General features: G+C 35.8%; 4 protein-coding genes across 4 annotated transcripts in view; 1 reads left to right on the forward strand and 3 right to left on the reverse strand.

Annotated features, from left to right (window-relative positions):
- Positions 1-1248: 1248 nt before the first annotated feature.
- On the reverse strand, positions 1249-24859 carry slx9 (SLX9 ribosome biogenesis factor). The gene is made up of 6 exons (XM_056448611.1): positions 24555-24859; positions 24305-24428; positions 10322-10390; positions 5035-5197; positions 2416-2484; positions 1249-1661 (listed from the first exon to the last, which is right to left on the reverse strand). The coding sequence occupies exons 1-6, from the start codon at positions 24744-24746 to the stop codon at positions 1541-1543; spliced, it is 738 nt and encodes a 245-aa protein (XP_056304586.1). The 5' UTR covers positions 24747-24859; the 3' UTR covers positions 1249-1540.
- Positions 24860-28060: 3201 nt separating this feature from the next.
- Positions 28061-44864, reverse strand: plcd4a (phospholipase C, delta 4a). Its single transcript, XM_056448240.1, has 16 exons — positions 44776-44864; positions 43470-43523; positions 42374-42532; positions 40443-40671; positions 38897-39026; positions 38505-38736; positions 37877-38078; positions 37601-37745; positions 35345-35497; positions 34092-34259; positions 32112-32268; positions 31901-32017; positions 29089-29267; positions 28885-29017; positions 28329-28478; positions 28061-28250 (listed from the first exon to the last, which is right to left on the reverse strand). The coding sequence occupies exons 2-16, from the start codon at positions 43507-43509 to the stop codon at positions 28159-28161; spliced, it is 2286 nt and encodes a 761-aa protein (XP_056304215.1). The 5' UTR covers positions 43510-43523; positions 44776-44864; the 3' UTR covers positions 28061-28158.
- Positions 44865-52034: 7170 nt separating this feature from the next.
- cnot9 (CCR4-NOT transcription complex subunit 9) lies at positions 52035-61946 on the reverse strand. Its single transcript, XM_056447742.1, has 8 exons — positions 61783-61946; positions 59894-60076; positions 59003-59118; positions 58802-58911; positions 56257-56366; positions 56064-56162; positions 53924-54015; positions 52035-52590 (listed from the first exon to the last, which is right to left on the reverse strand). Exons 1-8 carry the CDS (start codon positions 61798-61800, stop codon positions 52422-52424), a joined length of 897 nt encoding a protein of 298 aa, XP_056303717.1. The 5' UTR covers positions 61801-61946; the 3' UTR covers positions 52035-52421.
- A 3805-nt stretch (positions 61947-65751) lies between these two features.
- ftcd (formimidoyltransferase cyclodeaminase) overlaps positions 65752-72089 on the forward strand; it is a 13161-nt gene continuing 6823 nt past the window's right edge. Inside the window, exons 1-7 of the mRNA XM_056448421.1 lie at positions 65752-65840; positions 68307-68490; positions 68575-68703; positions 68976-69064; positions 70268-70447; positions 70615-70752; positions 71225-71356. Of these exons, the coding sequence (XP_056304396.1) occupies positions 65787-65840; positions 68307-68490; positions 68575-68703; positions 68976-69064; positions 70268-70447; positions 70615-70752; positions 71225-71356 (906 nt within the window). The 5' untranslated portion in view covers positions 65752-65786. The remainder of the gene's footprint in view (positions 65841-68306; positions 68491-68574; positions 68704-68975; positions 69065-70267; positions 70448-70614; positions 70753-71224; positions 71357-72089) is intronic.

The following is a 72089-nucleotide window of genomic DNA, read 5'->3' on the forward strand; positions in this document are numbered from 1 at the left end:
GGAAATCTAGAGCCATGAGCTAAACGCCTGAAACATCAGATCTCGCTTTGATTACAGCCGCTTGTCTGTGATGCTCATGAATGAATGCCGCAGGTACACAGTCAGGTTCTTGAAAACTACATTTTTGCTCGTTTTGTCGTTAAAATTCATTCTGTGTTAGCAAACGTCGCCAAAGACGATAGAATACAAAATACAAAAAAGGGACTTTGACGTCGCTATTGAAGAAAATGTTAATTTTTAATTAATTTTTCTCTGACATTTAAATCATTTATCCTACACTTATTAACTGCGATAAACCGGCGCAATTTCAAAGCAATTCGTAACTTTTTGATTTACTGAATAATTCATATTCATTTCTCATTCTTCCATTTTAGTATGATTTTTTCATCTCCTAATAAGGGGTAGGGTTTGTAAAAAAAAAAAGTTTTCATGACTAGCTACTTCTCTCACCATAAGTAAAATAGTAGCGTTTCCTTGTGAGATCAGGCTGGATAAACTTATTGGGCATAGTATTTTTGTAGTGCCATTTAAGAATGACAATTCTTGCCATTTCTTTTCATTTTCATGTTTTATTACGACTGCTAATGGTATTTGTTTTGACGTACAATAAGATGCAGTTCTTCTCAGCTAACAGCAGGGCGCCGCTCTAGAGTTGCGTTTAACTCTGTTCGCCTTCCTGTTTCAATTGTTTTCAAAGTTAACCATCATTCTTGGCTAAAAGCTAGGTCCTGCTGTACCTTTTTTCATTGCAAGTCAGTGTAATTCTTTGCTTATTTTATTGTTAAGTCGTTTTTTTTTTCAAACAAACAACACTAATAAAATAAATAATTACTAGATATAATTTTTTTCTTTGTTTTAAATCTATATTTTATTATGATTACAAATTATTTCATTTATTAATAAACTAGAACCTTTTTGTGTATTTGCTCGTTTCAATAATAATCGATTTAATAGAATTTGAAAAGATGCAGTTCTCATAGTCTACCAACAGGGTGTATTTGGATGGAATTATTTTGGATTATAAATAGTTGATCCGAAAGTGCTGCATAGAGTCAGTAAATATAAATTATGCAAATAAATATGAATTATGCAGTTGTTTTATTATATATCATGTAACATATTTACTATATTACTTGTATATCTATTAACTGTTGTCGTGCTTTACTAATGCGATTTTTCACAAATTGTATCATCAAATTTCACTGTCTTTACAAAAGTTGCAAAAAAAGTAGAAAAACATCTGCGCAATACTTTTCAAATTGATTTATTTATAGCCAAAAACAGACAACTTGAAAACCGCCAATAAAAATTCCTACATAACCTGCTCATGAAAGCATTTCATTTTACACTTACACTTGCTTATTAAATCACAAAATTAAGATGAACTGTTCTCTGTTTTCTTGATGAGGTGTCAGATAATGCAAATTTAGCATTTTTCTTTGATTCCTTACTGTTTTATAATATATACTTATTTTATTTCATTTCAATGTATGAGTGTATATAATACGTTGTAGTTTCTGTAGTCTACCAGCAGTTGTGATTAACTCTGTTCGTCTTCCTGTTTGAGTCGTTTTCGCAGATGATCACCGATCGCAGCTAAAGGGTTGGTCTTGAAGGTGGGATTTTTCAAGGCTTCGCTGAAGAAAGACACTTCTGTTTCACTGAAACCAAACAAAAATGAAGTTTATAATAACAACATATTACAATAAATTAAATACTTAAATATTTGTTTCATTTAAACAATATATATTATTTGTATTCTATAAAGTATGTCAAAATGTTAAATAATATTTAAATTAAAAAGTATTTAAACAATATAAAATACACAAATATGAATTCATATACAGTTTTTAGTGATTTGTTTGGAGCAATTACTTTTTTTATTAGGGTAACATGCTAAACTGTCATGAGAAAAATGAAAAATAAAAATAATAATGAAGTTAATAACTTATTTTCCTCCCACAAGCAATTGTTGCTACAGTTCTGACCAGTTTAAGATTAATAAAATAATTTAAATAATAAAAAAAAAAAAACTTTGCCCTGAAATCAATATTCTGCCACATAGCAATTAAACGTCTAGCAAAATAAGTGCCGCATATATATAATAATTAATAATATGCAATATATACAACATTTTTACCACATTAATTTTTTATAAAAAACAAATAAAATAATGGAAATAAGAAAATTGAATAAATACGAAATTATAAAAAAATATATTAGATGTGTTTAATATCGCAAAAGTAAATAATTTAATATCCTTAAAATATGCTTAAATCTCTTAAAACATTTATTTTTTGGTGTAAAACATGACCTGTATACGTTCTTTTACATGTTTTAATTTCTTATTAACAACTTTTTTTTTAATCAAACCCTTTTTTCCATTTAAATAAACTCTGAACGTCCTTCACTTACAGATGTTTTCGTTTCTGTGCCGGTTTCATCCTGGCGAAGTCTGTGGTTTCTGCTTTCTTTTTAACCAAACTGAGACGAGAAAACAAGAACAAACATTGGTGTCACACACAGATCTATTTATATTTAGCATCATTAACTCACAAACAAAAAAGCCTGTCTGCCGGAGTCAGATGTTTGAAGTCGTGGAGAGCGAAGGCTTTTCCTCACACGAGTGTCATTTATTAGACTTACTGACGTGAAACAAAGTGAGACTTCAAAACGTACATCAAATGACTAACAGAAAAAACACACAGAAAAACACAGCAACTTCAGATCAAAAGCAGAGACATGGGTGTTAAAAACATTTGAGCGTCGACTAAAAACAGATGTTTCATGTGTTAGGAAAGACACTTATAGCCTGTGTTTGTGATATACATGTGCTTTTTCAACAATATCATCTGTTTACAGTGGATTGCTAAAGATAAGAAGACTGAAATGTGTTGTTGTTAGTTGAGGTTTAGCCTATATTTTAACACTTAGATGAAAAAAAAAAAAACATTTAGCAATCACAAAAGGTGTTTAAGTTACATGAAAGTATGTTTCATAAGTCATTAAAACCTTAAACGCCTTTATTTTTTGGTATATTTACTAGTTTTCCCACATTTAACCAATGTATTAACAAGACTTACAAGTATAGATTTACACTTAATAATAAATAATTAATAATAGGAATAAATCTGATATTTTCTTGTTTCAAAGCTTGCATTAATAATTGGAGAATAAATTTGTAACAAAAATTATTTTAAAAAGCAACATAAAAAGCTGTGTGTAAAAATGTTCGAATTTTAAACAGGAAACTGAGGGCTAGGGCTCAACAATATATCGTTTCAGTATTGATATCGCAATATGTGCATCCGCAATAGTCGCAATATACAGTGCATCCGGAAAACATTCATAGCGCTTCACTTTTTCCACATTTTTATATGCTACACCCTTATTCCAAAAAGGATTAAATTCATTATTTTCTCAAAATTCTACACACAATACGCTATAATGACAATTTGAAAAAATAGTTTTTTGAAATTGTTGCAAATTTATTAAAAATAAAAAACCTGAAAAATCACATGTATAGAAGTATTGACAGCCTTTGCCGTGATGCTCTAAATTGAGCTCAGGTACATTCTGTTTCCACTGATCTCTCTTGAGATGTTTCAGCAGCTTAATTGGAGTTCACCTGTGGTAAATTCAGTTGATTAGACATGATTTGAAAAGGCATACACCTGTCTATATAAGGTCCCAGGGTTGACAGTGCATGCCAAAGCACAAACCAAGCATTAAGACAAAGGAATTATCTGTAGACCTCCGAGACAGGATTGTCTCGAGGCACAAGGCTGGGGAAGGTTACAGAAAAATTTCTGCTGATCTAAAAGTTCCAATGAGCACAGTGGCCTCCATCATCTGTACTTAACCTACTGGCAGATAATTTAGCAGATTTAGCAGTTAATTTAGTTTGTTTTAATGAAAAACTTTTAATTTTGCCTTATTTCTTCTGAAGTTGAAAACCAAACAATATTTTTACTTGATCTAAGAATTGTTTTGATATTTTGGACTAGAAACGAGACCAAGCAAAGTAAGCAAAGCATTTTTTGCATTGTGATTTTTTTGTTTTTTTTTAACTGTATACCGTTAGACTCCCCAGAAAACCTTCAAATAGCGCTATTCAAACTATCTTGTGAAACTGTATTTATATCACAATATTTATCACAGAAAATTTAAATATCGCAATATCTGTTTTTTTCCAATATCTTGCAGCTCTACTGAGGACTGTTGTAGCTGTAAAATAACATATTATTCAGCCTAGTGATATCGAAAGCAGTCAAAATCTGCCTGGAACTACTTTGAATGTGCGTTTAAATGAAAATAAGTGCGCGCTTCAGAATAAGCACATCAGCCAATCAAAATCAAGCATTCAACAACTTTTAAATCTGATCCAAATAATCGAGGTGATCAAAAGGATCTTGAACACCTTGATTAGTTGCATCAGCTGTGTTTGATTAGGGTTGAAGCAAAACTGTGCAGAGCTGCGGCCCTCCAGGAATGGAGTTTGAGACCTGTGGTGTAAATGGAGTGTGGAATCATGGGAGTTGTAGTCTTTAATACACCCTACAAGATTGAAATCATGTTTCTGGGAAGAAGCAGCACAGTTTTATCGTACTAAATATATTTTAGGGTTCTGTTACAATGCTGCTAATAAAACACACAACATATTAAAGCGTCTTTTGTTTTTTCCCTGTTTTCTTTAAAACTAAACTGGAAATCGAGGCTGTTTGATGTCACTGTCTGTGTCATTAGTTTAAAAATGTCTTATTTCTCTACATTTAAGTATTCTTTGAAACATCTGGCATAATATAACTACATAAGTCATCAATATTTAATGCAGTTCTAGTGGTTTTTTGGTGTTTGAATGAAAATAATTGTACACATTGTGCCATTATGGTCTAAATCCCATTGGCACAAGGCAGGTGTTGAGTGAAATCTGTTCTTTCTAATGTGTTGTTTAGCAGTGATTCACATAAGCTAATTAATGGAAACACACACATGTGAGAGATGCTGAATGTGTATGTGTGTGTGTAGACTCACGCTGTGTTTCTGCTCCTCCTCCTCTGGCTCTGCGCTGACGGCAGGAGCTGCTGGAGTTCAGGAAGAGCGTCTGCCAGAGGTCTCATGTCGCCCACCACCGGTGTGGCTCTCCTGCGCACTGCAGCCGCCTGCTGCTCACGAGCCTGCTTTATCACACTGATCTCTACACACATGCGCACACATTATATGACTGGTTACCAGGTGAAGCATGGGAAAAGAATAAAATTGCACTGAAAAAAGTCTAAACCCCCCAAAAACTGAAACAACTCGCTTAAAAATTAAATAAAAGTCCCTGGACAAAAAAAAAAAAAAAATCCCTGACTTTCAATAGCAATGTTTTCATTAGGGATGGGTATCGTTAAGGTTAACAGTATTACTACTTTTATCGATACCACAACGGTTCTCTTATCTGTACTTTTTTTAGTATTTCTTTTTGTGAAAAAAATACCACAAAAACAAATTGAACAGAATTAAGAACACTTTATTTTATTATTATGTTTTCAACATAAAATAAACAAAACCAATAATTGTAAAACAAGTTTCCTGTAAAAGAATGTACAAGGGTTTTAAGGTAAATGACTCTGTTATTAACCATTCTTCTGGAAAAAAATTAAGATGTTTGTCTTTTCTGGCAGAAGTCGGGATCTTTCTTGGTTTATTGTCCTCCCTGCAGTTGAAAATACCCTCTTTGAGTGCAGTTAAATAATCAGATAATGTTTAAGATTTTTCATTAACGCTTTCACATAAATGGGTTAACAGTGTTTTGGGAGTTAACAATGACTACGTTTACATGGACATCAGTAATTGAATTATTAATCTAATTAAGACAATAATATGATTAAGGTGTTTACATGAGTTGCTTTTTAAGTGTTACTTTCGTGATCCCGTTTTACATGTTATAGCACATAATTCGATTAATGTCATAGTGTCATCGCGCTATCCGCATTTCCTCGGGAGTTTCATGCAATTTCGGGTGTTTCATTTTTAGTTTGTCGACTTTAACTGCAGTTTGGCACTTTCACTTTTATTCACAAACATTTTATGCTCGCCCTCTGTGACCAACGAGATATTGGCATGGTGAATGGAAGAAAAAAAAAACCCTCCACATTTCACGATGCAGGTGTCTGTGGTCTGCACTGACTCGGTAGGTGCAAAGAGTGAATGTGTGTGGACTATACTGTTGCAAAACGCAGCGAAAAGCCTAACATTCCATGACCTTTGTGAACCCTGTAAATTGAGTAAGAAATCAAATGTGTATCACTATCAAATACTATAAAACACACAAGACATGTCACTCATATGGTTTTGAATGGGGAAAAGAGTAATGGCCAATATGGCCACTATACCGTCTTGAAGTAAAGGAACCAATCATTAATCTCTAAAGACAGACGACTATACAAGGAAGGGGCTCGGTCTAAAGGTGTGATTTTATGACAGTTTTGAATCTCAGAAATTTGCTTGACGGACATGAGAAACATATCTATATAAAGCTTGAAATCTCTACATTTAAACGAACCAAATAAACTTGGAAATACATGTTCTCTGGTTTTGTAATCTATAAGAAACGAATGTGGAGTCTGTCCCTAATTAAAAAATTCCCACCTCTGCCGTTCAAATGCAAATTACAAATAAACAAAGTGGTTGTTGCCCTTTTGGGAAGATATTTGCCTTCTGGATTAAGTTGGAAATTACTTCAGACTACCATCGCAATCTGACGTGGATTTTCAGATCTTGAGTAACACGCAAGTTTTTGAATCTTATGTTAGTTGTTGTTTGATTGACAGGATGACATTTTTTAAAAGAGCAATAACTGAGGTTGGTGTCGTGATCTTATTCCCTTCAAGTTACTAACATTTAGAAGAAAAAAAATTAAGAGACAGTTGTTAAATTTCATTAACGTTTCAAATATTAAATCTAATTGTAAGCTTGCCAAACAGTTTTGGAGAATTTGATGTCTCCCCATTCAAAAAGGCATATCAAAGAGGGCCACCAAGTAAAATAACATGCCTTAAAAGGACTTTGTTACTATATTGGACAAATCAAACAGTGCATCCTGGACATAGTAATGAAACACAATGGATCTCAACCATTATACTGAAGATACAGTGACGTGCAAATTCCTGGAGGTAATTCAGAAACAATTTGTGACTTTTTCAGGCTGAAACAGCTACATTATGAACAGAAAGACACTGAATGCATATAATAAAATCTTTAAAAGACTCAGTTCCTTCCAGCAGACCTTCAATATTTGCATTATGACCTCCTGTCCAGATCGCAGACAGAAAATAACTACTGACTCGAACTACTAATGTCAAACAACCATCGAAAAACCAAAGCAAACCTTAGAGACGGAAGACAGGACACCAGCTGCTTCAGTCCAAATAAAACACAGTACTTGTATGGAAGAAAAAAAAAAACACTGAAATCTCTCAAACACAACAGAAAAGTCATTTTTTCTTTCTCTCTGCTTTTGGACTGGTGTTATGACTATTTTATTACTACATGACTATATAGAGTCATAGTCAAAATTATTGGCACCCTTGGTAAAAATGAGCAAAGAACGGTGAAAAAATAAATGACTTGTCCTCTTCATTTATAATTTTCACAATTAAAAACCTAACCTTTCATTAAAAACAGTTGAAAGTGTGCATGTAGGTGCATGAGATGGTCTTCTCCAACACAAAGTGGCCAAAATTATTGGCACCAGAAAACAAAAAAGAGTTTATAAATTAAATATATGAAGTCCATTTAATTGAATTGTGAGTCAATCCATGGCTCTCAGTTTCACTGCTGGAAGTCTTCTAATAAGCCATGGTTGCATCTTGTTGATATACACTATGAACAGCAGCTACGCTAATTATTTTCTTTATTCTCCATTTCCACCTGGAGATACTCTTCCCGAGGCCCTCAGACTATGCAGTCACTGATTCGATCCAAGACCAACGACGAGATGATCCCAAGGTTTTTTATATCCTGGACCTGGCCGAATCCTGAGCAGCTACTGTGATGGTCAAGGAAGAGTGGAGAACATGAGACTGATTCCTGTGACGCTCCAGAGACAGACGAGTCTTCACTGAGGCCAGCTTCCAGCCTCCGCCACTGAGACTGCAGCTCTGCACAAGACGTTTGGCCAGCGGAGAAATTAAAATGGTCGTGCCCAACTGAGCCTGGTTTCTCTCAAGGTTTTTTTTTTCCTTCACTTCTACCTTTAGTGAAGTTTTTTTTCCCTCTCCGCTGTCGCCACTGGCTTGCATGGTTCGGGATCTGTAGAGCTGCGCATCGTTGGATTTGCTCTTCAGTATTTAGACTCTCAGTAGTGATGATTAAACCACACTGAACTGAGCTCAACTGAACTGAACTTAAACACTACAAACTGAACTACACTGTTCCTATTTACTGTGACCTTTTATGTGAAGCTGCTTTGACACAATCTACATTGTATAAGCGCTATACAAATAAAGGTGAATTGAATTGAATTGAATCCTTCATAATGACATTTATTCATTCATTCATTTTTCTTTGGCTTAGTCCCTATTTTATCAGGGGTGGCTACAGCGGAATGAAGCCGAACTATTCCAGCATATAAACATAAAAAATAAAGTCTCCTGAGAGGAAAGTCCAGAGAACCTGTAGGATCTGCGGTGATTCTGGATTTAAAAAAACTCTCTAATCTGCATCCAAGTTTCAACATCATCAAGCATTATAGAAAGAGATTTACAGCTGTTGTCTAGACAGATGGAAGCAAAAAAGTACTGAACAAAACGGTGTTGAAGAATTTTGACTAACACAATTAGAGAAAAACAACCAATTTACCCAATCATTCGTTTCATTTGTTTTATTTTAATGGAAGGTTAGATTTTTTTGTGATTGTTAAAATTTAAAGGTTTTTAAAGTTAAAAAGGATAAACAATGCAAATTCATTTTCTTATACATCACCCATATTTACAAAGGGTGCTAATAATGTTGATAACAGATTTTCTCCCCATTTTAATTGTTTTATTCTAATGAAAGTTTACATTGTTTATAATTTTCTGAATGGAAAACAGGGCAGCACGGTGGCGCAGTCACCTCACAGCAAAAAGGTCACTGGTTCAAGCCCTGACTGGGTCAGTTGGCATTTCCGTGCGGAGTTTGCATGTTCTCCCTGTGTTCGCCTGGGTTTCCTTCAGGTGCTCCAGTTTCCCCCACAAGTGCAAAAACGTGGTATAGGTGAATGTGGTATAGGTGCATGTGTGTAAGTGAATGTGTATGAATATTTCCCAGTGATGGGTTGCGTAAAACATATGCTGGATAAGTTGGCGGTTGGCAATAATTTTGACCAACACAATGTTGATCTCATTGTGAGATTTCCTCCTCATTTTCAATAGTTCATTTCAATGAAAGTTTAGATTTTTGTAAAATTCTCTGAACAAAAGTTTAAAAAAGATAAATAATACACATTTTTCACAGCCTTCTTTGTTCATATTGTAATTTTCTTTCTTTCAATATTGAGTTCTCACCCATTTTCATATTTCATTTCGATGATATGTTAAAAAACTAAAACAAAATTTTCACCACCTTCTTTGTTCGTATAATTTGTTGGTGTCCTAGAGATGAACATTTATTTTACAACAAAATAAATAAACAACACAGATTTATGTTCACAACCCTCTTCGCTCATATTACCGAAAGGGGCAATAGTTTTGACCATGACTAGGCCTGTCACAATAATCAATATATCGACTTATCGCACAACACATAGACATGACCTCAATCATTTTTGGAGATGCAATATATATATATATATATATATATATATATATATATATATATATATATATATATATATATATATATATATATATATATATAAACAATTCTAGCAACACTTTAGCTGATTGTGCAACAAATCAGCTAAAATACTATATTATATTTTCATGTGGGTGTCTGACAGGCTTAACCATGACTGTATATATGTAGAAGTGTTCCTGCAGGCCAACCTTGAGTGTCTTTGAAACCCTTAACATCTTTTTAATTTCCTGACAATCCTTCAGCTTGGGTTTCGTCTGGAGCCGAGAGCCCCATTAGATCCTAATTATAATCACGCTGGATGAGCTTGTGTTACGCGGCACATCGATCGGCCGCTGCGAATACAGGCGTCAGATCGGAGGTGTGGCGGTAATGATCCGAAGTTCCCATCAGCCCCTGACACTTATATGAGCACTAACAGATCGGGTTCGCTCAACAATTGAGGGTATAAATGCTTTCCTCCATGAACAAAATGAGGAAATTGAGGAAATATACTCACTGTTGAGCCATCGTTCTCTTCGCTCCTTCATTTTTTCTTTCTTCGATTGTTGTTTCTTTTCTACTGTGCCTAGGGAAAAAAAAATTCCTTTACTGACCACTTTTTTTTCAATAACAAAAGCTGACTCTACAGGTATGTGCCAAAAAAAATGAATATCGAGGGGAAAGTCCATTTATTTCAATAATTGGTTTCAAAAAGTGATATTAGTTCACTACACACATCGTGAAATATTTCAAGCCTTCATTTGAATGATTATGGATTAAAAATGAAAAAAAAAAAAAAAAAAAAAAAAAAAACAAATCCAGCATTTCACAGAATAAGGATATTTCATGTGACTAATTAGGGATGCACCGATACCATTTTTTTGGAACCGATCCGATACCAAAATTCTGAGTATCGATTGATATAGATCCGAATATTTTCCTGCAGGTTGAACGCAGACTACTAAACCATCTGAGGCCAGTTTTACTTAATAAACATTCCCTCACTTAAACTTGCCGCGAGTGAGACGGAGAATCTAAAAGAATGTCTGAAAAATTATTTTGTCTGGAAAATTATCTTTTTAAAACAAATTTCATTTAGTATTATTTGTTGGTTATATCAATGCATTTTTGTTGGTCAGTTGTCTACAAAATAAACAAGAATATTTGAGATGAAGTTCAAAACAAGGTCTGCTTATATGCTTCAGCGCAGAAACTGACAAAAAGGTCTGTTAAATAAAATATTAATATAAATAAAATTACAGTGAAATGTTCACAGTTTCAGAGTAGCCTATATTAAGCTAAATAATTTTCTGTTACTGACAATCCATATGCGCACGTCAGTTTCACTTTTAATAATTTAATCAACTATTCTGACCACGATGAGCCAGGCTTTACAAACTTCTCAGCACTTAATGTATTCCCCTTGGAAAAATAAACTCAGTCGGAAGGATGAGAGAACAGAAACTCATTTTGAGAATAATCTTACAAAGCGGCGCACATTGAGTCTGCGCAGCCAGTTGCAAAAAAATGAATCGCTTGATGTATCACTGAGACACAGCGTACAGCCTTCCGGTACCTGCGGACACTTCCAAAACAGCAGCACAAAGGGAAGAAATCGTTGCGTTGAGGATCTCTCCAATGTTTTATTGAGTCTTTTCTAATTTAAAGTTTCAGGTAGGCCTACTTTTTGCGTGAAGAGCAGGTAATAACCCTCTCTACTCCAGTGTTGCGCATGCTGCGATCTGCTGGTCTAATAGATGCAGGTCAAAATGAACCTAATTAATGCAAAACTCGGATTTGGATCGGTACCAGCTGGCCGATACCCGATCCAGCAAAAATATGCAATATCGAACAGATATCTGATCCAAGTATCGGGATCGGTGCATCCCTATGACCAATAAAAAAAAGGATCTTAAACACATGTTGGCCTTCTGAAAATTGTTAATGTGCTGTATTATGTCCTCAGTACTTTGCTGGGCCTCCTTTTGCACTTATTACAGCATAGAGGCAATCAGCCTTTGACACAGCTGAGGTGTTATGAGAGCCCATTTACTTTGATATCACCCTTCAGCTTGTCTGCATTTCGGGGTCTCTGTTCCCTCATCTTCCTCTTGACAATAGCCCTTAGATTTTCAATAGGGTCACGGTCAGGTGATTTTCCTGGCCAATTAAGAAGAGGGATACCATGGTCCTTAAACCAGGTACTGGTATCTTTGGCATTGTGGAGCTGCATTGACTAGACTTGATAAAAGACAACGGACCCACACCAGCATGTGACATGGCTCTCCAAACCATCACTGACTGTGGAAACTTTACACTGGACTTTAAGCAGCTTGACTTTTGTGTCACTTAGCTCTTCCTCTACACTTTGTGATCTTTATTTTCAAATGAAATACAAAATTCGCTTTCATCTGAAAAGAGGACTTGGGACCAATGGGCAACGGACCAGTACTTTTCCTCTTTAGCCCAGCGCATACACTTCTAACATTGTTTTAGGTTCAGGAGTGGCTTGACGCATGGAAGTCTACATCTGTATCCCATGTTATGCAGATGTCTGTATGTGGTGGTTCTTGATGCTCTGACACCAGCCTCAGTCGCCCTTGCTTGACAATCCTCTCAAGGTTATGGTCATACTTGTGCACTTTTTCCAGCCACTTTTTTCCCTTCCTCTTAACACTCTTTTAACATACTTAGATATTTCACTCTGTGAGAATCCAGCTTGTTTCACAATTGCCTTTTGAGACTTTTCCTCCTTATGAAGATGTTCCAGTAATGCTCTTCTGCACAACCGTCAAGTCAGCAGTTCCACCATGATTCTGAAGCCTACTAAGCCAGACTGAGGCAATTTCAAGGCTTTGCATTAATAAGCAGACTAGATTGAGACACAGGGAGCCTACAATGTTGAACTTTATCATGATGTTCTAATTTTGTGATATACTGGATTTGAGTTTTTTCATCTTTAATTTATAATATAACCATTACAAGTTAAACAAATGAAGGCTTGAAATATTTCACTTTGTGTAGTGAACTAATATAGCTCACAGGTTTCACTTTTTGAAACAAATTATTGAAATAAATGGACTTTCCCTCGATATTCTAATATTTTGGCACGTACCTGTGTGCATTTAAGCCGCTGAAACAGGGTGTACAAACAAAGGAAGACAAAAAAACCCCCAAAATCATCATTTGAATTTTTATAATAAATACAAATATAAGGCAATAAATAGCACATGAAAAAAGGCATGAAAAAGATTGTGAATACATGTTATAATTGATATAAAACAAACAAAACTACACACACAGACCTTAAAAAGCATAAATAAAAATAACTGAAAATATAAATGAGGAAAAAAAAACAAAAGAAATATAAATGTAATATTACTTTCAAAAGTGGATTAATTTAAACCAGCGTTAGTATTTGTACCTAGTGTTATTTAATATTTTCGTATAATCAGTATTCATCCTAAATTATGTAGGTTTGGTAAGAGCCACATATACAAATAACCATGTAATATATACTTGATTTTTTTCACTTTAAACTTTAATAACTAAATGTATTTAATTTGATATATACACTTCATTTTATTTCAATTTATTTAATTTTTTATTAATTTTATTTATTTTATTTCAGTTCATAATAAAAAATAAAAAACAGTTACAGTGCTAGTTAACCGCAACAAGACTACTTCAAACAGATCAACACAAAAGCACTAGGCTTTTTCATGAAGTCTTTGAAGAAGGCTTTATATTTGACTGAAATGCAGGTGTTTTGGTTCATTCTGGTTTTGTTTTGTCTGCAGATCATGAACTCAGCACACCTGTCAAAACAACACAGGTTCAGATCCAAACATGACCGAAAACACAGAGGCTACAGGTTCAGTTCTCAAAGGAAAAAGGAAAAAAAAGGCATGAGCAATACATTTCACTTTTGAAAGAAAATAAAGAATAGCTAGAATAAAATAAAAATAAAATATATTTGAAAAAAAAAATTATATAATTTTTTAAATAAGAAAATATTTGAAATATAAATCAAGTATAATCAAAATAATATATGTTATAAATATATGTAATAAATGTTAAAAATAAATCTGAAATAAAAATGTAAAACAATACTAAACTACGCAAATTGTAAGGCAATGTTTGCTGTGGGATTGCATACGGACTGGAAAATGAGCTCATGTTTGATGCGTGTAGATTACAGTAGGACATGTGTTGTTTTAACTGCATGCGTCTTCCTGTTTTCACATGGTGACGTCTTATCAGCACGAACATACTGTGTGTTTTTAGCGATTGTACACAGCTCTGGAGATCAGATTGAGTGTGACGTCAATCTATATGTCCTGTTATATGTGCATCTGTGTGTTCATTTCCATTTGACTGAGGTCATTTACTGACCGCGGAGGTCAATCCAGATTCAATTAAAATGATTCAATTGCTATTAATAATTTAGTATATTCATTATAACATACTGCAATTATGAACAATAATTACTGTTGGGTAAACTATAGAGAACTAAAATACTAAATCAATGTGCCTCAATTTCCAAAATGAAAAAATGTAATGAATAAAACTGATTTAATATTATTACAGTAAAGTTTGAGTGTTAATAATTAATAATAATAAATCATACTAAAATAATTGTTTTAAATGAATGCACATTGAAAAATGAATAGACCTGCTTCACTGATTAAAAATATATTAATAAAAATGAATAAATTCTAAAAAATATGACGTTACATAACATTATATTATTATAATTAGTTATTAATATTACATTTTCATAAATATATAATAGTACTTCTATAGTACAACTGTTGTATAATTAACAACCATTCCAATGTGAAATAATGTTAAATAAAAGATCAATTAAATTACTGTGCATTGAAACATAATTTAATGAATCATATTTAAATGAATGGATATTGAAATATGATGCGTCACATGATATGTACTTTATTTTCAAAGGAATGCCCTTTAAAAGATTAAATGACTAAATAGTTAATAACATACTGAAATCCTTAGTCATTAAAATCATACATATTATATTATTATTTTAACTTATTCTGATGGCTACTGCTTTAAGAGTTATTCAATGCACAGTAATAAGAATCATTTTGATTGATATGAAGAGAGAAAAAGATTCCTATGAAAACAACACAATATAAACTGGCCACAGTCAGTTTTCACTCGTGCAACAAATGTTAAAAACTGTTAAAGCACAGCGAAGGTTTGGTCCAAAAATAACAGGAGTGTGTTAAACCAGAGAGAAAGGCATGAAAACCAGTCGACCTCTGCGAGAAACTCTACACGCTCATGGTTGCTGAGCAACACTGAGGAAAATATGAGAAATTTGCTCATCGAAAACTCCTTCAGGGACCTTAGCGATGGAAGTTTACCCATCATGTATCTTCCAAAATATGTTTTTTTTTAATATGCATGTATAAAATGTATTTTACTTCAACTCATAGTTATGTCTGTGTGGCTGAATACGGTATCATATGCAATATGTGACGGTGAACTACAAAACCTGTTAAATGGATGAATTTTCTAAAACTGAGATCACCTGAAAGCTGAAAAAATAAGACTTTCATTGGTGTATGGTTTGTTAGAATGATATAATGATATAACTAGGAAGAGAAACAATATTTGAAAATCTGACGGATTAAACAAAAATAAATAAATAAAAAAAATATATATAATCTAACTATTTGAGAAAAATCACCTCTAAATTTGCCCAATGACATTCTCAGCAATGCATATTACTAATGAAAAATGAAGTTGATAAATTTGTGGTAGGAAATTTACTAAATGTCTACATGGAACATGATCTTGATAAATAAAATGAAAATGTAAAATTAGACTATTTGGAATACAAAAAAAATGTACTGTTGTTTATTCTGACGTTCAAGCTCTTAATGCAACCTACAATGCCGTCTCAATAACACATATATTATATATAACGGAATGTTAAATATATACACACACATTCAAAATACATTTTAAAAATATTTTAAAAATTACAGTACAACAAATAAAAATATGCTGTTTTAATGATTTTCATCACACCATTTTTAATCACACCTTAACAAAAGCAAAATAACACTCATTCAAAATAAAACGTGGTGTGTAAATGCGATCTGAATTTATTTCTATAGGGTATATGCGAAAGTATGCGGAAAGACTTTTAATTTGTCAGTAACCTGGGTTAAGCGCTTCTGGTGAACTGTATGCAATTACAAAATCGGCGCGTTTAAAGTCAGTTTTCTTTAAAAATAAGCAATCTCCACTGGCTGAGTGATATCCAATATAAAGTGGGTCTCAGATTGTACAAGAAGCACTGCATTATATTACATTTTTCCCGCCATGTCTTTATAATATGAGCATTTATTTTACCCTAGTATATTCAATGGAGCTTCTGCGCTAGCCTGCTGATCCTGACGGGCGCGTACGAATAAACGACTTTTGTCTTGCTTAACGCTTGAGTAACTAAATGAATGCCAAAGTCTGTTTAACTGATTGATCGATGCTGTAAAAGGTACCTTATAAAATGAAAAGAAGTCACATTAAGCGTTCATCGGAAGTTTATCAGTAAGGGAAGAAACACTAGCTCTGCATATACCCTATATCAGTTTTACTTCAGTATGTTGATGTACTTCCAACTGATATTGAATATTGAGTCGGGGGCGGAGCTTTCTTTTTGCATTATTTACATCAGGAGTGTCAAAACCCAGTCCTGGATGCCCATTGTCCTGCATATTTTAGCTCCAACCCCAATTAAACACACCTGAATTAATCAATTAACCAGTTAATCAAGCTTTTTCTAGGTATACTAGAAACTTCCCGGCAGGTGTGTTAGATTGATTGGGATAATTTTGTAGCGGAGTAAATCAAACTAATTGCAAGGAATAAATAAGATAGCAAAGACAAAAGTGAAACAACCAGTGGTTTTCCGAAGAGTCAAACAGTATTCAGGTACAGAAATTAAATAATGAAATGTGATGTAAAATAACACTGATAATTAACTATAATCCCAACTCAACATCGCAGATGCTGCAATGTGACTGTTTCGAATGCACACATTGCAATATCGATGCTGAAATGGTATATCGTGGAGCCCTACGTCCAACTGACTTCAACAGAGAATGACCTCCAGAATGAAAATGGTCAGACTTTGACTGAAGATTACTAAAACAATTTAGTTTTTTCAGTGGATTAACTTGCGTGATAGCAAAATAAACATTGTAAACTTTGATTTCTACAGACTTTAAGGACCAAATTCAATTCGTTCAGCAGTGTATGGGAGTTTTCACTCATTTCAGCTTCACAAAACTAAATTACCATCTGTAACCCAATTGTAAGAAAGTCTCCACATCCGCAGCAAACATTTCAGTGCGCTATTTTGTACATGCCAATCACTTCTGGCTGCTATGTGTGTGTGTCTATGAGAGAGACAGAAACAGCATCTCAAATATCCTGCATCTTCCTGTGAAGGAAAGCTAAACCGGGACAAATTTGATGCAGACAGACCCCAGAGAATAACATGAGACTTACTTATTAGTCATGAACGATTACGTGTCATGTACACATCAAAACAACCTTACGCTCAGTTTTAACAGCCACACGAAGACTTATAAACAGACGTCAGAGTGCTTTAGTCTGTATATGGACACTGTGAGCTCTGGCCTGTGGAAAAACGTCTGGAAAAGTGACTCGATAAGAGAGAAATACGTCACTTTTTTACGCTACACACTTGTTTCAAACTGACAATATCCAGACAAAAACAGCCCTGTCCTGCATCCTTTCAAGATATGATAAACACAATGTAAAGCTGTGCTTTTACCTAATGATACTCTGGAAAGAAGAGACTGAACATTAAAGACAACGTTCACTCAAAAATGAAAATTTGCCATCAATTTGCTCATTTATTTAGATTTTTGCAACTTTTTATAATCAGTAGAACATTAAAAACTATTTTAGGCAGAAACTCTGGTCCTTATTGCTTTATAAAATGCAAGTCAATGGCTACCAGAACTATGGCAGTCAAAAAATTCAAACAACAAAAACTAATACAAAATTAATACACATGAGTGACTGAACAAAACACATGCAGCCAGTGTAGCCGTGGCCTTGGGCTGCGTCCGAAATCACATAATTTCATACTATATAGTATGTTAAAAACAGTATGCAGCACAAGTAGTATGTCCGAATTCATAGTATATGAAAATTAGTAGGCGAGAAGTATCTAGATGACCTGCTACTTCTGGATAATTTCTAAAGTGCCCTGTTCCATGTGGCATACATGAGAGAATTCATGAACGGGAGTGAAGCGAAGCAACTGACGCGGCTAAGTCATGTGATAATGAGAAATTGCGGATGTAGTACGTCCGAGTTCCGTTCATACTATTTACATTAATACTGTATAAAACAAATTTTTGAAAGGTTGTGTAGTAAAATCAAACTCAAATGTAGTACATACTTGAGTAGTAGGCGATTTCGGACGCAGCAATAGTTTTCCTGCACAATTGGGCTATTTTGAAAATGCAGTTGTGGGAAAAAACAAGAAGTTGCGGGTGGCATTTTTTGAGCCAGCAGTCGCCAAAATGTGCTGCAGTCGTTAAAATGTTCCTTTCTTGCAAACACAAAATGAAAAATGAATTGTTCCTTATTGGACATTTGATCACGGAATACAAATACCTGGCAACCCAAAGACCACTGCAAAACCAGTAAAACCATCTTCTATATATTTAAGCATATCACATATTAAATGAACGGAGCGTCAGCTTGGAGTTATGTGCATCGCAAAATATCAGAGAAGATATTGTAAACATTTTCTTTTGTGGACTCTGACTGACAAAGGAAAAGGGGTTGTTTTTTCAATCGTCATTGTGGTGGAAATGGGACCTGAAAACCCTACTTTTATTTTTATGCAAAGCATTTTTAATTTAACATTTTGTATGAAATGTGCTATATAATAAAACTTTCCTTGCAGTCAACCAGCAATAAGGAACGTAACAATGAACAGCAAACTGGGTCAAAAGCAATTGGCATTCAAATTTGTAACGATTTAAATCCACTGACATGCCAAACAAACCATGATACAATTAAAGTATTAGTTATATTAATGAATCTCTGAAGACCACTGAATTTCTTTAAAAAGTTTATGTGGTACTTTCCTTTTATCTTACTGCTTGAGTAAATTTACCAATAGCCTACTGTAATGTCTGCAATTATATAAAACAAATAAACACAACATATATGGACACATACAGACCCTTACAGTATCTGATATGTTGCCAAATACAGAAAAAAATACAGCATACATTTAGTCCTTATTTGGGTTCAAAAACAACACACAACCTTTAGCCTACAGTCAGTGCAAACCTCTCCACTGCATCTTTAATCTTCACCTTCATGTGACCTGTTGTTGGAAAGTAATTCCATCATTCCGAGTACATAATTGTACAAAAGGTGATGATAATAATTAAACATGGCAGTTTGTTCACTTTTTAAGTTGCTGAAACAATCATTTGCTCCTTAGTTTTTTCGCGATTCACTCTTGTATTTGTCTGTTTTACAAAGAATCGCGTGTCAGAAGCACTTCAATAATTATTATCATCAGCTCAAGATGTTCATTATTTCAATCATATTCAAATCTCTGGAGAGCTCTCTGCTTTAGACGGCCTTGTTTATAGAAATGGGGCACAGGATAGATTCTGCTCTTCTTCTTGGCTTTGTGGCTGTTTATCAAGACGACGACAAGGTTTGTTTAAGCTCGGCTTAACCACGGCTTGTTATTATATGTATATATTATTACAGTGTAATATCTCAGCAGTGTATTTAAAAATGGCGCTTCCTTTGTTTTCATTCTCCTGGCTTGTGCACGCACTAGTGTACCAATAGCTCTGTAAACCAATAGCATTCAGCTGTGCGCCTAGCTCCCTTTGTTACCCTTTTTTTGTACTAGATAGGTACCCTTTCGAAAGGGTACCCAAAAAGTGGTATGGTACGGTTCACTTTTTGGTTCCTTTTGACAGTGGAAACGGCCATAAAAGTGTACTGAACGGTACCACTCAGTGGAAACAGGCCATTACATGCACCGAGATCAGCCTGCTAGCCCAGGCTGCAGATTAAAACTTATGATATCGTAAATAATGTTGAATTTACAGACAAATTCTTTTGCTTTATTAGACCTCAGTGTATCATCAGAAGCCACAGGGATTGATTTGGACTTATTTGAATGTTGATATTTAATAATATATATATATATATATATATATATATATATATATATATATATATATATATATATATATATATATATATATATATAAACTGTATTCATTGTATTGCATTATATAATCAATAAGGACCACAGATTCAGCTAAAAATCCTCTTTAATGTTTAACTAAAGGGAAAAGAAAATTATCTACACCTTGGATGACCAATGGGTACATAAATTAAGGGGAAATTTTTACTTTTGGATGAAATATCTCTTTAAGAAAGACACTAAGATTTATACATTTTACTGTAACCATTGTTTATATCACGTTCTTTCCATCCAACAGATTTCCACACACAAATCCCTCTCAAAATCACTCTAGAACTGCACTCAGATCAGAAAAACGCCCGTCAGCGAGTCAATCGGCCTATCATCCACCACAGGAATAACAACAGCCGTGTTTTTCTGCTGTATGTGCCCGATAGGGATCTCCGTCCTGCCCAAATCTCCCAATGGAAACCCAATCCGGCCGCAGAACGAGAGATCAGGGGGGGAAAAAATCCATCGTTCGCACCACATCCATCCCAGAGAGAGCATCATGTTCAGAGATCTGGCTGAAACGGACACCGACAATTATGAGCCGACAGAACAACCCGACTGCCCTTTTTCTGGCCCTGCACTTGCACTTCTGCATCGGCTCTGTCCCGCAGGAGACTGAGGAGGTGGCAGGATGGCTGGGGAGAAACTGGTGGTGCAGGAGGTGAATTCGAGAGGTCAAACGGAGACACTGATACCTCCAATTAAAGAGACTAAAGATCTCGCTCTGTCAAAGCAAAGCCACTGAAGCATCGATTCTTTCTGTCAGACGCTGCTGAGGCAGAGTTAGAGACTACCACATATACAGTTGAAGTCAGAATGAATTTGCCCTCCTGTGAATGTTTTTGTCTTTCAAATTTTCCAACTTGCCTAATTAACCTAGTTAAGCCTTCAAATGTCACTCCAAGCTGAATACTAGTATCTTGAAAAATATTATTTACTGTCATCATGGCAAAGATAAAATAAATCAGTTATTAGAAATGAGTTATTAAAACTATTATGTTTAGAAATGTGTTGAGAAAACAAATCTTCACTCTGTTACACAGAAATTGGGGGGGTTAATAATTCAGGAGGGCTAATAATTCTGACTTCAACTGTATAAGGTGGAAGATGTTTTAATTGTTTATATACACAATTGTAATTAAACTTAAAAAGTGCAGGTATGTAGGATGTATGTTGAACTATGTATTGTGGTACAAATTTAAAACATTGCAGAGGGGATTTTCCTCAGACATTATTTATTGCTAATTAAAAATGACTCTGTTTTTATGACTCTGAATCTCATCTCATTTCGGAGGCTGCTCCTGTCCTCTGAAGGTTGTAGTTTTGGCCAAACCTGCATACACTGAGGTAGCTTTCATGACTGAAATGAAATACACAGAGTTTTCCACCAAGGCATTCCAAGGTGCCTGAAATATAATTGGGTAAACTGGAGCAGGCAGTTTATAGAGACCGAAACAAGGACACACAGAAAGCTGATCTAAGCATCGTTTCCGCAAACATATTATGGTATTTTTATGCTTTAGAATTCAAAAATGTACATACAGCACCATTAATAATTAAAACAATTTTTTTATTTTATGTAATGTAAAAAAAAACTAAACAAAAATAGACATTCAAATATCTCGACTGATTAATTTTCAAGCATGCAAAAATTAATAAAGAAAATAAAAATATTAAATTTTAATGTGGTTATTTTAAATACATACAGTTGATGTCAGAATTATTACCCCCCCCTGTATTATTAGCCCCCCTCTTTATTTTTTCCCTAAATTTCAGTTTAACAGAGAGATTTTTTCAGCACATTTCTAAACATTTCTAGTTTTAATAACTCATTTCTAATAATTGATTTCTTTTATCTTTGTCATGATGACAGTAAATAATATTTGATTAGATATTTTTCAAGACACTTCTATACAGCTTAAAGTGACATTTAAAGGCTCAACTAGGTTAATAAGGTTAACTAGGCAGGTTAGGGTAATTAGGCAAGTTATTGTATAATGATGGTTTGTTCTGTAGACTAATCTGGGGGCATGTGCCCCAGTAAAAATCTCCAGTGCCCCAGTAAATGCATTGAGATATGATTTACTTCATATGCAAGTGTATTTATTAGGAGTGGTAATTCTGAAATAAAGGCGTTATTCTCTATGTGCAACCGAACCAACAAAAAAAAAAAAGAAAGCAAACTGATCTCCACATGTGCGCAGAGAACCCACGCGCCTCTCGCACGCGCTGCTTTTCTGTCCCGGTAGTTAACATGCATGCCAAAAAAGCAGGCTACTTGCTGCTCACGCACCGCTCATGCGTTGTAAAACCGGCGAAACGGCCTTTTTTGTTTTGACAAAAGTTTAAACAATATAATGGTGATCTTACTAAGCATGCCTCCTGATAGATTTTTTTGTGTGAAGCAAAACGGAGGGATGTTGAGTCAGGGAGGTAAGACTTAATAAACCTAATTCTCTGCCATGTGTCAAGTCTAAGACAACGGATTATTCTATCTTTTTTGTATTTTATTGAATTGTCTATAGAATTTCATTCAAATGAAATTAATATTCATGCAAAAGATTTCTTAAATAATCTTAGTATCATCCAATTGTGTCTTAAAATTACATAGATATATTATTATTATTTTTTTCTATGTGGGGGGGGAGGGGTGCGTGCCCCAGTAGAGCTTTATGTCTAGCAACGCCACTGATAGCATGTGTGGAGTTAGCAGTCATGTTCACGCATGAGTTATTTTTACTGCAGACAGACAGAAATAGAACAGTCTCAAAACACACACACACACACACAAACACACACACAGAGACTGAAAAATACAGGACGTGTGAGGTAAACTTTCATTGAAACTACACATCTTTGTTCCATGTTTAGCGGTAGGATTTGAAATAGCTTTTGTTAAATTAACAGGCTGAATTTTCAATATCTGATGCAGGTTTTAGCATAAATTATGTCTTTCTTCACTGATTTCAAACATACAACTTTTAGTATGTTAGAGATTCTGGACTTTGAAATTTAATAGAAATCCAAAAAGCGTTACAGTTCGCCATCTTGTGGCCACAAGCGTTAATGTAATGTAATATAATATAATAAAATAAATTACATTTTAATTATACTATTAAACATTACGATATTATAACTATAAATATTAAATTAACATTTATCAACACTACCTATAAATAGAAGAAAAAAATATTTTCATTAAGGATTACACCATTTCTCAGAGAGCATTTTCAGATTTAAATGCTACAAATTACATTTAAATTACAAATAAATAAATAGATGATAAGCATTATGATCTATTTCTATAGTAACAAATACTTGAAATATTCTGCTGAAATATTTCCATAATCTGTTGAAAATAATGCATTTATGTAATTATTATTGTTATGCATACATTTGTATAAATAAAATAATAAAATAAAAATCGGCTTATATTTGTGAAAATCATAAAATGTGTTTAAGATTTAAATATCATAATTCTGTGTGTTCACATTCTTCAAAATAATACAAATATAAAATATAAAAAATATAATAAAATATTTTACAATTTGTCATATATAATGCTGAGCAACGATTAATCACATCCAAAATAAAAGCTTGTTCTGACAGTTTAAGTGTGTGTAGTGTGTATATTTGTTATGTATAAATACACACAGGCATCCATATATTTGATAATTTTATTCATATTTAGATATAAAATAATGTGTATATGACACAAATTATATTAACATTTTTAATATGTAATAAAATTGTTCTATGTATGTATGTGTGTGTACACATACACATCATTCATTTTCTTTTCAGCTTAGTCACTTTATTAATCGGGGTCGCCACAGCGGAATGAACCGCCAACTTATCCAGCATATGTTTTACACAGCGGATGCCCTTTCAGCTGCAACGCATCATCACTGGGAACCATATACATAATAAGTATATTTAATTCACAAATATATATTACATCAAAACAAACCTTGCGATGCGATTATTTTTTGCCCAGCACTAATTATATATTTACGTGTAGTGACGTATTAAAAAATACATATTTACAAGCAAATTTGAGCAAATAAAAATGCATTTGCGTTTAACAAAAGTATATCATATATTAAATAAATCATACTTGTATTTAATTTGTTAAAAACTTATTTAGAAGCTAATATGTGCAAAGAAATTAAAGGAACACACCTTTGAGTTCTCCTCGTTTGGTTACAATTGCGTTTGATGGTTCTTCATCGACCTTCAGTGTTTGTACTAAAGACTCAGGGGAGATTTTAGTTCCAGCAAAAACTGCAGAGGGAAAATTGATTGCCTACGTGAAAAAAGGAGAGAAAACACATGAAGCGGAATAGTCGTCTTATAAGGAGAAACTCATATATATAACAGTACACTATGTCACTATGTAACGACAGTGGATTTTAAACAAACATGCAAATACCTTTGTGTTTTTGTTATTGCTGCTGTCAGATGTGCTGCTTTTGGGCTGTTTTGCGTCTGTTCTTGTCAGCTGGAAGGACTGGATCTGTATTTTCTCGAGGTTCTCCGGCGTGGGTCTGTTTTCGGGCGCATTTTCCAGCTTCACGGCGCCGTGATGGAGCTTCTGACGAATCCGTTTGATTTTCCCAACCATTTTGTTTTAGTTTGAGCGTTTCGTTGATATCCTTAATATTAAACAAAGCCCAAACATTCAGAAAACGTCCCGCACGTGTTACAATTGTCAAATTGTTTGGTGTTACATTTAACATTGTCCGGGTGAAAGTGAAACGGAAGATGAGTTCCCTCAAATGTTCTCCTCAGGTCGGCTAAACTGCTAAATGTCCAGGTGAGAGTTTTCCATCCAACCTCAAACTTAAATAAACCCTCAGTAAACAACACATTTTGTAACATTAAGCGCGTAACTGATGATAAAGGTAAGTAGATATACAACTTTAATCGAATGCGATAAAGCGGCCTTCCGAAATGTCGGTTTTAACGTATGACCTGATTTAAATATCAAAAAACACTATAGCAATTTACATTAAATAAATGTTATTTATTAAATGTTACAATCAAACGAATCAATCGTCGAACTACATTTCGTAGTTCAAATGTTTTCCTACACAATGACATGTTTTTTTTTTTATTTAATCCATCCTGTTTGTGTAGGGCAGGGGTGCCCAACTCAGTCCTGGAGGGCCAGTGTCCTGCACAGTTTAACTTCCTTTAACACACCTGTCTGGACGTTTCTAGTACAGTGTTTCTCAACCCTGCTCCTGGAGGAGCACCAGCACTGTATGATTTGGATGTCTCCTCTGTCTGTCACACACATCACAGGTCTTTCAGTTTCCCCTAAACAGCTGATGATCTGAATCAGGTGCGTTTGGTTAAGGAGACATGGAAAATGTGCAGAGCTGGTGGTTCTCCAGGAACGGGGTTGAGAAACGCTGTTCTAGTACACCTGGAAAGAGCTTGATTAGCTGGTTCAAGTGTGTTTAATTGCGGTTTGAACTGAAATATGCAGGACATTGGCCCTCCAGGACGGAGTTTGGACACCTCTGGTGTAGGGTAATGTTAAACATTTTTAATATGGAAAATTTGAACGAGAAATACCAAAGTAAACATGCTCCGGAGTAAAAAAGTGTAAATCCTATAGTGTTATTGAATCATAGTATAGTAAAGTGTAATATGCTGTGTATAATATAGTATTTACATAAACCGTAATCAGTGTCACCAAATGACATAGCAAGTCCTTTCAAAATTATCTTTATTTATTAATGAATATGGCAAATGCTTAAACAAATACATACATTATATATACACAAGCAAAACAGACAGAGTTACTTACCAATGTTACAAAAAAGTATAGATCCGGCTCAGCTTAGAAATACAAAAATATAACACTATTGGTCCAGCAGCATACATTTGAATTAACAAATGACTCGACATGATTCAGAATATTCTAATACATGCTATGTGAATAGTGATGCAGTCATAAGTGTAAGTATTTTGAAAGGCATACAATGGTGTACTGTATCCAGGTAGGTGGAGGTGGGATCAGACACGGTCGTTTTCACTGCCCTCCTTCTGTCTCTCCTTGTAACCGAGTCTGGCCCCTGAGGTGCTTCGGGGTCAAAGTAAGATTGTAATTGAGCCCTTGTGCCCATTATCTCTGTGCTTTATTCCAAAGGAGCAGTTAACACACACACCACTGTAAGTACTGCTGAAATAGAGTTGTACGGCTTAGAAACCATTGGTATTTTTACTAAAATACTTAAAGGAACACTCCATTTTTTTGGAAATAGGTCAATTTTGCAACTCCCCTAGCGAGACGCAGTTGAGATTTACTATTTTAGGATCCATTCAACTGTTATTCAGGTCTGGTAGGAGCACTTATAACTTAGCTTAGCATAAATCATTGAATTCGATTAGACCATTAGCATTTGTTCAAAAATGTTCAAAACGTTTCAGAAGTTACATTGTGTACTAAGACCAACAGAAAACGAAAAGCTGCTATTTTCTAAACCAATATGTCCTCTAGGATTATTTTCAGCTGTGGTGGCAGGCATTTTACACAGATCTACCAGCTACCTATGGGGTTATTTCAATGACAAATGTCGTGAGCGCAGTATTACACGTCGAGATCACATTCATGTAATGCGAGCAGGCGAATCTCTTTGCTTGCACGCCGATTTCCTCTGTATGTGCACAAAACTTCTTGCACGCCCTCAAATATTCGCTGCTCAAGCTCAGATTTTCTTGTGCACTCTCAAATAAACGCTGCTGAAGTGCGATTTAGTGCGTTTCTGTAAAGACTATGTCTCCAACATTTATTAGATTTGATAGGAATATTTATGAATGTCTCCCAATAGACTAAAGAACAACATTGATGCGTCCTGAAGTAAAGTAAAACAGCCATAAACTCCAGCATGATAAAGTCATTGTGCGCAGAGCCACAGACCTTTATCTATAAATGAAGTAGAATTATGGAAACTGCGTTCATCATAACTGAAATCTTCGTCGTGTTTGCTGGCCTCATGCATCACGCAGCCCTGTCAGTCAGTCAGTCAGTCAGTCAGCAACAATAATAAACAAATACGCACAGCACTATTGCAGAAAAGTTTGCTTTGTTGTAACTCACTTACATTTAATACATTTTGGTGCGATTATAAACCGCTATAATAAAAAAACAGCAACAACTAAAGGTTTTGAATGTGAAGCTGTAATGCAGCTGTGGCGGGAATGAATTTTGGTGTGGCGGAAACCATGCTTTCATTCTAGTGTAAAATAATCAATGAACTTTGTTGCTGTACCATGACTGCAGTAGGCACAATGATATTATTACCCTGGAATGAATGAGAGTATAGTTCCTAGCCATATCAGCCAAGAAAATAGCAACTTTTCATTGTCCGTTGGTCTTAGTACACAATGTAACTACAGAAATGTCAAGCTTTAAATGGGAAAATTATCAAAGTTTTTTTTTTTTTTTTGAGTGTAATGCTAATGGTCTAATCCAATTCAATCATTTGTGCTAAGCTAAGCTAAAAGTGCTCCCACCAGACCTAAAAAAAAGGTTTAAGTCTAGGGGAGTTGTAAAATGCCTATTTCCATAAAAACTGGAGTGTTCCAAGCAAGATTTAATGAGTTGCCGTACATCTTAAAACTATATGAATTACATTTTAAATATCTGAATAATATTTAATTCTAAAATTAAGTAATAATTATGCGTTAAACCAAAATAGGCTTGTTATCTTTATGCAAAGTATAATTTCTAGACTACACATGCATCTCATTAAATGTGCACTTGGATATAATATCTACGATCACACAAATCTTAAGCAAAATAGCTAAAAAATTATTTGGCGTACAGATTAACTAAATATATAGCAACACAACGTTATCTTATATATATATATATCTATATCTATATATATATCTATAGTATATATATATATATATATACTGTATTTATTAAGACTTTAGCAAATTCTGCAAACACGTGTTGACTGGGAAGACTTGAAATTGTTGCATTTTCTGTTTCTTTGTGCATGTGTCAAATTCAGCGTTCAGGTTAAGTTTGTAATCCGGATATGAACAAACAGTGAGGAAGGAGGTATGCTGGTGCCGTCCTTAGACAGGAGATGAATGTGACGATATCCTGTGAAGAAGAATTAAATGTGCCTAGGATTAACAGGGAGGATAAATTTTTGATGCATTTGGTGGAATGGAGACGTACCTGGTTGAATACAGGTGAAAGGGAGAGTGAACTGTCCTACAAAGTCGTTCTTTGAGGTTTTATCATAGTCTTCCACAACAAACCGTACCAATGCCAATTCAGGAGCGTGAATGGTAAACTGAAGGGTGTCGTACCATACTGGGTTAAAACCTGCAGTGAAAAGTAGATAGTACATGTGAAATTTCAAGAATTAAGAGTGCATGCCAGGCTGATGTTTTGCTATCTCGAATTATTTTATGTTAAACCTTTTAAGAATAAACAGAGAAATTGCGAGAGCAGTCCTCACACCCTGTGTATATCCAAAAATACACACACATACACCAAAATATATATATGCACTAACTTTACCTAGCACTAACCTTAGCTAGTATTATAAGCTAAAATAAGACTATCGACCACAGTAACCCCACAAGTTTAACACTGCATATATTAGTGCACGTCCATTAAAATCCTCAAGATTTGTTTCCATTTTGTTTGAAAGCAACTCGATCTGTTTTAACTGCGTCTAGTCTTTCTCAGTCTAGACACAACTCTGCTCCTATACGTTTTAACTGACCGTTGTTGTCAATGTATCTGGTTTCCTGCTTGGCCTGGTCCAGTGGTACGCCGTGAATTTCCACCCGAACGAAGGGGTCAATGATCGAGCCCTCCTTGATGTTTACTTTGGGAAGCTGTTGGCCGCTGATTACCTGAGAGGAAAACAGGTTTAGCACAAACATATTTTATCTAAAGCTAGCACATGCACAGTACAAGTCTGTACCTGTATAGACAGGCTAAGTGGCTTGTAATCTTCTCGATTTTGAGGGTTTTCTGGGTCAAACCTCTCTTCAAAGTTGCGCATGAATGCTGGTTTCAATACGTAGCCACAACGTCCATTTTGACCGAATAAGCCATCATTTAGGTCCATCTCAACCCCTGCTGTCTGAAAGTTTAGAGCAACTGGGAAGAGAAGAGGAAGCTGCATTTAGCACTGAATTACTTTTTACCGCCATTTTAATTAGTAGTAAAATACTACATATAACAATTTTTACTCAAAAAAAAGCATGATAACTGGCAGCAGACAAGAATATATACTATGTTTTATATTTCAATGCTCATTAAATGCTAACATTTAAGTAAGTAAGTAAGTAATGTGTATTTATATAGTGCATTTATCGAGTGTGGCCATACACCAAAAGCACTTTACAATCATGAGGGGGGGGGGGGGGGGGGTCTCACTACACCACAACCAATGTGCAACATCCACTTGGATGATGCTACGGCAGCCACAGGACTATGGCGCCAGTGCGGTCACCACAGACCAGTTATTGGTGGAGTGACAGTGATAGAGCCAATAGAGTGGATGGGGATGATTAGGAGGCCATGATCGGTAAGGGCTAATAGAGGGAATTTGGCCAGGGTACTGGGGTTATACCCCTACTCTTTACGAGAAGTGCCATGGGATTTTTAATGACCACAGAGAGTCAGGACCTCGGTTTAATGTCTCACCCGAAAGATGGTGCTCACTGACAGTATTAGGGCTTGACGCTTACTTTTTTCAGGAGGAGCACATGCGCTCCTAAGTTGAAACAGGAGCACATTAAAGGAGGAGCACATTAAAGAATTTTAGGAGCGCAGTGAAAATGTATAACATATATAGTGTTTTGCCTAATAAATGTACATGAGGAGATCTTTAAAGCGGTTTCATTCATTTGAATACAATAAGTACAATAGGTTTTATTTGACTGTAACAACAGCTTAAATAGTATTTAATAATTATTTATAATTGAAGCTGTATGAAGTTTAGCTAGCGGTCCACAGCAGGACTGGGATCAAGTCGCTCTATGAAGGCCTTTCTAAACTGATCCGAATCAAGTCTTCAATTGTGGACATGCCTAGAGTCTAGACAGCTTCTTGTTGAATTTTTGATCCAGTTTTGATCCATAAATATTATTAATATTATTATTTACAATATTTGTTTTAATACTGGTTACATTAAAAGTGCAAGACAGAGCATTTTATTCTGTCAAAATGATCTAAAAGTAAAGCGAGTGAGATAAAGAGGCAGGGATTCAAGTATAACTTAATCTCTTGATGCAAATTAAACTTTGTTTTTAATGAGATAGACAATGCATTATAGACCATATTGTATCCATAGTTAAGTGTAAGAAATTGAATGTGTTCAGTGCTTCCCACAGGATTGAAATATACTTGCGGTGTTAGCTACAGTGAAACACACGTTTTCCTCATGGCATATAAAATAATGTGACTTTTAAGAATATTTCTATTTAGCAGAATTTATTTTGTTTGCATAATATATTACACAGATCAAACCCTAATACCATCCTTTCTATTAAACATATATGGCCCTCACCAACAGAATAAATTCTTATTCTGTTGTTATTATTATTATTATTAGGCCTATTATTATTTATTTTTCTTAAAACTTCTGCCAAAGTTTGCATATAAAGTAATGCAAAAACGCATATATATGCTGTAATATATATATATATATTACATACTACATATTACATATATATAGCATACTACATATTACATATATATAGCACGTGCCACTAAACAAATCCGCAATAGTCACAAATGCGAGCGAAATAGTCGCACTGTTGAGTCCTGAGTATAGTGTCCCCATCACTATACTGGGGCAATAGGACTCACACAGACCATAGGTTGAGTGCCCCTGTTAGCCTCTCTAACACCACTTCCAACAGCAACCTGGTTTTATCATGTGGTCTCCCATCCAGGTACTGAATAGCCTCAGCTCTGCTTAGCTTCAGTGAGTAACTGGTCTTGGGCTGCAGGGTGATATGGCGCTCGTTGCTCATTAAATGCTAACATTTAAAATCCAAGTGGTCCTAGTCTAAAGTTTATTGCACACACTTTTTATCCAAAATTTTTGCACATTAAAAAATAATTACGACCTCACATGGTGTCAATCACATTTACGGACTGTGTACAAAACTTTTTGTAATCAAGAAAATCCTAATCTGGTCCAGATCCATATACATTTTTTTCTTTTGTTAGCATTTATAGAAAGCATTTTGAGAGATGTTTTGCAGCCAAAACATCACAGCCACTGTACAAGTGAAAATATAAAAAGTGCGTAATATAAAAAACGTTGTGCGGATGGTTTAAAACTACTACTGTATGCTGGTGTCAGTGTCTACCCTGCACCTTTCCCATGCCGCTGTTTGGTGTGTGTGCCCATACCTTCATACTAAGTTAATTAATTTGCATCAGAATTTTAGCATACAGTTAAAAAAAACTATCCAAACCATCTTGAATGCCAAAAAAACAAGCACACCACCTGGTTAAGCTAAGCTTGGCTGGTAAAAGCAGGCCAGTAAAACTTATACCTTGTTATGCTATGCTCATTAATGTTCTGATATTCCATGAAAGCCTTCAAGAAATTTATCTTAACCCCTTATCATTCCATCTTTTTGCCCACAATACGCTGAACAATTAGTTACAGGAATCAAGGAACGCTAAGGGGTTAATTATTGTAGCTAAACCAGAATCTCATGGATGATTAAAACCCAATTTAAACGATGTTTTACTATGTAAGGTAGGCTCACCAATTTGGCACCCTGCATTCCACAAGTCCTGTGGATTGAAGTTGGAGGAGTCGGTTCTCAAACCACTCGGGTAAACCCGACTTAACTGACGGGCATTATGGAGAACAAACTCCGCTCCTGTAGCACACAGACAAACACAGTAAGACAATACAATTCCCTAAAAAAATAATTGATGAGCTGTTATAAGCTGTCAGACTCATGTTTCTTTTACCTGCTTCCCTTATGTGCTTCCGGGCCTTAGACTCCGTGAAGGAGGAGATCTCGTAAAACTTGGAGTGATTTCGTGAATGTTTAAAGCTGCTAAAGTGGACACTCTTGCAGTAAACCACACAGTCGGACAGCTCTTTAGACAGTCGCTGTTTGGATTTCTAGACAGTACAAAAACAGGTCATTAACAGGTTGGAAAAACAATCAAGTTCGAGTTGCCCAAAGAGGTTTGCTTGTTTTCCACTGACCAGGCTGGTCTGTTTTGATAAATTCAAAGGGTTTGCAAACTCTTTTAATAGGCTTAGGTGTTTAAGGCAAAGTGGCCAACTAGCTAATCCAGCTAACACCAACTTAAGCCATTTAAGACCAGCAAACCACTTTTGTAGCTAGGTTTTTAATGACCAAGGTTTTACTTCAGGCATTTAGTACTACTACCCAAACCATTGAACCCAGCACTACTTAGACAATGTCATGACAGACGACCCTTGAATAATGAGGCCAGGTATCAACCTGGCTTCATCTTACACTACCATCTGTTGAGTTTGTCGTTGCCAACCTGCTGTGCCAACTTAACATGATATTCAACATGCCTAGAGAGGTGTAGCCTTAGATCTGGGCTGGTAACCAAACGTATGTTCAAAGTCAGCAGGGGTTAATCCTTTAACATTGTACCCTTGAGCAAGATCCAGAGAGACTATACCTGTAGTAAAGGTACTTGGAATAAATGCGCCAACTTGAGGACTACATAGTAATTAGCTTAAACTGGTTATCCAACAAGGGGGAGATCAAAGCTAAACATAGCATGCCAAATATTTCCACTTGATGAGTCTAGAAGATGACTGAATCTTGAATTGAAGAAACCAAGAGGGGTGATCCCTGACTGCAGCTAACCAGAGTTCAAAGAATCAAGTGTCACTTGGAAACTGCAGTGCCAGCAAGTGCACATGGCCACCTATCAGATGGCAGAAGACCATGGTCTTATCGATCTCTGACTTTCTCTCTTGCATGTTCTTGTTTGTCTACTTCCTCCCCAAACTGCTCCTTTTACTCACGCACTTTCCTTTAGTTTATTTGCTTCTTTATCATTGGTCACCAGAGCAGAATGAACCACCAATTACAAACACACACACTCTCCCATTAAAACACAAACAAACTACGGCGAATTTACTATATCCAGTTACCCTATATGCATGTTTTTGGACCGTGAGGGAAACATAATTGGGATTGGGCCTAGGAAGAGAGGGCATATTACTCAGGTGCTAATTAAACTGCGCTGGTTACCCATACAATACAGAATTTATCACAAGGTTTTGTATGTTTTTAAGGCTCTTCATGGCTTGGAGTATATTGCTGACATGATTAGTCATTGTAACCCACTTGATCTCTTCGTTCTAATGAACAGTTGCTTCTTGTGCTATCGTCAACACAAGACAACCTGATTAGGTAAGTCTTTTTTTATCAAGTGAAGTTGTAACAAAGTAACACTCCTGCCCTGAAGTGGAAGTTTCCATGGATGATCAAACCAAACGAGTGTGTTCAGCAAGGGTTACGAAAGTAGATCTGAATCTTGTGGGTAAAGTCATGGCAGACTGAAACTCTTGCTCAAGGAAAATGCACCGTAGAGCTTTGATGAAGACCTGATAGACTCCCAGTGATACAAAACCTCCAGTCAATATTTTACAATCTACTGGTGCATTGAGCAACCAAAGTAACTGTACTCCTGATTTAGCCAATTATTTGCAACATTATTTCCATGTTGTCTACTAAATAGCTGGCACATTTACCAAGACTTACAGTGAGCTTATTACAGGAACAGTCCCCCTCAAGTTACTTGATATATGTGTCTTGTTATGGTGCAGAATAGTTCGTGCTAACCTTTTGTTAAAATACTATATATATTTACCCTCTAGGCTACAGTTTTACATGGTTTAACTGCTCAGTTGTAAACTTCATTTCTTAGACTGAATTGAAAGTATCGCTGTACCTTGCTTCTGTGTCGTATGCTGTTGTTGCGATGATTTTCATCCTCAATTTCAGTGACCTCCTCTTCGTCGCTCACCTCTCCCATCAAAGGGTCATCCACTACTCCATTCATGCCGTCCTCTAATCCACCTATCTTCTTTCCTTTCAACAGAATCTTCCCTTTCAGATCCTACACACCCAAATATGGAGATGATACACTTTCATCAGAATATTTGTACAGCAGCACAATGACAAAATAGTTTTGTGCAATAGAGCATTCATTCGGATGGTAATATGTTCAATATCTCTTGAAGGATCAATGAACAATTCCATCACATGGGTAACATTAACTAATAGGAGCACAGAATCTTTTCCATACACATCTTTTAAAATGCTAAAAGGAAAAAGAGAGGACTGCTTCGATGAAACAGAAAAAAAAAGCTTTGTGGAGTTACGGCAACGTACTTGTATAATGTGTCGCAGAACTGCCATGACAGAATACAAAGATAAATGTTGACGATTGATGGCCTAGTGAGTGTGTACTGGAATTACCATGTAAACTAACAAATTAGACAATTACAGGGACATTTATAATTTAAGCGGCTTCTTGATGACAGAATGCTTGTTGTAGACATCACTCGATGATTGATCGTGAAGCAATGTGTAGTCTAGCATATTTGGTACCCATGCCATGTCAAAATTTTATCTAGACAACGTCACATAATTTGACTAAGTGACTGTCGTAACAAACAATAAAAATTTGAAAGGAGATTTAGTCAGCAAGATTTCCTTGGTGAATTAGCTTCACCAGGATATACTCGGTTCTCGATAATGGCTAAGCTAGGGTTATGTCTGTGATATGCCACTTCTGGTAAGACTCTGCTAAAATAGCAGTGGTTAATTCTTCAATAATTTTCACTAGGAAAAGCAGAGAAGCTAACTTTAAGCTGGTCTTTTCAGCAGGGTCTTCTGGATTTATGGGGAGACAATAATATTGTTAGCTTTAATAATTCAGCCTTGCTGGGTGACATGAATATAGATCGTATAGCTGCCACACTAGGTAAACTACCAGCGAAAGTGAACGTATCCTACAAAGGTCACTGCACTCTGAACTCTGATACACTTGCTTGTGGGGTGGAAACTTCAAGATCTTTGCTGTCATGATGAATGGCTAATGCTAGATATGCATTGCTCATTAAGTAGTCCAGTTGAGTGTACTTGCTAAGTGGAAGTACTTGTTTAACTGACCGTGTGCATCTATGCTCTCCGGCTCACCTCAGGGGACGGGAGGCCGATAGGAATCTTTCCATCTAAAGTGCTTTTCAGCAGCTTGTCTCCCAGGATCTGGGTGAGGTGTTGGGCCATGATTTTCTGCTGCTCTACACTGCAGTGGTTCTCAATGGACAGGATGACAGGGTACTCTGATGCCTGCAGAGGGGAGAGAGAGTGTGTATGTGTGTGTGTGTGAATAAGTGATGGAGTGAAATGGTACACTCGACACAGAGCAGCGACTAACGCACTGCCAGGCAGGGGTCGACTGCCCAAGATCACGTTACACACAAACAGAAGGGCACAGTGCCATGGCTTAGAGTGAACCTGACCCCAGTCGGTCACAAAAATTCATGCTAGTACAGTACTTTACCTATTTTAAAAAGATTAAAGTTGAAGAAAGTAGCTTTAAAAACATTTTACAGGGTTCCTACTTTACAGGGAGTCAAATGTTAAATACCCCGACTTTTACTGACTAAAAATAAAAAGTATCTTTACTTGCGTGTTGTCATGTCACATCTGTTTAGGACACAGCTCAAAACAAATCTGCACTGGAAGTGCATAGAATTGTCTTATTGCAAGGGGCTTGTTTTTGTTTTGTTTTGTTTTTTACAAAGAAAGTACATGACATGCGGGAACCCTCGTTTTACAAAAGAGCACTATGAAAGTACCACAGGTACAGTGATAGGATCAAATGGCAAGATTATAATACAATAGTATTCTAATATACACTCACCAGCAACTTTATTAGGTGCACCTGTCCGACTGCTCGTTAACAGAAAATTTTAATCAGCCAATCACATGGCAGAAACTCAATGCATTTAGGCATGTAGACATGGTCAAGACAATCTGATGCAGTTCAAACCGAGCATCAGAATATGAAAGAAAGGTGATTTAAGTGACTGAACGTGGCATGGTTGTTGGTACCAGACGGGCTGGTCTGAGTATTTTAGAAACTGCTGATTTACTGGGATTTTCACGTACAACTATCTCTAGGGTTTACAGAGAATGATCTGAAAAACAGAACATATACAGTGAGTGGCTGTGGCTGCAAATGCCTTGTTGATGCCAGTGGTCAGAGGAGAATGGCCAGACTGGTTTGAGCTGATAGAAAGGCAACAGTAATTCAAATAACCACTTGTTACAACCGAGGTATGCAGAAGAGCATGTCAACACATCCAACCTTGAGGCAGATGTGCTACAGCAGCAGAAGACCACACCAGGTGCCACTCCTGTCAGCTAAGAACAGGAAACTGAGGCTACAATTCGCACAGGCTCACCAAGATTGGACAATAAAAGATTGGAAAAACATTGCCTGGTCTGATGAGTCTCGATTTCTGCTGCGACATTCAGATGGTAGGGTCAGAATTTTGCATCAACAACATGAAAGCATGGATCCATCCTGCCTTGTATTAATGGTTCAGGCTGGTGGTGGTGGTGGTGCAATGGTGTGAGAGACATTTTCTTGGCATACTATGGGCCATTTAGTACCAAGTAAGCATCGTGTCAATGCCACAGCCTACTTGAGTATTGTTGCTGACCATGTCCATCCCTTTATCACCACAGTGTACCCATCTTTTGATGGCTACTTCCAGCTGGATAACTCGCCATGTCATAAAGTGCGAATCATCTCAAACTGGTTTCTTAACCATAACAATGAGTCCACTGTACTCAAATCTCAATCCAATAGAGCACCTTTGAGATGTGGTGGAACAAGGGATTGGCATCATGGATATGCAGCCGACAAATCTGCAGCAACTGCATGATGCTATCATGCCAATATGGACCAAAATCTCTGAGGAATATTTCCAGTACCTTGTTGAATCTATGCCACGAAGGATTAAGGCAGTTCTAAAGGCAAAAGCAGGCCCAACCCAGTACTAGTAAGGTGTACCTAATGAAGTGACTGGTGAGTGTATCTACTATGATAGTAAAATTTGTGTACCATGTTACTTCTAAAAAAAAAATATATGCATATTTGCCTTAGGGAAATATTTAAAATTTACTGTGGTATTATCATGATTTTTGTTTGCCAAGGTAGTACTAAAGTATTTAAGATCCTTCAGTTGTCACGGTACATAAATCACAGTACCATGGTGTTAACTTCTGCTACCATTACCATTTTTTTTAATGTCTTGAAATTGTACCACGCTACTGATATACTCTGTGGGACAGTTCACCCTAAAATGAAAATTTACTTCACCACTTTTTGTCAGAAAGTTGGAACTCATAGTTCTAATAGAATAAATAGTTGTGACATACTTTAAAAGAATAGTTGCCCAGCACAGTGACAACGTCCTTGAACAAGATCTTGGAGGTGAATGTGTGCCCATGATAGACAATTGGCTCTCCATTTGGTCCATCCCAACAGTCCACTTCTACACATCGGCAGCCACGTTTCAGTGCTCTAAACAAAAGTTCACATTTATGAACGTAGAGAAGATTTTGCTTTTGTGCGAAGGTAAAGTCCTGTACTAAGAAGGAAAAGCATGCACGTTAGGAAATGCCTACTTGATACAGATTAATGAAAAAGTGTACCGTATATAGCCTTCCACACTGCTAAGTCCTCTGATTTGGTCCTCCAGTAGGTATGTGTTATGAGAAGATGATATGAAATAATGGCAGAGAGGCTGAGACATGTCTTGGTAGAGTTCGAGCATTGCAGGGTTGAAAATGGAGCCCTCTGATGAGCTCAGGTACATCAGGAAACCATCAAACGTCATTGCTTGTAACATTTTTGCTACAAGAATGTAGGGAAACTGAATTAATACGTTTGTAGATGACCAAGATGTCAAAAATACATTGTTTGTTGGCATGACATTGCATTTTTAGTGTCACACATGACAAAATACCATTAGAATTGGCATGATTTAAAATGCAGTAAATTTAAAATGCATTTCTTCGTTTTCCATAAGCAAAATCTCAAAACTCTTTTTTATCCATATATTTCTAAAAACATAGGAACTTCATACATTTTGTAAGTGAAAACCATGTCCTCTGCATTTTAACTGGCTATTTGTCAACTACACACATCTAGAAGTACCAATATTGAGTTTGGGAAGTTTAAAGTTTGTTTTGGGACTTGATCCCAAGTAAAATCGAATTAACATAAGCTCTGAAGACACACAAGCAAGTTCGTTAGCTATGCTTCAACCAAATGAATTACCAGTCTCAGAAGGTTCAAAGCGTTCAATGAGGTTAAGTGCGTATTGCTGAACTCCGTCCTCATGTAACTGTTCCTCCCGTAAGAAATCTTTCAGATCTTTAAGTGTTAGCTTCTGTCCATCGGCCGAATATTCCTGAAACACTCGCAGGATGTCCTCGCGCTGAGTCAGCATCTTATAAAACAACACAAACTCATCATCCTCGAGTGTCCCCGACTGAGACCTATCCGCCATCTGCAGAACACGCGAAGGTACAAAATCAAACAACTAGCTGAAAATGAATTGCCAAATAATGACATAAGTGTGTCAAGTGTCAACACGGTCACAGAGGCTAGAACGAGCTACAAAGAGGTACAGCAGTGCAGCCGTAGGTTTGCCATAAATGTGCAGTTACCGTGAAGAGACGGAGAGCGTGGTGCTCGTTCATGTCCACGTTCATCATCTTCAACAGATCTCTGACCTCTTTAAAGTTCATCCGTCCGTCTCTGTTTTTGTCTGCCTTTTTAAACCAGTCACAGATCCATCTGGAAAAGGTGTTTAAGGGAAAACCCGGACATTTTTTATCTTCTAAGGCTGAATTTACACTGCAGATCTTGATGGTCAATTCCGATTTTGTGACTGTATCCGATTTTTTTGATGACCCGCTTACATCATCTTTTAAAAGTGACTCGTATCCGAACGTCTGCATTTACACACCACAGGGCAAAGACGGAATGACCAGGAAAAAAAAGAGTGGGCGCTGACTAACAGCTGATAATTAAAGAGTTCTCTTTTCTCTATTCCTATATGCAATCTGTTCGCAGCTTTTGACAAGCTGTTTTACTATAGTTTACAACAGAAATGTTCTCATTTGTCCATCTTCTTTTGATATATAGGCTTTTTTTAAACCAGTAGGCATCTTAATGTCATATCCATGGCGTGATTTATGCAAGTGATATATGCACTAGTTTTATATTAGTTTATATTGGTTACCTGGCGGACATTGCGCTTTCTCGCTCTCGTTAACATGCTTAAATACCTGTGCTTTATAATAATATAAAAGCTGTTTTAGTCCTCGTGTATTAGATTTAAGGTATGGGACTCAGCTGAAGTCTGTTCTGGAATGAAAGTGTCAGACTTGACGTCATTCGCTATGGTTTTTAATGACGCATGACTCGCATTGACAGGTGAAAATCCGATCTACCTGCTTACACTGCAGACACGAGAACACAGATCCGATTCATATCGGATAAAAATTCCACATATGAACAAGGCCTGAATCTGATTTGAGTAAATCGGAATCCATGTGATTTGTTCCTGCTTACACGTACATGGGCCATATCCGATCTGTGCCACATGGGAGAAAAAAATCGGAATTGAGTCACTTGAACCATGCAGTGTAAATGCGGCCTAACTGATCTGATTTCAAATGGGTTTAATGCTTAAACAAGGGGCTTGGACTTCAATTCAGGTGTGAAATTAAAAGTTTTTTTCAGATGTTGGAATCAGTATGTTAGTCTCAAGGATATCTACAAGCTTGTGTGCTTTAAAAAACAAAGACAAAATTTAAACCAATCAAAGGCTCTCTAGTATCTGACATGCCCCGCCCATTTCAATACGCTTCTCATTTGATGAGTTTGAGCTCAACCACTCTTTATAAACCACTATGCTATTGGCATTTTTGTTCATGTTTCAGTTGATATTCCGTCATATCTAGACCAAAATTGCACATTGCAAAGCATTTTCCAGGACTTTTAAGGAATAGGGTTAAAAATGTTGTCCTCCAACTAAATCATATTAGCTATTGGAGAATGTTATGGATATCAGATGTGACAATGTCTCAATGTATTTAAGTGTCCTTTAATGCCTTTTAGCCTGTGCGAAACCTTTTGTGTGTGTGTGTAAGATGGACAGAGGGTGGAACGATAGACAAGCAGATAAAGAGTGACAGTAAAGGATACTGGTCCAGTTTCTCTCTCTGCCCCATGTTCTCTAGGTTATCGATGAGTTTGCGTATCCCTTTTATCCATGATTGCGCCTCCTGTGTGGATTCGGCCACTAGGTCCAAGTTGCCTCGTCGTCCACGAAACACAAGGGTGAAGCACCGGTCAGGAGGAAACTCGTCGGCAATGCTGAGTAGAACCTCTGATTGGTGCCCTTCCCGTACAGCCTCCACATCACCCACGGAAACTAAACACACATACAAAACCATTTACCAAACTACCTATGAATTGGGGAAAACCCTAAATCAAGTCACACACCGCATGCGCCATGACAGTTGTAAGTATCGCACACCAGACGCGCACATTTGAATGATATTTAAAATGAAACTATTCAAATGGCGCTCTGTGGCTTGGCAGAAATATGAACAGTGTCCTGAGTCGTGGCTGGGCGCCGCGGACAGTGTACCCTGATAGAAACCTATGTTTAGAATTCGGAAATGCATGGCGCTGCGTGGCGCGTTGCCAAGCGGCACTTCTGGTGTGTGACCCCCTTAAGAGTTGGAGTTAAGACCCTGACCAATATTTATGTTGTCTCAAAAGATGTTGGTCCCAAAATATACAAGCCCGACACTCTCTGACTTCCTCCCAAACACAAGTTTATTTTAAACTAATTTCGAAAGGATCCCATGCTTATGATTAAACACAGCTGGTCATGCATTAGCCAATTCATAATTCACCAATCAGACAATTCCTGAGTCACTATAAATACCCTAAGTTCCATTACACAGCCATCTTCGTTTTAAAGAACCCCCCTTCCACCCCAACTCCTTCTCCTTTTCTAGGTGGGTGGCGTGGTGGCCCTCTACCTGAGCTCAAACTCCCCTCTTGCGCTGCAGGGAGCCCTGGGCCTGAGGATCTTATGAGCTCAGGGCTCTCTCCCGGGACAGCATTCCAAACACGCTTTATAATCAATCATCAGCTAAGTGTGAACTCTTGAAACAGTCTCTTCATTTGCGTACCTATACACTACATATTAGGCTTAAAGAGTTCCATCGTCCTCCATCACCAGTCCCAAGATGTTTAAAGTCAAGAAAAAGAAACAATAACATTGTCAGAACAGTCCTTGTAACGTCTGTGGTTCAACTGTAATCATACTAAGCAACAAGAACACTTTTGTGCACCAAAAAATTTGAAAATGACTTTGTTTGCCTTTGCGTTCTCTTCAGTTAATTAAGGTTTGCGTTTACTAGAGGGAATACAACATATTGCTATTAGAGTCAATGGCACAACATGCAAGCATTATACTGTCTGTAGTAAACATGGACCCAAATCTATTGGTGCACAAAAGTGTTCTTGGAGCTTCCTATGATTACAGTTGAACTACTGTTGTCACATGGACTGTTCGGACAATGTTTTTGGTTCCTTTTCTGGACTTTGAACATCTCAGCACCAATGCCGGAAGATGAGGGAGCTCTCAAATGTCATCTAAAATATCTTGTCTTCCAAAGATGTGTTCTGTTTTGGGTCAGACTTTTCTTATTAAAATTTAAAACATAAGTTCAAATAGGAGTTGATTTTAGGACCAGAGGAGACCTTCACCTTCCAATCAGTATGAAATTCAGGTTGTAAATAAACACAAGCTAAATAAGTTCTAAATATGGATCACTACAAATGTCCATGCAGATGTGTCAGAGTTGAACTTCTTATGATGATCTGGGGACATCAATCCAGTCTCTCTTGATCTCATTGACCATTATATTGACCAAATTTAGAAATGTGGTTCAACAAGTGTACTAAGTGAAGAAAAAAAAAAGAATTGAAATCTACAGGAAGATGGTCCTCCATGAAGAAGATATGATCCTTTGAGATTGTTCTTGTAATGCAGTACACTACCAACGCTGTAAATCACTGTAAAACAATTAGAGATTATGGATAGTAGCTCGACTTACAGGTGGAGTGGGCATTCCCTGCTTTCTTGCTCTGGTACCAGATAGTCATGCAGTCTTCTTGTAGCCTGAAGTAACGCTGCTTTTTCCATGTGCGAGACTTGATTTTTCTCATCACTGTGCCAACAATCATGGACTTCAGGTCATCATCAGCCTGGATACCTAAGAAGCGAGTCCAGGAGATGAAAAGAGCGGGAAGAGGTCAGACAACCAGATAATGCACATGGCCCAGGTTCCCATCATGTAAACACAACATCACAAGACAATGAATCCTTGTTTGTATAGATCAGGGGTGCCCAAACTCGTTCCTGGAGGGCTGGTGTCCTGCATAGTTTAGATCCAACCCCAATCAGACACACCTGGGCTAGCTAATCAAGCTCCTTGCTAGAAATGTCCTGGCAGGTGTGTTGATGCAAGTTAGAGCTAAACTCTGCAGGACACCAGCCATCCAGGACCAAGTTTGGGCACCCCTGGTATAGATCAAAATGAGATGGGATTTGGCATAGATTTTGTGATGATTCAAAATGATGATTTCCTTGTGATGTGGTGTTCAATAGGGTTGCACCTTATTAGTTAAGAAACTTGAATTCATACATAGTGTTGTCTTTAATATTTACATGCAAAACTAAAGTACAATTTAGCCAATGTATCAAGCTTTCCTAGTAAAGATCTCAGAACTATTCTAATGTTGATGATACACAGGGCAACCTTTTAAGCAATATTGCCTGGCAACTTTGGGAAATAATGCCATAAATAGGCAACTGGGTGAAACATTAATTAGGTAATGGGTCTACAGATACAATAGTGTTGTCAATTCTTAATAGAAAAATACCCAAGCAACATTGCTCTGCAAAAATGCCCGGCAGCATTGTCCAAAAAGTAGTCCTGTGTATCATCAGCAAAACAGTGTAGATTTGTCAGGTTCTATGATGATTGTAGAGGAAATTAGAGCCTAGATCTATCAAACCCAATGGACAAACATACTATAAATATATATTTTATATAGGGCCCAATTTATACTTGCAGTGTGGCAACAAGTAGAGAATAGTCAGTAGAAAACAACAAAATAAAATCTCACCATAGTTTAAATGAAACTTACGTAGGCTCCTTTCAGTAGAAGCCATCTGTCGTTCTGTCATTTTTTAGGTATCACCTGATTTTAAATACAGAGGAAAAGAAATATTTAGTTACATTGACAGAAGGGTGTTTTTCATTAAGTTTAGTATAGAATAATATTGTATAAGAATATATGTTGTATGGGTAAGAATTGTTGATTTTACTTTGATGAAAAAACAGAACATTTTAATATTAAGTTAAGATCATGTTCCATGAAGTTATTTTGTAAAAACAATTAGGCTAAAATTTGTCCTAATATCTTAAACATCTTTCCAAAATATTGATCTATCATGACAAAAATATTTTTATCAATGGAAAACTTATTAATTCAGCTTTCATACGATGCATAAATCTCAATTTTGGAAAATTGGCACTTACGACTGGCTTTCAATTATAGAAGTAACCAACCATAAACCGGACATTTAAATATAAACATCACATAAAAACATTTAGAATACTTGAATTAAATTATATAATGAATGTAATTCTGCAAAACTAAACTAACTGTCTGTTCCTCTAATACTGCACCATTCCATTGGTTTTGAACCAACACGTGCACACTCCTAAACTGCTCTTTTCAGATGGTATAAACGGCTGTTGTTAGTGTAAAGCCCCTATATGACTGACTAATACAGGGGTCAACAGTAGAGCTGTTGTCTCAGACTCTTCAATGACTGTGTGGATCTGTTCTTTGTGAAAGCATCTCACACTTGCTCTCAAATACCGCACAGTCATGCAAAATCAGACAAACAACACACACAAAGAGAAAATTGGCAGAATCTATTCCTTTTAATGAAATACTTGATAATTAAAGTGAGTTAATGTGTATAAATGCTAATTTAATAACAATAATTGACCACCAGTTTGCCATGTGCGCACTTAAAGATGCATTGTATTACCCAGTAATAGAGTTGCCATAGAGATTCAGGTTTCACATGAGTCAACTGTCAGTCATTTAAACATGGCGGACAAAATGTTCACACAATGCTTCAACAAAAACATGGCTAACTGAAAAAATAATTCTCAATTCATTGGTTTCTATAGTTAATTTGTTTATAGGTGTTATTATACTTAACAATTAACTTTTAAATTACCAGTATAATTTATGAAAAGACAACAAGTGTCAACACTAGAAGCGTGATCACAGTATTAAAAGATAATTAATTGAAACTGTAAGTGATTTGAACTGAATACTGTTACTTTTACATATATAAACAAGCAACAGGTATAAAGAGATACCCTTACAGAAACATTCAAATATTAATCCATTATATCGAAGGTCCACTTACCTTGTGTTGGCTCATAGTCGTATCTGTATTTGGTCTTTGAAGAAGAACTCAACTTAAGAGAAGCCGGTGTAATGTGGCCTCCACTGCAACAGAGCCGCACTGACTGTCCACATCTCGCCACAGCAGACCATACCACAACACACCTCCCCAATGACGCACAAAAACACACACCCACAGATCCACAACAACACCCACCACTCGACTGTTCCCCTCAAACTGCACTTTCTCCTCTATACCTTTGTTAGTTTAAACAACTCTGGTCCTTCCTTTTCTTCAGGCTGCTTTACCTTGCATCTCCGTGTCCCTGTATGCGTTCAAAATGTGGGTATATCAGTTTTGAGGTGGAAACACTATCCTGCGTATGGCGTAATTGGAGTGTTGTATTCCCGCGGTCTGACAACCATAAGAGTTCTCAGCACAAAATAATTGCATAGATTGGAAATGTAACACTATAAATGGACTGTATGTATAAATGTTACTGCATTATTTATGTGTTGTCTTGAATAAAGTTTATAATTAAATAATTTTTTTGGAACTTGACAGTTAAGAGTTGATGACATACAGCCTCTTTGAAGTCTACAAAAAAAATGTATCGTTCAATATGGGGGCTCGTCCGGGATATTTCCGAATGTGTAGATTGGAAGTGTAACACTTTAAATGGTAATATGCATTTTTAATGTATTATTCATCTCTAGTGTCAAATATACCTAATAGGTCAGAGTTCGTAACTGATAGCATTAATAATCCTAATTTGGGGGCTCGTCCGGGATATTAAAAAGAGACATGAGAAAATGAAAATGCTATCTTTAAAATCATTTAAAAAAATTACTTCAAATTAATTATAGTATTTTTGATGTCGCCAATAAGTCTATATTAAATTTCGATCCAAGAATCTGGGGGCTCGTCCGGTATATTACCAAATGTGAAGATAGGAAATGTAACACTTTAAATGGGAATATACAGTATATAGTACAGTGGCTTAGTGGTTAGCACTGTCGCCTCACAGCAAGAAGGTCGCTGGCATTTCTCTGTGGAGTTTGCGTGTTCTCCCCGTGTTTCCTCCAGATGCTCCGGTTTCTCCCACAGTCCAAAGACGTGCTAGGTGAATTGGGTAAGCAAAATTGGTCGTAGTGTATGAGTGTGTGTGAATGCGAGAGTGTATGGGGGTTTCCCAGTATTGAGTTATGCCTGGAAGGGCATCTGCTGCGTAAAACATATGCTGGAATTGTTGGTGGTTCATTCCGCTGTGGCGACCCCTGATGATAAATAAGGGACTAAACCGAATGAATATACAGTATATTTAAATGTTGATGTATTATCCATTTCAAGTGTCAAATATACTTGATAGGTCAGAGTTCATAACTGATAGCATTCATAATCCTAATTTTGGGGCTCATCCAGGATATTTAAAAGAAACATGGGACCAAAGAAAATTCTATCTTTAATATAATTTTTAAAAAATGACTTCAAATTAATTCTAGTATCTTTGATGTCGCCAATAAGTCTATATTAAACTTCGATCCAACAATCTGGGGGTTCGTCTGGAATATTATCAAATGTGAAGATAGGAAATGTAACACTTTAAACAGGAGTATACCATATATAGGGGGGGCACGTTGGCTCAGTGGTTAGCACTGTCACCTCACAGCAAGAAGGTTGCTAGTTTGAGTCCCAGCTGGGCCAATTGGCATTTCTGTGTGGAGTTTGCATGTTCTCCCAGTGTTGGTCTGGGTTTCCTCCACGTGCTACGGTTTCCCACTGTCCAAAGACATGTGCTATAGGGGAATTCAGTATGCAAAACTGGCCGTAGTGTACGAGTGTGTGTAAAAGTGAGAGTGTATGGGGGTTTCCCAGTATTGAGTTATGTGCTGCGTAAAACATATGCTGGAAATGTTGGCGGTTCATTCCGCTGTGGTGACCCCTGATAAATAAGGGACTGAACCGAATGAATAAATATACAGTATATATAAGTGTTAATGTATTATCCATATCTAGTGTCAAATATACTTGATAGGTCAGAGTTGATATATGATTGCATGTTCAAGATCACCAATAATCCTAATTTGGGGGCTCATCCGGGATAAAAAAAAAACAAGAGAATATTGCTATATTTTATATGAATTAAAAAATGGATTGGACTTGTAATTGAAAAGTTGAAGGTTTGATTCCCAGATCTGACAAGATGGGGGAGTGAATGAACCTAATCCCTAATTGCTCCCCAGGAACTGGATGTATGGGTTAAAAGCAGAGGCCAAATTTTGAGTATGGGTAAAACCGTACTTAACAAGGCTCACTTCACTATAATACTGAACTCGCCAAAAGAACAACAGCAGTCTACTTTTCAAGGTAGTTTTAGCATGTTGCCAAGTGAATCCAGCCGTGTTCTAGATGGTAACTAGGGGAATACTCACCTTCCCAAGTAGGCATGGGGCTGTATAAGATTCTCACAGCATAATAACCTTTGGTAAAAATATCATGGTTTAAATATCTTTATTTATCTTTCTTTTCTGGGGATATAAAGAACTGTTCAGGTCTATAGTTGGTCTTTCAAATGTTTGCTGAATCATGGGGCTGATCAGTAGCTTCTGATATGGATCCTTCATTGCTGCCGGTGATACTGTTGTCCTAAAAAAGTCTCTGACAACAAACAAAAACTTACATATACCTTGAAAAGACATAACAGAAAATTTTAAAACCGTGACTTTTCCAAACCGCGGTAAACCAGTTTCGTCCCATGCCTATTCCCAAGTACAAATCACTAAATATGAGCAAAAGTAGCATTAGCAAGCACTAATGAAAACTCAAGCTCAATACTTAAACTCATTACTTCATTAAAACAATGAAGGCTTAAATTCGTTTTATACACAAAGATCGAACAAACCGAAGGTTTATGAAATATTCAAACCGCTTCATGGCATGTTGACAGCCATTTATGGGACAGTGGCGCCCGCTTCCAGTCTGGCTCTGAACTGCGCATGTCAGGCAGTTTAATGTGTGTTTGTAGAGCACAACTCCAAAGTCTATTGTCCACGCTTAGCCTCTCTCACCGGGGCCCTTCAGTGGAGCCCCCAGATCATTGGATCAGGTTACTAAAACACTCATTCAACATTTAGCATCTTCGCTAAACGGTGTTTGAGCGTTCAAGAGGGGACGATAATCAAAAATAAAGCTACTTAGGCTAATTTTAAACATCTTTAGTTTAAAATAAATGTCATGTTTAGAGCGTTTAAGCGTGGTTTGTTCCTATTGAGGGTCTCGCCGGTCGGTTTCGGTTGTACCTGGCTTCATGTCCCATTAGGAATTCTTCTCCTCGTGTTTCTGTTCATGAATAAAACACAGAGAAGCTCAATGTCTGAGCTCGGCTTACACAAACAGCGCTGGCGTCTTTAAAAGGGGGTCCCTGCCGGTCCGCTATATCATCGAGCCAAAACACACACTCACACCCGCGGACGAATGCGCGCGCACATACACTCGTGCACGCACGGCCGAACACTTTCCATTGCAATGAAACTCTCACCCTGTGTTAAGAGCATATCAGATTGTTCATTACATGATCATGATTAGCAATGGAGGGTTCGGTTGACAGAGTTATGATTGTTAGATTTGATTGGTCGCAAGGCTATAATATAATTGTATTGAATATTCCCTTGTTAGATAATGTTTAATGAGACATATATGCGTTTTTTTTAATGCCAATGTGTATAGAACTGTAAAGAATACAGTAGTTTTATTAAAAAGAAATAATTGATCACCACATAACTGTTCAGTACATTTATAAGAAAAAAACTGATTGAAAACTATTTCACTAGCATTTCACAGCTGGTTTTTGCATTACCACTAATGGCCAGCAGGGGACCACATAAAAAAGTTGCAAGTGTCACAGTGGATTAATATTGTGTTAAAGGGACATGAAACCCTCCCTGTCTCAACATCTAGTTGGGAAAAAGTGAGGAAAGTGGGTGAGTTCGGCTTTGTTTAGGTGGGAATGTCCAGCAGCTAGAGGGAAAGGTTTGCATGAAAAGGGGAGTTTCATTTCACGCGGCCGGCAACCCAAATAGCCGCAGGGTAGATAGACAGTGATTCGGAGAGCAGCGTTTACAGCGGATCTGAGAGCTGCATGTAAAAAGTGCAGGATTTCTCTCCCTCAGATTCCCCTTAGTCACATTATCTGGTTGATGACAGTGCGGGTCCACTGCCTTATCATTTTTAGCCTTTCAACACAAACAGAAAGTGAACATGCTCCAGACGAGGTTAATATTGAAGTCTTGCAATGGTAGTTATTATTCCCAACTGTATTAGTTAAAATAAACAAATAACTAATAAATACGCCATTGTGCCTGCCACAAATACTGTCCTGCACTGAGAAAGTCGACTGTTATAATCTTAATTGTCTCTGTTGTAATCTTAGCATGCTACGTATGTTGTGAAAACATCAGTCTGGCACCCCACCTCACACAGCCCTTCAGGTTTAGAGGACGGATGTAACTGTTGTGCATTTGTTTAAAAAGACACAGAACAAAGCATTTTCAGTTCATAATATTACTGTAAGCGACTTAGTAACTTCAGTCATTTCACTAAGTAATGTCTTCAAAAACTGAAACAGTACTGCTGACGATACTAGCTAACTTTGCCATCTGGAGAAACAAACAACGAACATTGATCGCACACTTACCAAATCCGTAGAGACAGGACAATTAACACGAACTGGAACCGCATCTTTTTTAAAAGAAGATCAGCGGCAAATCTGGATTTTACCATTTGCAGAATGGGACAATGGGACATATCCACACGCGAGCTGTGCTCTCATCGTGGGGAAATGGAAACAAAATCTTTGTTGCGTTACATTTATAAACACAATACTGACAACCCATGTCTCCGAACTATTCTTCTTCTTCCACTTGTTTGAATTATGGTTGGAAACACAATGTGGCATCTCTCTGAACACTGTAACAGGTAAAAGGAGTCTTTGAAGCGACATCATGCATGTTAATGAAGTTACATCTCATTCACAATAGAGCGCACTGATTGGTTCGAACCAAGTCTTTCTCATGAATTAATGCTGAAAACTCAATGCTGACGTCACTTTGTACCGGCCGGTACAGACATCCAATCTCCATGCAAAAATTTACAGAAGGATCTAATCGCCGCAATGTAGTGTCAAAATTTCTTTTCAATCCGGAATAATGCATTTGCTCGAAATAACGCAAAAACAAGACATTTTCACTTTTTAGTGAAACATGTGTCCTAATAAGTGTTTAGTAGAGTGGAACACATATATGACTCTCAACATCTCAAAAAATGTGTTTCAGTGTTTCGTGACCCTTCAAAACATCTGGATTTATGAACGGTAAGAGTAAATCAGTTTTTATGTCAACAAATTTATATTAAAATGTAATGAAAAATATAAGATTTAAAGGGGAAATGATGCACTTAGTCAAGTTTACATTATTTTGTACATTGGATCCCTTTTAATGAAAATATTTTAAACAAATTTGATGTAACCATTTAGCAGAAAACAGCATGTTTAACTATAGCTTTTAGACCTAGGGTGCCGCCATCTTGGAATATCACTGTGTCTGATGTCAAGGGGTTGGTTCGGGATTGGAATAAAAGCAGTTTTTAATTTTTTAAAAATCATTTTAAGGTCAAATTTATTAGCCCCTTTAAGCTATATTTTTTGATAGTCTACAGAACAAACAATCATTATACAATAACTGGCCTAATTACCCTAACCTGCCTAGTTAACCTAATTAAACAAGTTAAGCATTTAAATGTCACTTTAAGCTGTATAGAAGTGTCTTGAAAAATATCTAGTCAAATATCTATTATTTATTTAAATATCTATTATTTTCTTTATTCTCCATTTCCACCTGGGGATACTCTTCCCGAGGCCCTCAGACTATGCAGAGTCACTGATTCGATCCAAGACCAACGACGAGATGATCCCAAGGTTTTTTATATCCTGGACCTGGCCGAATCCTGAGCAGCTACTGTGGTGGTCATGGAGGAGTGGAGAACATGAGACTGATTCCTGTGACGCTCCAGAGACAGACGAGTCTTCGCTGAGGCCAGCTTCCAGCCTCCGCCACTGAGACTGCAGCTCTGCACAAGACGTTTGGCCAGCGGAGAAATTAAATTGGTCGTGTCCAACTGAGCCTGGTTTCTCTCAAGGTTTTTTTTCTTCACCTCCGCCTTTAGTGAAGTTTTTTTTCCCTCTCCGCTGTCGCCACTGGCTTGCATGGTTCGGGATCTGTAGAGCTGCGCATCGTTGGATTTGCTCTTCAGTATTTGGACTCTCAGTAGTGATGATTAAACCACACTGAACTGAGCTCAACTGAACTGAACTTAAACACTACAAACTGAACTACACTGTTCCTATTTACTATTTACTATGACCTTTTATGTAAAGCTGCTTTGACACAATCTACATTGTATAAGCGCTATACAAATAAAGGTGAATTGAATTGAATCAAATTATATTTACTGTCATCATGCCAAAGATAAAATAAATCAGTTATTTGAGATGAGTTATTAAAACTTTTATGTTTAGAAATGTGTTGAAAAAAATCTGTCCTTTAAACAGAAATTGAGGAAAAAGTATATATATATATATATAAAAATAAAATGAAAAGTAACTAGTAACTATTTAATTAAGTAATTTTTTCATCAGATACTTTTTTTACTCTTACTCGAGTAACTTTTAAGATAGTTACTTTTACTTGAGTAAACATTTCCGCAAGTACTTGTACTTTTACTTTGAGTATAGATGTTGGATACTCTACCCCCCTCTGTTTATATTAGACAAGCATCTGATGCTTGTATTTGCACCAGCTCCACGTCTACAACTTCACACATTGGGTTAAATTAGGCTTTGCAGTCTCCATGTTCAGTCCTTTACTTCCACTGTATCTGTTCAGCTGAGGGAATGGAACCAACCCTGCGACGTCAGACACAGCTATATTCCAAGATGGCGGCACCCTAAGTCTAAAAGCTATAGTAAAACATGCCGTTTTCTGCTAAATGGTTACATTAATCAAATTGTTTAATATATTTTCATTAAAGAGGAATCCAATGTACAAAATAATGTAAAATTGAATGAGTGCATAATTTCCCCTTTAATGTGTAATTGGTGAGTATAATCATTAAATTTAATTATTATATAAACTAATCAAATACATTTTTTTAATAAACCTAACTCCACAAAACTACAACTTGAATCCGAATTCCCTCTCGAGAGCAGAAAATCAGCACAGCAGTCGTCAGTTTCGCATGACATTTCCCATGGCATGACACTGTTTATTCAACAGCATTCAAAATACACATTTCCTTTAGTTTAGGATGAAAATACAGACAAAACAGTCTTTCATCATCTTCTTTAGGATTCCATCAAGAAGATGTAGAAAAAAAGAAAATCCCTAATGATGGATGAGACTGACTCTTCCTCAGTCCAGCAGAGTCCAAAGTCAATTTAAACATCTCGAAAAAAAGAAATAAAATCAAACCGTGAAATCTGAGCACCGTTTCTGAACTTCTTGGCCAAAAAATATTAAGTGCCCTTGTGTGTAAAAATGTGTCAGATGTGTGCGAGATGCTGCTGTGCTGGCGTCCTGAGTGTGTGTGTGTGTGTTTGTTTATCAGTGTGTGTGTCACTGAGTAGGTAAAGGGATGCCGCGTGGGTCCGTCACCTGCCCTTCCTGAAGGTTCTTGACCAGCTGAGCGAGCCAGCGTTTGGTGGTGGAGTCGTCCTTCAGAACTTGAGCAAATGTGGTGTCTTTCAGCTGGTCGGGCAAACACTGACGCAGAGCTTCTCTCGCCCTGACACACACACACACAGACACAAACAATTACATTACAAAATGTGTATGCTTCAGAATTTTTTTCCCTTTTATTTCAGTATGTTGATTCAAGCCCAATCCCAATTTTAATTTTGTACCCCTACCTCTTCCCCCTTGAAGTTTTTTATTTTTGTAATTAGTGGTTTTTATTTTAGCGGGGTTTTTTTTTACCGGTTTTTAGACGGTAAAACAGGAACGGGGATATGAATATATTAAAATATGTGCTTGTTTATGATAAAATTCATAATAATGACAAAAAAATACTAATTAGTGGATCTCCTTACTTCCGCGTGCAGCCATGCTGTCGCTGTAGCTGGTGTATTCTAGGAAATTTTCGAACCCCTTTGCTTCGAGTGTAGTCCTTGAAAAATCTCTGTTTAAAGCGGTATTTAGCCCTTCCCCTTAGCCCTTCGCCTTCAAGCTAAACGGAATTGGGACACCAATTAGTAAGGGGAAGGGCTATGGGGTAGAATTGGGATTGGGCCTTAGTACTTCCAACTGAAATGGAATTTTGAGTAGGGGGTGGGGCTTTCTTTTTGCGCCTCATTCCCTCATAGCAAACTAACAGTAAGAGAGGCGTGGCTAATAATATTGTGGCTGAAGTGTCAAACTGACATCATCAAAGAAGGCAACATCAACACTCCAAATGCAGAAGCAAATGCTCAGACTTAAGTTCACCAAAACAAACTTTTTTTCAGTGGATCAACTTAAATGGGTTAATTGTTCAGCTAAAGAATAATTAAGTGTGCTAGCAAAATAAACATTGTAAATAAAAAAACTGAAAAAAAAAACAGACTAAACAAATTTTTAAAAAGTTCCATGGATAAAACAAATGATCAAAACATGAATTTTAATTTTAAATTAACTGATTATGTTTTTATAATTTTACAAATATTAGATTTTTTAAAAATATATAATTACATAAAATTGAAGCAAATATTTAATAAATAGGTTAATTTTAACTAAAAGTATTAAAAGTAAACATTTTAAGTGTTAAGTGTAATTAAAATAAATGTAAAACATAATCGTTTAAACAAGTATTATTCAATTTGGCGTTTAGATGCAATTTATGATCATAAATATATATATTTTTTAGTAAAAGTACATGCAAACGGTATTCAGTTTAACAGTTTAGTTCTGTGATTCTACTTTCTGATTCTGATATACTGAAATCATTGCATTGATTTGACTGATTTATCAAACTGAAATGATAATACTTTTCCAGCCTGCACTTTTTGTGCCCCTCCGACAGGTTAAAAATGAGCTAAAAGGAACTAAAAAAAAAGCAGGGAAACTATTGGGGGAAAAAATACCTGGAGTTGTCAGAAAGTCGTAAATAACAGCGCACAACATGTTTGAGCAGACGAGCCGAGGGTTCCTTAGACAACTGAAGAACCATCTTCCCCTGCAAGAACACAAAACATAGTCATTAGTTCAAATACCACTTCAGACATGAGATTAGCCAGCCAATCAGAGACCTTCTGCTCAAACAAAGGAATGGTGTTCTTTATAACTGACTTTAATAATTACTGATAAACCTTTACAGACAAGAATATTTTGATCATGCTTATTTATTGTTTAAAGCTAGACATCCATTGTACTAATTGTATTTTTGTATCATCTACCTGCAAAACACCACATCTTTATTATTTTAGCGTGTGAATGGAAAATTCATTTATTAAATGTATTTGTTTTTGCAAATTTACACATCATTACAAAAATATTATGCTGATACCTGAGTTTTCACTAAACTTTTTCACTAAGACAAACACATTTTAGTTGTATTTGACCTTGTTTTTTTCTAAATAATTGTTTAAAATTAGACATAATTAGAGGAAAACAACATTTAGTATTTCTGCCAGTGTCTTCTGCCATACACAACCCATGAATAACCACACATATTGTAGGACTACACAATATTACAACAGTATATTATATCCAGTGCATCCCACAGACTTATACAAATAGCGAAATCTGTTTATATATAGTACAGTCACATCCCTGAATCAAATGTGAAAATGTGATATTTCACTCTTTTTTTTCCTCCAGTTCCTTTGTATTATATTTTAACATGTACATACACATTTCCATGTGTCAAAATTTATCATAAAACAACAAACAAACAAACAAACAAAACGCTTCTCAGTATTTTACATCAGAATACAATATCACCTCTATTACTAATCTTCTAGTAAAACATTTCCAAATCCACCTTTGGAAGGATTTGTCTTTATTTCTTATCATATAAGTTTGTCCATTGTCATGTTTGTAACCATCTCTTTTAGCCAACAACCTATAGTTGGTGCACATCTACTTTTCCAATTTAAAGAAATAAGTCATTTCGCTTGTAGAATACATATATTTATAAATATATGCTCCGTCTTTTTTAACTTGATCTCCTTGTGATATAAAAGAAATAAAAAAATTAAAGGAGACGTTGGTATATTAACCCCAAGAATATTTTCTATTATTTCTTTCACACCTTTCCAAAAGTTCTGTATTCCTTTACATTCCCATATACAGTGATACAACGGTCCTTTAAGGTCCCTGCATCTCAAGCAAGTATCTGGATTATTTTCATGATATTTATGCAATAAAACTGGAGTTATCAATCCTCATCAACCATTTATATTGTAACAGTTTCAGACGAGTGTTCGTTGTTAGTGACTGAGCTTCCTCACATGTCTTCATTCAGTCCTCTGTAGAAGATATTTCACTCTTTATGCACAAGTTTTATTTAACATTGACAGTGGACAACAATCTAAAATCTTATTTTGCTTGAAATCAAAGCTTTTAATGTTGTTTATCGCCACTCAGATTGTTAAAGATTTATTTTTGTCATTTTGTCTTTATTTGACAGGACAGTAGGTTGACAGGAAGTGAAGTGGGAGAGAAAGGGGGTAGGATCAGAAAAGGTCCATGAGCCAGGATTTAAACTTGCGACGCCCGGAGCACACTATATATTCCCTCCACACCCATCAGTCTATGCAAAGTCTTGTTTTGCCCAGCGAACAATACTAAGAGTTCTTCCTGGTTTGTTTTTCTGTTACTCTTGCCTGATTACGTTCTCTGATTGTTTGCCGCCTGCCCCTTGACCTTAGTCTGCTTTCTGAACTCTCACTTTTATGCGCCTGCCCCGACATTAGCCTGCCTCTCGTACTCTGTTGTTTGCTACTTCCGGTCAATGAAGCTGCAGATGGATCCTCAGCCCTCTGAATCTTCGTTACAAACCACACATTTTTTGTGACAAAGTCAAAATGTCAGTTTAGAAATGAACGTCAATAATATTAGCATATATAATAATAATAATAATAATAATAATAATAAATAATCGCGCACACGCATTTCATGGCTTGTAACGAAAAGGCAAACGATTTCAGAACCTAAAAAAATGGACATAACTAACACGTCAGTAACATTCCTCAACATTAATAGTTATTAATGGTTAATTACCAGTATCATGGCTACATGTGAAAAGCGTTCGTAGGTCTGGCAGATGTAGGCAAGCCCCGTGTCATCCAAGAGGATCTTCTGCAGGATAAACGTGGCCACCTGAAGTAAGAAAAGAGGAAATACACATTAAATGCTTCTGAATAATGCACGTACACTCAATAACACGTCAAGTTATGTCATGTAATAAGATTACCGTTTTGGAGAGCTCGCTGCCGGACTCCATTATGCGCAGACAGAGAGGAATGATTTCTGTGGTTAACAGAAAGTTGATGACCTCCTGCTCATCTGTTTTGACCAGTGCTCCTATAAGACAAACGCATCTCAGGCTTATTTATCAGGCTTACTCAATTTCATCCAAAAAAAATTTTAAATACAGATTCAGAAGAAACACATTTATAAAAGTAAAATTCAAATTAAATATACTAAATAAATCAATCAACGAATAAATAAAAAAAGGTCAATAACGTGGTTACTAATCACCTGGCATATTCAATAAAACAAAAATATGTGTTGAAATATGTGTTTTTTTTGAAAATATACCTTTTTTTTATTACTTGTGAGTGGTAAATTCATATATGAAAGTAAATCTGTTGTTCTCATTTAATTAATTTTTTCTCATTTTCATCAAAAATATAAATATCGAATAATGAAATATAGATTTGAAAAATCAAATGTACTAAAAAGATAAACAAATCAAAATATAACTCAAACTGATTGTACTAATTGTATTTTTGTTTTGTCTGCAACAAAATCTATCTTTTTCTAACGTGTGAATTGAAAATTCATATATTAGCTTTTTTTTTGCAAATTTACATGTCATTATATAAATATAATGAATATTTATATTTAAAAAGTATTTTCACAAATGCTCCAATAAGATGAACACATTTCAGTTCAGTCTTGCTTTCATTTATCCAAAAACTTAAATACAGATACAGAAATATCACAAATAGAAACTGAAGAACCACTAAATAAATAAACATAAAATCAAATAAATCAATAATGTAGATACAAATGCCCTTCCATATTGAAAATATAATTCAAACAGCTTAATTGTATTTTTGTATCGTCTAATGCAAAATACTGTTTTTACTACTTTTATTTTAATTATATAACATACATTTTTATTATATGCATTTTATATTTTTTTATTTTACGTTTTTACCAAATATTAAAGTATTTTGCAATTTACCCAATAATATATATACAGTGCTCAGAATATATACCCCACACAAATCTCTCATTTAAATGAATCTTTTTTTTTAGGAAGCTTTACAATGTTATATTTATGCATATACATTAGATCAGTCAGTACTGAATCCAAATCTGGAGCTAATCAAACAAAGTAACTTACAATAATGGTTCAAAAATTAGTAGCCCAAATTTATATGTTGGGGAGAAATATTATACAAATTAGGGCTGCTCGATTATGGAAAGAAAATTATAATCAAGATTATTTTGGTAATAATTGTAATCACGATTATTCAAAAGGATTATCAGTTGAAGTCAAAATTATTAGCCCTCCTGTGAATATTTTTTTTTAAATAAATATTTCCCAAATGATGTTTAACAGAGCAAGGAATTTTTCACAGTATTTCCTATAATATTTTTTCTTCTGGAGAAAGTCTTATTTGTTTGATTTAGGCTAAAATAAAAGCAGGTTTAAATATTTTAAACCCATTTAAGCTCAATATTATTAGCCGCCTCAAGCAATATATTTTTTGATTGTCTGCAGAAGAAACTACTGTTATACAATAACTTGCCAAATTACCCTAATTAAGCCTTTGAATCGCACTTCAATCTGAATGCTTGTATTTTCAAAAATATCTAGTTAAATATTCTGTACTGTCATCATGGCAAAGATAAAATAAATCAGTTATTAGAGATGAGTTATTAAATCTATTATGTTTAGAAATGATTTGAAAAAAAATCTTTCCATTAAACAGAAATTGGGGGAAAAGGGTCGCTAATAAATCAGGAGGGCTAATAATTCTGACTTCAACTGTATATATATACAGTTATTTTCCTCCCCGGGTTTTGACACCTATTTGACCATTAAAGCGCTCACATTAAGATGACTTTAGATGTGTGTGCTCTGCTCGTCTCTGAGGCTGAGTGCGCCCGCGCTCATCCACACACACAACAGTGATCTCTTTCGCGCTTTTAAAAACATTCAAACGTACATCAATGAATGATGCGCATCCCGTGCTGCAAAAGTTACATAGCAGTACATGCTTTTAGTAATGTTCACGTGGAACTGAGCTTTGCAGAACAAATGTGTACAACTGGAAAGGGGGCAGCATATAATGCAATAATCGTTTCATCTCGAATAATGATTTTTCATAACCGTTAGAAATCAAAACCGAATTTTCGATTAATTGCACAGCCCTAATACAAATTATTATACAAATATATACAATTTTGTTGAAATGTTGTAGTTTGAAATGTTTTTTTTTGGCCATATTTTGCATGAATTTAAATGTATTCTTTCCATTTTCATGTTCTGTGACTAAAATATTATTTTAATAAATATATCTGTATAATAAATCTGTTTTGTTCAATTGCACCAATATATATTACCAACATTCACTGAGAAATGGATAAAAATATTCATTTTAAAAATGGGGTGTACTCATTTATGCTGAGCACTGTATATACACACACACACAATTTTTATAGCTCTCCCAAACAATGATAACATTTCAGTTCAGTCTTATTTATGTATATTTTTTTCTTACCGATGACTCCCAGACTGGTGAGCCGCAGGTACTCGAAGGGTCTGGTTTTACTGACCGTGTGCAGAAACGGGTACAGAAATAAAGGGATGTGAGCTGCCAAAAAAGCAGAGCTGAGGATGAGAAAGAAAACAGAGGATCAGTCAATGCAGCGCAGCATTAAAGAGAGCGTGTCATTTACTGTGTCCATAAGAAGTGTATTACCGTGTTTCTACATGTGACGCCACACACTGCAGCAGTGCTAAAGCGTTACACACTCGATTAGACTGATGTGCCGTCAGTGTCGGGGGGTTTATGGATGGGTAGATGTTCACAATTTCCTGTTGAAAATAAAAACATTTAATTATTAATCTTAATTTAGTTAAATTTGCTATACTTTTTTCTACCTTCTCAAATGAATTCAAACTTTGAACTTGTTTCAATAACAATAAAAGCCTTTGCTATTATTATTTATTATTACTCAATATAAATTCTAATAGTATCTGAAGCACTACTTTAGTGCCAAATGTCAGAAAGACATTTACAAAATGTTTTAATTTTCAAAGTGTGGAAAAAACCTTACTTTAGCCTTAAATTTGATTAAAATTCCTTCAAAAAGGGACATATTTGTTACTTATACAGTTATTATCACTTGATTCTTTAATATTTCAAATATCTGAAATAATTTATGTTTTACTAAACAATTGTTTATCAATTTATTGCTTTCAAATTAATTTTAAACATTTTCCTCAAAAAGATTCATCAAAATTGTGTACATTGTATAAATAAGTTAAATAAATAAAACTTACATTTACAAATCCCTTTTAATATTACCTAAAAATAATTGTGTGATACATTTTTACTTAATGTATTATCAATTGCATGATGCATTAATATACAAGATATAAAAAACAATTATGCCACTTAATATTTATTTATATGTAAAATAATAATAATAACACAATTATTCAATTCAATTAATATTTCTTTAAATCAAAAAGAATTGTGTCTAGAATGACAGAAACTTTGTTCCATCCAGAATCATGATCTTAGTGTTTCCTGAAAACACAGAGGAAATTTTGCATTAACACACACTCCCTCTAAGCTGAAGCAGACCTGGAGTAGAGCTGCTATGGTCCCGCAGGAGTGCCAGAGCATTGGGGCCAGGTCCGTCACTGACTCTCTCTTCTTGCTGAGCTCCAGCAAGGCGTTCTCTCGTGTTTCTGGACTGGACAGCTCATTGATCCACTGGTAGATCTTCTCCCGGTCCACCTGTGCCAGACCCGCTGTGCTTACAGTCTGTGAACAAAATAACTATAGAATTATTTGTAGTTATGTTATTATTTATTACACTGTAACAAATTCTGGGTTCCACACATGTCCTTCTTGTTGTCCCAACACAAATCAATTAAGGTAACTGTTTTTACAAATGTAAATGTACTGAACATAAAACAATTAAGTTGTCCCCCCCAAAAAACTCAAGAATTGTGTTGATTCGGCTCCTTTTAAATTAGTTTGAACAAGCAGCAATAAAATATATTTGTGTGTGTAAATATGTGCTGTGAATTTATATATATATATATACATACATATGTATTACCGCCAAAATACTCTTACACACGTCACAACTAGTTTTTTTTCTTCCATTAAGTTGTTATTATTATGACTACTAATGCACTTATTGTGCATTAATATATTTTCTTTCCCACAAGTTACTACTATATGAACAGGTGACACATTAATAATCACACACACGTTCATAACTAAATTTACTAACGACCAAGAGAATAATAGTTTAATTTACAGGGTTTCTGCAGGTTTCACCAAGTTAAATTTAAGACTTTTTAAGACATTATTAAGACCATTATGACTGAAATTTACAGGGCTCTTAATGAGTTTTTTTTTTGAATGGCCCAGATGGGTAGCACAATCTCTTCACAACAAGAAGGTCGCTGGTTCGAGCTCCGGCTGGGTCAGCTGGCATTCCTGTGTGGAGTTTGCATGTTCTCTCCGTGTTGGTGTGGGTTTCCTGCGGGTGCTCTGGTTTCCCCCACAAGTCCAAAGATATGCGCTAAAGGTGAATTGGGCAAGGTAAATTTGGTCTGTAGTCTATGTGTGAATGAGAGTGTTTGGATGTTTCCCAGTAATGGGTTGCTGCTCGAAGGGCATCCGCTGCGTAAAACATATGCTGGTTAAGTTGGCGGTTCGTTCCGCTGTGGCGACCCCAGATTAAGCCTTCGACTAAGCCGAAAAAAAACGAACAAATGAAAAAAAAAAACTGACGTAAAAAATAATAAGTCACAAATTGTTTTTCTTCGCCTCATTGAGTCCTTATTTTGACTACTAATGACTCAAATGTCAAAATGTATGGTGTATTAATACTTTTTCCTCACAAGTTGTTACTATATGAACAGGTGACACCATTATTATTAATAATATTCACACGCATTCGTAACTATATTTACTAATGACCATGAGGAAAATAATGTCATTTATTTGACTTAAATTAACGTGATTTATGCAGTTATCTATATTTAACATTCATAAATGTAAATTTACTCATAAGAAATCTCAATTTACGGCTTTATTTACTGAAATACGCTTGTGTATTGACAGTATCATCGACTATCTAATGTGTTTATTTAATTACTACATATGTACAATTTGTATATTTGTATTTTGTTTACTCGTCCTTCCCTGGTATCTATATTTTTATTGTAAAATTTTATATACTGTTCTTTTAATTAAGAAATAAAAATGAAACAACCAATGCTAATCTTATGTTTACGAAAAGCACACGTAGAAAAAAATAAAACCTTTGTTTCTCTCCTAAGACTGTATAATAACTATAAGTACATTATATTTAAAGAAAAGTGTATAATAAAGACGCAAAGGCGCTTTAATGTGGATCACCATAGTAACTGTGTGAATTAGCTTTAGCCGTTAGCTATTTGAGGCCCCTGCATAAACAAGAGTAAACCCCCGAAAAGCGTCCAGAAACTCACCGCTCCTGTAGCCAACATCCTCGCGACCGCTTTACTGTGCTCTCCAGAGTAAAAGTGAACGGCGGTTTTCAAAACAACGAGAAATAAATCGGGTTTACATTAGCAAATGCGGTAAGGGGGAAAAAACAACCGCCTTCCGCTACTCCCTGTTCTTCTACGGTTATCTTCCGGTAGTTCATCGTTTCTTTCTCTGAGCTGTTGGCGGGTAAGGACCCTCTCTGTGTTCATTGCTGCCCCCATACCAACTCTTGAGTATTACTATATTTTATTATAAAAATGCAGTATTAAACTCTATATCTTACTACTGCTGCTAAAAATAACAACAAATAATTGCTTATAGTTGGGTCAATCCTGGCAAATGGTAATATTTCAGTCCCCTATATTTTTTTTAAAGTGTTTGTTGACTAAAATTACATTTTAAAAGCATTTTTCATTGATTTACTTTGTACATTATAATGAATCAAAATAATTTCTACATTAAAACCATTTTAGCAAAAAAAAAAAAATTTCTGTCACAAACCAAGCTATGGTCATGTCCCGGAGGCACTTTGAAATTGCATGTAGAAAAAAAAATTATAAAATGCACACAGTGTCATTTTTTCAGTATTACAACTATTTATTTGTGTTCATTTCTGGTGATAAATAAAAATTAAATAAAAAATAAGATTTTTTTTTTATAAAAACAGGCTACAAAGTTATGTCCCTCAATAAACTCAACCCTGTCACGCCAGCAATTCTCCAACTATACCAATTTAGACTCCATTCTCATATGACATCACAGACAGAAAGTGATATCATTCAGATCTTTGATCTCTGGTGCAAAAAAAGGCAAGATATATTTTAATTTATCTACATTTTTTGATGTTTATTATAGTTAGGAAGAGTAGGGTCAAGCTTAACAATTCAACCCCGAAACGTAAAACTAAGATGGATTATGATTGTTTTTTTTTTAAATGGTATTCGCAAACAATATAACATATTTTTGTTTAATTGCTGCCATGTGGGCCTTCTCTTTTAAACCACACGAGGAGCAGAGGTCATTTTGTTTTAAAAACTCAACCCCATCACACTCAACCCCGTTACACATGTCATTGTTTTGGGGTTGTAAACTTGTAACAGGATTGAGATTTTCACCAAATTTATCAAGAATTTTAATTAAAAACCATTTCAGTAAATAAATACTTACTAAAACTTTTTTTGTCACTGATAGAATATTTGAAGCAGTGTTTTCACTTAAACTCTGACGCAATTTTATGTCAGACATGGCACCCGTATCAGCAGCAGATTTTATATTGAATGTGTCACGAGTTTCATCATGAGTTAATGAAAAGCATTAAACACTGAGTTAATGCAGGGTTTCTTCTTCTACTCCTTTAAAAAGAGGAGTTAACAACACACTGTATAACCTTTATTTACTTCATAAAAAGCACATAAAAAATTTATCTGATAGTATTATCTTCAGAGAACTACAGAGTTCTACATGTCGTATATACAGATTAATAAAAGTTTAAAGCAATGTGTTTGCTACTTTTGTAGTTTTTGCCTTATTAAAAAGTAAAATCACTTTCCATTAAGATAATCCTCTTTTCCTTTTCTCCAATGTGCTCAAAATAATGAGAATTTTCCATTGCAGAAATGTAAAGCTCTGTCGTCTTTCTTTATGTCTGTTCCTGCATTCTTTCATCGCGTGCGGGATTCAACATGACTATGTTCGTTTTAATTCAGCAATTTATTTTTTAAAAGTGAATTAACTAAACTAAAAAGTAACTCGCATTACATTTTTAAAAAAGTAACTCAAATATTATCACTTAATTTTGAAAAGTAATGCGTTACTTTACTCGTTACTTAGAAAAGTAATATTATTATGTAACTCGCGTTACTTGTAATGCATTATCCCCGACGCTGATTATAAATATGCTGTTCTTAATTCAATTCAATTCACCTTTATTTGTATAGCGCGATTACAATGTAAAATGTAATGTAATAATGATAATAAAATTATTTCAGTATATTGACTATTATGTGATTAATGGTAACAATAGGCTATTGCTATTTACATAAAATAATATTTATGTTAACGCATTTAATATTATTATATATAAAAAGTAATAGAATTATATTATTAATACATTATTCATAATAGTATTAATAATAATAATAATAATAATAATAATACATTCATTCATTTTCTTTTTCGGCTTAGTCCCTTTATTAATCAGGGTTCGCCAAAGCAGAACGAACCAATAACTTATCCAGCACATGTTTTCCACAGCGGATGCCCTTCCCGCAGCAACCAATTACTGGGAAACGTCCATACACTCCAATTCACACACAAACACTACGAACAATTTCAACTATACCTCATGTCTTTGGACTGTGGAGTTGTGGGGGGGGGGAGGGGGAGGGGGACCGAAGCACATATAGCACCTGGAGGAAACCCCCACGAACACAGGGAGAACATGCAAACTCCACACAGAAATGCCAACTGACCCAGAAGAGGCTCGAACCAGCAACCTTCTTACTATAATACATTATTATTATTATTATCATCAATGCTAATATTATTAATATTAATATTATTTGTATTGTAATTATTATTGTTATATTGAATTGATTTTTTATCATAATTATTATTGATTTGTATTAATTACGTTTATTATTATTCTGCTACTGGTAACTATTATTTTTGCTAACACTACTTATGAAAATACAAAAAAATATATAATTCTAACAGTGTTGTTGTAAAATTACTTTAATTGTCTATCTATCTATCTATCTATCTATCTATCTATCTATCTATCTATCTATCTATCTATCTATCTATCTATCTATCTATCTATCTATCTATCTATCTATCTATCTATCTATCTATCTATCTGTCTGTCTGTCTGTCTGTCTGTCTGTCTGTCTGTCTGTCTGTCTGTCTGTCTGTCTGTGCATGCGTGTGTGTGTGTGTATTTATAATAGACACAAAAATTCATTCATTGTCATATTGTCATTGCTTTTAATAATTAAAATAATCATTAATATTACTATTAATATAATACTAAAATCATTGTTATTACTATTATTACTATTTTATTATATTTGAGATACTGCTTATAAAACATGCTTTAAATTATTCTACGCTTTTCGTTTACATTTCATATGACTCCTTAAATGACTATTTTCTGTTTTTGTGAACTTTACCCTCCTCGCTCTTGCATAACATCAGTGTTACTTTAACAAGTGGGTGTATCAGACCTGCGTCCCATCCAAAAACAAAGAGCTAAATCTGTGCTCCTCTTTCAGCTCTTTGGCCTATTTCTGGATCAGTCATTAACAGAAGTCCCAACCTGGTCATGATGCAACTGTCTGGGTGCTTTTCAAGAGTCATTTATTAAACCGTCTTTGCTTTATCAATTGACAATTTATGTTGGTTACTGCAGTACATACTGAACAAACAAATCTCTGTCTATGATTAAAGGGATAGTTCACTCTCAAAATAAAATTGTCATCATTTGCTCACTTGTTTCAGATCTTTACAACTTTCTTCTGTAAACACAAAAGAAGATATTTTGAAGAATGCTGAAACCTGTAACCATTGATTTCCATAGTTTTTGTTATTTCTATATAGAAGTGGATGGTTTTCAGCATTCTTCAAAATATCTTCTTTTGTGTTTACAGAAGAAGGAAACTAATAAAAGTTTGGAATAATTGAGGACGAGTAAATAGTGAGTACAATACATTTTTGGGGGTGAAATATCCCTTTAAGCTATAATCTTTAACCAACTATAAAACCAGCAGTATTTATAAGCTGGATTAAAAACATTTTCATCAATTTTTTGATAATAAATCCTCACCAAAAGGGTTTATCTGTGAAGACGGGAATCATTGCCAAATGACCTGAATCCAGTCCAACCGATGGGTTAATTATTCAAAACACATGTTTGCCGCCTGCTTTATAAGTTCAACATATAGGGAGGAAGGGTTGTCAGTATTGAAGTGTGTGTGTGAGGAAAGTCATGGCTAAACTGGTGGAGTGTGTGCCTAATTTCTCAGAGGGGCGTAACAAGGAGGTAAGATTAATGCTAATGTATAACTAACAAAACTAATTAGACATTATTATCCATAACAACAGTGTTTCAATGAAATATACTAATTAAAACAACAAGATTTTGATTTTATTGTTACTGTGTAAACAGCAAATAGCATTATTTTTTTTAAAGATTAACTTCATGCGTAATAATTGGATAGTTCACCCAAAAACTGAACATTTACCCACACTCAAGTGGGTTTTTTATTTCAACTTCTTATTAATTTCTTTCTTCTGTTGAACACAAAACAAGATATTTTGAAGAATGTTGGGAAAAAACACACATTGACAAAACAATACCATAAACGTTTATTTTTCCTAACATTCTTGAAAATATCTTCCTTTGTGTTCAACAGAAGAAAGAAACTCAAACAGGTTTGGAAGATTTAAAGCATAAGAATATGATGACAGAATTTTCATTTTTGGGTGAACTATCTCAGAATATTCAGCCTTCAGGATCTCAGGAGCATAAGAAGTACTAAGTTGCAAATAGGAAAACATGCAAATAGATAAACACTAATGAGCTGAGAAAACTTCTTCATCAGTTTGACAACACATGCAAATATAGGAACGTGCTGCAAATAGTGCAGATCACAACAGAACCCGGCTGCTTCTTGTTTGGAGTCAGCTGTGTTGTCGGAGATCTGAGAGGTCAGATTTGAGTTCATTTTAACATCTGAATCATATGATTTCTTGTGGTGTGAATATTTTTAGCTCTAATAATCTGATGAATTGCACAATCGATGTTGAATGAAATGCTAATTTAATGTTCAGTTAGCAAGATTTACTCTCAGAACTAAAACATACAAACAACAAAAAAGTGCAACTAGGATAAGCAAAAGATCTCATTTGAGATTGTGTGGAAGAATTATTAAATGTATAAGCAAAGGATAGGAGGGAAACAATCTTTCCCACACTTTCACTCAGTGCAGTGTGGATGCAAATATCTGACTCTCTGTTCATACAGTGTTTATATTGTCCATATGTGGAGACATCAAAGTGTCTGAGGTATTAAACCTCACAACATGTCCTTTTATTATGAATAAATAACTTTTTAAACACAGATTTACTATACTATATATTATTTTTAAGTTAAATTCTAGTTTGCACTCAGTTGTGGGCAATTACATTTGCACTCATTTGTGGAGAAAAACTCTCCATCAACATCCTCTGCTTTTCAGATGCCCGATAATTACAAGGACAAGCTAAATTTTACAGATGTTGGATCCAAATAAATTTAAACCACAGAAATAAGGCAAAAACAAGACAAGACTGTAATCGCCCCGCCTGAAAGAACTTATAGCCCGGCCCCAAAGGACTGATAGCCCCGCCCCAAATTACTGACAGCCCTGCCCCAAATTACTGACAGCCCTGCCCCAAATTACTGATAGCCCTGCCCCAAATGAATGATAGCCCAGCCCAAAAAGACTAATCTAATAGCCCGCCTAAAAAGACTGACAGCCCTGCCCTAAATGACTGATAACCCCACCCCAAAGGCTGTGGCCTAAATCAGGGGTTCCCAAACTTTTCAGCCCACGACCCCCAAAATGACAATGCCAGTGACTCGCAACCTCAACATCCTCTGAGGTCATTATAAATACAGAAACCTTGCATGCAATGGCACAAATACACACCAATAGACCCAAGTCTATTCTTCGTTTAATTTTTTTTATGTATGTCAGTGCTGTAAATGGGCCAGAAAGTTTGACCTGGTGTTATACAATCAATCTGCTGCATCTGATGCTATTGCTGTGTCTTTAATATAATGTAATTACCCCAGGTGTCGCAATCCAATGGAACTAGTAACTATAAGCTACTATAGCAACTATATAGTATATAGTAACTATAAACACCTATTTTTTCTTTTCAGGAGGTTATGGATAAAATATGGTAATTCTTATGGTTTAATAAAAATAAAAATATTTTTGGAAATCACCAGGCAACCCCCTATCATTGTCCTGTGACTCCTTGGGGGGTCCCGACCCCCACTTTGAGAACCACTGGCCTAAATGACTGGTAGCTCCACCCCAAATTAATGATAGCCCCGCCCAAAAGGACTGATCTGATAGCCCGCCCTAAATGACTGATATTCCCACCCCAAAGGACTGATAGCCCCACCCTAAAAGAATTCCATGTGACCAGAAGTGAAGAAAAGTCAATTTGAGGGGTAGGGAAGGTTGTGGTGTTTGATTAAAGATTACGAGGACAAATCAACTTTTACAGAATAACAAAGTGCACAGATGTGATGTTTATAATAAGCACTACTATATACATATAAAAATAAGAAGAGTGCATGTTAATTTCACGCCAACTTTAAATCAATGCACTCAATCGAATCAATTTTTAGATACTTCTCAAGTGTCGTGTTTCTGTTTGGTCACACATAAGGCACTGATGTAGCATAGCCTACTGAGCTTTTAAATGTTTTTTTTAAATGTATCACATCCAGGTTATTGACGCCATAGCTGATGCCATCTCTGCCACTGAGGGCTGCAGTTTACTGGACGTTGATCCGGGATCGTCAACAAACAGGACTGTGTACACTTTCGTGGGCTCTCCCATGACTGTAATCGAGGGGGCTCTGAACGCGGCCCGTGTTGCTTTTAAACTTATAGACATGACCAAACACTCCGGTACAAACTGAGATGTTAGCATTTGTTCAAATATTATACTCCAAATGAGTTTGGTTTGTAATAAAGTTAATGTTTTTTGAACAGGGGAACATCCTCGGACAGGTGCGATGGATGTGTGTCCCTTCATACCGGTGCAAAACATCACCATGGAGGAGTGTGTACAGTGTGCCAATGAATTTGGCCAGAGGTTGGCAGACATGCTGCATGTGCCAGGTGAGTTTGTATGAGCAAACGTCATTAAAGAGTTCTGAAGAGTGTGAATTCACCCTGGAATTAAGTTTAATTCGCTAATTACTCTCCATGAAGTGGTTACAACCCTTTATGAGTTTTAAGACAAAAAAAGATATTTTGAAGAATGTTCAGAACTAACAGATATCCATATTAGCAAAAAAAAGTAGTATGGAATTCAACTCATGAATCAAGTGGAGGACAGAATGTTAATTTTTAAGTGAACTATCCCTTTAACCCGCCTTCTTGTCTTGCAGTCTATCTTTATGGAGAGGCAGCTAGAAAAGAGAGCAGAAGGTCACTTCCGTCTGTCCGTGCAGGAGAATATGAGGCATTACCAGAGAAGGTCAAATCTCACATCACCTTATTTCTGAAATTATACTTCTTAAGTCCAGTTTATGCACCTGTGTCAAGTGCAAGTGGTAGGCTCGCCGGATACTTATTGGTTGTATCCAAAGTCACCCCCTATACCCTTAAATAGTGCACTATTTGAGGGAGCAGCCATATGTAGTGTCTGAAACCATAGGGGACATTTTGAAGTGTACTCAATCAGTCCCACAATGCATCACCAAAAATGTATGCACAACCTGTTTCTGATCACAAAAAGGCATCTACAGCAGAATCCTATTTGCTGTAAGTTTCAAAATAAAATATTATTTAATTAAAGTAACATCTGTATACATGAAGGAAATTAAAATACTTTGTTTCATTACATTACTAAGTGTTAAAAACTATCAGTGCTTAAACAAGAACTTGAAAATCGAATCCATCTAAAGGATTTATCTATCCTCGAAGCACAAAAATGGCTTGAATTCACTTGTTTGTTTTCTTTATACTCCTTTAAGTGAACTTTATCAGTGGACTAATGTAGGGAATTGTAATGTGAATCGGAACGCTGACAACGGAGGTGTGGATCCAAATGCAGAGTTTATTATACAGAGATGGTCAGGCAAGCAAAGGTCAACACAGGGGCAAACAGATGTATGTAGGCAAATCCAGAATCGTAGTCAATAACCAGGCAGGAAGCAAACAACAGAAACAAACAAAACAAAGCGAGGGTCAAAAACACAACATCGTATGTTCACAAAACTGTTCAACAAGACTCAGCTCTGAAGTGTGTGTGGGTGCTATATAAATAGTCCTAGAAATGAGTTCATGAGTAGCTTCAGCTGTGTCTGTCTGCAATCATGGGGATCTAGGCCAGGTGTGTGAGTGGTGCATGACTGGATCTTGAAGTCACTTTAATGGCGGATTTGTAGTTCCATGCAATACTGGGCGTTTACCAGCGATCTGCACAGGCTGTATCGCTGGAGATTGTGACAGGAATAGTGAATGAGGGTATTGCAGTTTACTTGACACAGAATTTTAAATTGGGCTTTACACCCATAACTGGGACTCACACCTGGGCAATTCATGTGACTTCACTGTCCATTAAAGAGTCTTTCCTCCAACAACTTTTAAATATATTAAGATATTATTTACGTTAAGAGGACTAATTTCTGAGGAACAAAGAAACATGTTAACACCTCTTTTGTTTTTCATCCCCCAGTTGAAAAAGAGTGAATGGGCTCCTGAATTCGGCCCAGCCACCTTTGTCCCCTCTTGGGGTGCAACAGTCACTGGTGCCCGAAAGTTCCTCGTCGCCTACAATGTGAATCTGCTGAGCACAAAGGAACAGGCTCACAGAATCGCGCTGGACATCAGAGAACAGGGCCGTAGTAAAGATCAAGTATGTCTTTGTCTGACGTCACTGTATTGGTTTCGGTTTTCACTGTGCGTCAAATCTAGAACTTGAGAATCAAGGCAATCTGACCTAATTATACATATCACTTCCTTGAGTTTTTCCTGATCCCTGATGATTCAATAAAAGTGTTTCTGAATGTTCCTCGAGTATAGCCCGGGCTTCTCAAAAAAGTTCAAGGAATGGGATGGTACCTGGAAGAGTCTAATCTGGCTCAAGTATCCACCAATATCCTGGACTTCGAGCTGACGCCAATGCACACGGTGTATGAGGAGATCTGTAGAGACGCCAAGGTGAGTCAACTTCAAATCTGAATTGGCATTTCAGGAATCGGTCTCATGCTCTCCACTCCTTCATGAGCGCCACAGCATCAGCTCAGGATACGGCCTGGTCCAGGATTATCAATACATTGGCATCATTTATTCATAGATCTTGGATCGCATCAATGGCGCTGCACAATCTCTAGAGGCCTCGGGATGAGGATCCCTTGGTGGAAATGGAGAATAAAGAAAATAATTAGCGTAGCTGCTGTTCATAGTGTATTTAAACACGAGATGCAAAATAAATGAAAATAGTAGTGCTATAAAGAATAGACTCTAAATAATAGAGTGCTATAAATGAAAATAGTAGTTATATAAACAAACATAGAAACAATAATGTAAAGCATATGAGTATTTGAATATGATCATGAATGTGTGCAATATACTGACACTGAGGAGAAGAAACGGAGTCAGATTGATCAACAGGATATCTGTTCATGCGCAGGACTTGAACCTTCCGGTGGTGGGATCTCAGATTGTTGGTCTGATCCCTCTGAAGGCCATGCTGGACTGCGCTAACTTCTACATTAAGAGAGAAAAGCTGTTTGTTGTGGAAGAGGAGCACAAAATACGACTGGTGAGTTCAAATTAAAGGGTTAGTTCACTCAAAAATGTAAAAAATGTAAAACAAATTCTGTTTCACACAATCCATTTGTATATAACATGACAGAATTAAGTTAACTTGTTAGTTTTTTTTGTGTGCAAATTTAAGTGGATTGAACATAAAACAATTAAAATATCCCCCAAAAATCTCTAGAATTGTTTTCAGCTTACTTTATATAAGAAGTTTGAACAAACAGCAAACGTCCTTTTTTAAATGTACTCACTCTAAAGTCATTCCAAGCCCCTGAAACCTTTGTTGGTCTTTTGAATACAAATTCAGACAATTTAGATGAACTCTGAGAGCTCCCTCATCCTCCATTCACTACAATGGCCCAGAGAAGTTCAAAGTCAAAACTCAAAACAGTATATGCGTCCTGTTATAAACCCCTGATGTTGGTCTGGGGGGAAATGGGGTTTGACATTTAGTGTACAATTAACATGAATTTATATACAGTTCAACTCAGAATTATTAGCCCATCTGAATTATTAGCCTCCCTTAATTTCTTTTTAACGGAGAAAAGATTTTACAACACATTTCTAATCATAATAGTTTTAATAACTCATTTCTAATAACTGATTTATTTTATCTTTGCCATGATGACAGTGAATAAAATTTGACTAGATATTTTTCAAGACACTTCTATACAGCTTAAAGTGACTTTTAAAGGCTTAACTAGGTTAATTAAGTTAACTAGACATGTTAAGGT

The sequence above is a fragment of the Danio aesculapii genome, chromosome 22, assembly GCF_903798145.1.
Source record: "Danio aesculapii chromosome 22, fDanAes4.1, whole genome shotgun sequence".
Classification (NCBI taxonomy): Eukaryota; Metazoa; Chordata; class Actinopteri; order Cypriniformes; family Danionidae; genus Danio; species Danio aesculapii.

Excerpts from the sequence above, each read along its gene's own strand:
- slx9 (XM_056448611.1), bottom strand. The coding sequence starts at position 24,746 with ATGGTTGGGAAAATCAAACGGATTCGTCAGAAGCTCCATCACGGCGCC. Across the intron at positions 24,429-24,554 it reads GCAATAACAAAAACACAAAG|GCAATCAATTTTCCCTCTGC; the intron begins GTATTTGCATGT and ends TTTTTCACGTAG. Across the intron at positions 2,485-5,034 it reads AGGAGGAGCAGAAACACAGC|TTTGGTTAAAAAGAAAGCAG; the intron begins GTGAGTCTACAC and ends TTCTCGTCTCAG.
- plcd4a (XM_056448240.1), bottom strand. The coding sequence starts at position 43,509 with ATGACAGAACGACAGATGGCTTCTACTGAAAGGAGCCTAC. Across the intron at positions 40,672-42,373 it reads AGGGAATGCCCACTCCACCT|TTTCCGTGGGTGATGTGGAG; the intron begins GTAAGTCGAGCT and ends ATGTGTGTTTAG. Across the intron at positions 32,018-32,111 it reads GAAGCACATAAGGGAAGCAG|GAGCGGAGTTTGTTCTCCAT; the intron begins GTAAAAGAAACA and ends TGTGTGCTACAG.
- cnot9 (XM_056447742.1), bottom strand. Across the intron at positions 56,367-58,801 it reads CACCAGTCTGGGAGTCATCG|GAGCACTGGTCAAAACAGAT; the intron begins GTAAGAAAAAAA and ends TTTGTCTTATAG. Across the intron at positions 52,591-53,923 it reads CGACTTTCTGACAACTCCAG|GGCGAGAGAAGCTCTGCGTC; the intron begins GTATTTTTTCCC and ends TGTGTGTGTCAG.